The sequence below is a fragment of the Hipposideros armiger genome, unplaced genomic scaffold (genome assembly GCF_001890085.2).
Source record: "Hipposideros armiger isolate ML-2016 unplaced genomic scaffold, ASM189008v1 scaffold_386, whole genome shotgun sequence".
Classification (NCBI taxonomy): Eukaryota; Metazoa; Chordata; class Mammalia; order Chiroptera; family Hipposideridae; genus Hipposideros; species Hipposideros armiger.
The window spans coordinates 97,642-169,730 of record NW_017731736.1 but is presented as its reverse complement, the minus strand read 5'-3'; the positions used below and the strand labels follow the sequence as shown (position 1 = coordinate 169,730).

Here is a 72,089-nt window from a genome sequence, read left to right as displayed (position 1 = left end):
CTCATCAGTACTTTACATCTTTAAGGCTTTAACCCCAAACCTAAGAGAACATGGCAACTCTTGTCGCACAATATATGACACAATATTTTTATTTAGAAGTAATGTAATTGATGATTGTGGTAAATAAACAGGGCCAATTGAAAGGGGAACCAAACATACTGGCTCTGCAATGTAGGTTAGGTTACTAGTCTTAGCAATGTTTTGCTAGGATTCGAAGCCCACCATGTATCCCTGGGGGCCTTCAGATTGGCTCCCTCTTCTATAAGGGGGAATCCAAGAGACTACAGGCCACATCTGCAGATCAGAGCCCTGAGAGGGCTCTTTCAAAGAGTTCCATTGAGGATCGGTTCAGGCAGAACAACCTAGACGCCTTTAGGACTTACAGATCCATGGCCTGAAATATTTTGTAGCAATTTAGACTAGAGAGGATTCCATGAGGCATTTCTGGACCCCTGTGCTGTTCTGTGTAGACTCTAAACCTTTAAGTGAGGATCAGCCTAAAGCCACTGGCTTATACTTCAAATATCAAGAGGAAGGGATGGTAGGAATAATGGTCTGAAGGAGTCTAAATCCCATGAAACAAAACCATAATAATAATAAAAGAAAAATGACAAACACTTATTAACTTTACTTGTTATGTCTATTTACTCATTACAATACCCCTTAGAGATATTATTATTTCCCCCCTTCTGCAAATTTACAAATGAGGAAACGAATATATTGTTAATTGTTTGGGTTCTCATAGATAGAAAATTGAATTTTTCTTTGTAACAAATGCAAACTCTTTAAATGACTCAAGGTAGAAAAAGAGGACCATACTATTTAAATTATCTTGTTCTGGGCTGGCCGAGTGGCTCAGTTGGTTAAGGGCTCGCTCAAGAGTTTGAGCTCTGAGTAACAGCAGTTCGATGCCTGGCCCAAGCTGAGCTGCCACTGAGCTGCCAACAGGTAGCAGGATGGCTCAGCTAAAAAAAATAAAAATAAATTATCTTGTTTTTACAATATGAACATTCAGTCATAGTTTTAGATCTGGAAGATGCCCTTTGATTTTATGGTAGGGAATCAGAAACCCCCAAAGTCTCATTTAACCAAGATGATAGAAGCAGTAAATGGCAGAGTTGAGAGTAAAACTCAAGTCTTGTGCTGACCAAGGAACAGTCTTTCCATTAACTTTTTGATAGTGGAATTCAGAGACGTCAGGAAAGTTGAATTGGCTTTGTGCAATCATACAGTAACCAGGAATCTGCTACCATCTAGTGGGTCAACTGAGTAATTGATATTTTCAAAAAGTTTCAGATAATGTGTATAGAGAGCACTGTCAAACACAAAGTATACTGTTGTCAGAGAATATGGGTGAGTAACGAAGGAATTGTAGAGGTTATCTAGTTTATTGCCAACACTTTACAGATGGGAGTATAAGGATATTTAACAGAATTTCCAAGGTCACATAAGGTGGCAAAACTGGGATAAAACTCTGGTCTCTCTACTTTCATTTCAGTCCTTTTTCCTTCTGGTATTCCATCCATGGGAGGAAGAAAAGGTCCTTTCAATTCAAAGAATCCAAAATCAAAGTATTTTCCTGAAGTATTGTGAGTCTTTCAGTGTGTATAATATCACTGAATTTTGCATGTTTGCAGTCCGTTCTTAGTTATATTGATGGAAGGGCAAACTGGCATATGTGATATGGGCATATATCTGTATCTCCAAATCTGTATATTTTATGGCTATGTCTATTCCTCTACCTGTATCTATAATCTTTTCTCTTAGATTAACAATAGAATAAATTTCCTTTTCTTGGGTACTTGATAACTTACGATAGCCTAAGAAGTACACTGGATGGCATTAGACTGCTGGTCAGTGTTTTTTTAAAAGTTAATAAAATATAAAAAGGTTAACAGAGTATATGGTATACATTATATAAACTATACCTTATGCCATTATAATCATAGCAGTAGAGGGATCTTGTAACAAGTCTCAAAGATGCTTATTTCAAAAACAGAATTTTATTTGTTCCTTTGATAAATTTATATCCCATATCATGTAGCATACAAGACGACCACGATAAACTTTTAAATATTATTTAAGAACTAGTTTGCTAAACCTGTGCATTAAATGGACAGTAATGTGGAGTCTTCGCTCTTTGTCCCATTTCCTAGTTTGTTTCTTCAGTTCTTTTGCCTGAAGTAATGGACTGAATATCTGGGGAAGTGAGAACTGTTTAAAAGAACTGTTGTTCTTTTTAAAAACAGCAGGGGAGATGGGACAGAGAGAAACATAGGTTTCTCTCAGGAAAAATTGGTTCTTGTCTTTTTTTTGGATGATCATGGCTATATGGGAGATTTTGGAGACTTTCTTGATTTGTCACCTCTTTTCTATACTTTTTGGATATACTTGTCTAAGCCATTCTCATAAATGGAAGTCACTATCAAGTATCTTATCACTTGTTATCATCTTCAATTTTTCAGGATGCTGGACACACTTTAATAATTCCAGCAACTTTATAACAATACCTACAAGAAAGACATCTTTAAAACCCTTGGACCCAGACAAAAATATGTAAAATGAGTCGGCTATTAAAATACATAGGTAGAGGGGCGTCTGATTGGCTCAGTTGGTTAGAGAGCAGTGCTTATAACACCAAGGTTGCTGGTTCGATCCCCACATGGGCCACTGAGATGCGCCCTCCACAACTAGATTGAAATAACTACTTCACTTGGAGCTGATGGGCCCTGAAAAAACACACTGTTCCCCAATAAAAAAAATTAAAAAATAAAAATAAAATAAAATACATAGGTAGAAAATGCGTTTCTGACCAAACCATGAAAAATTTCCTCTAATATAATTTTGGGCCTAATTTAGAGAAGCTGCTCTCTCTTAATTAACCACTATGCCCGATGGGCAGAGACAGTGGGGTGAATAAGTTGAGTACATGGACTCTGAGGTCAGAATGCCCAGCTTGAATACCACCTCCATCACCATTCGTTACTGGGTAGCCTTCAGCCAATAAACCTCCTTACGTGTCAGTTTTCTGATTTATAAAATTGGCATAATTATTGTAGCTATTTCATAGAGGTTTATTTTTTTGTATGTGAATATGAGATAGTGAAGTTAAAGTGTTTTGAACAATGATTGGCACATAGTAAACAATAATTTCCAGCTATTAAAATACTTGTTAATGGGCTCTAGTTAGAGATCTAAGTCTAGGCTTAGCTCATGAGACCATAAATCAGATGACCAACCTGTGTTCTAACCATTTAGAACTATCATAATTCTGTTCCATAGAGAATAGTTCTTCAATGTCTTGGAAAGAGCAGCGTTTCCTTTGAATGTGTTGAATCTGACTCTGCACTGTACTATGTGGGACTATGCAGATTAGTTTAATGTTGGGGGGAGCCATTATCACTTCTCTTTCTCAACAATTGTTAGAAGTGGTTGGTATCACAAGAGTAAAAGGCGATGTAGTCTCCTCTTCAACACTATGCACACAATGCCAAGTTCTGGCCCTGTCCTTGGCTTACTGGTCCGTGGGCAGGAGGCAACAGGTATAACTGGCCTCTGAGAGTGATGTCTTTATAACAGGCTGGGGCTGCACCAAGGAGACATGGACGTTGGAGCCTCAGATTTACAGTGGAGAATTCCCTGGAATATCATACCATAACCTCCTCATCTCTCTCAACTATTGTCACATACCAATGGAGGGGTTTTAGAAAAAGCCATGGACAGTGTGGACCTGGACTTTACCTCAGGTGTAGGAATGAAAAAGTCCTGGCATAGTATTTTGAGATTTGAGACCTTATCCATATCTGAGTTGGAATACGTTTTCTTTCTCGTTGGATCTCAAGTGCAGAAGGTTAATTAATGATATTAATCTCACTCTTTAGTTAACGTACCTTATCATCTTTGGTTTATGTAAGGCCCAGCTCTTCTTTAATTTGTCCCATTCCTCATACCCCATTTCCCTCTGCTTGTAAGTAACAGTTTCATGTATTTATGTATTTACTTTCATTGTATCTAATCTTATTAAAAATAAAATTTTGATTTGCATGCATGCATTTTTCATTTACATAGATGGTAATGTGTAAAATAACCATTGTGTTTCTTGTATTTTTTTGTCAGCACTATGATTTTAAGATCTATGCATCTTGCTCTATGTAGATATGGTATTTTTAATGTCTGTGTAATATTCCACAGTGTGCATCTATTATATTCTACCTGTTTATTCTAGGCTGGGGCTGGCTATCTTGTTGTTGTTTTTTTACTCTCTGCCTACACATATAGCACTACAAAAGCAGATATGAATGACAATTTCCCTCTTTCTCAGCTTGGCTATTAAATGAGAATGCAGTAACTTAAAAGAGAGGCTGGGAAGTATGGATGGCAATTGGAGAAAGCAGGCCACCTTTTAATGAAACCTCACTAAGTATGGACAGTATGGTTGTTTTAAAGTTGTGTTGTGGTTGGGTTTAAAATCAAATAATGTGTTTACTAAATTGTGTATGAAAAAAAGGGCCTAATTATGAAAAGTCCACATCATTGATGTTCTTAGCATTTTATTCAGTGGGCAAATGAGTCATTTATTAAGGAGGGGAGGTTGGACAGGGTAAGATATAAACTGGACAGGGTAAGATATAAACCATTTCTATTTTGTAAAGATTGTGTCTGAACTGGCAGTCGCACAAATAAGTCTGAGATTGGGAGGGGTCAACAGTACCATATGTCACATAAAGTAGCAGAAAAGGCTCAGGTCTCATAGAAATGCAAGTCAGAGAGAGAGTGGAGTTTAAATGGTCATTTTTATTATCATTTCTGTGCCTCAAATTCTTGTGAATAGAGGAATGATGAATAGTGATGGTCTCATTGCACTTAGAGCATAAACCAAGGTATGGGTAGGTAGCCTGAGTTTCTGAGCAAAAGTTCAGTCTTTTGTCTGATGTTTTATATATGTTGCTCATAAGCTTAAGCCAAGGAGTGGAGGCTGTGACCAGTTTCACAGACACGTGCTCCTGAGAGAGCTGTCTTTTTTTAGTTAAGTATTTAAAACACAGCACCCCATGGCTTCATGGTTGTTTTTCAGAAATAGCTAAGAAATAAATGAAAGATCTGGAAGATCTATTTTTGGAATGATGATCTTTCCTAAATGTATGGCAATAATGACGCAGTTTTAAAAGTAACATGACAGAAAAATTTCCTCAATGTTTGCATTATATAACCATGGAAATGCTTAAAAGCAATGATAATTTAAAATATAGTAGTGCTAATTAAAAATTATATAATTGACTTTATATATTGCCAATTGATGTGAGTATTGATTTTATTTGAATAAAAATTAATCACAGGTTTCATCATTGCAGTCTTTTGAGTTAATAGCTGATGATTCTTCACAATTACTGCAACTCTCTGCTTTTTCCATAGAAACAACCTAGAGTGATGGCTGAGTAAATTGTTGGTTTCACTTGAGTATATTAGATATAATAATTAGGAACATATGAATGACAATAAGCCATATGTGATAAACTGGATGTAAAAAAGCTTATCATAGATTAACATTTATTTTCTTTTTATCTGTGTGTTAAGTTTGTAGCACTTTTGGCCTTATTCTGCATTTATATCAGTGTCTTATTTTCATCTGATAAATTTTACAATATCTAAACTTATTTTATGAACTACTTCTCAGATTATGGATTTAAAAAGTAATTTTTTTAAATGCTGGTGATTCTGTGTCTGCTCAGCAAGTCTGCATTTAACTTGGATTTCTGTTTACATTATTTTGCCAGCCTTACAAGTGCTTTGTCATACTCTGCATGGTCACTGTCAATGACAAATGTGTTGATCTAACAAATTTCCAAAAGACTACAATTTATCTTTGACTCTCTCACTCTATCCTTTTTAAAACATTTTTTTAATTAAAATTTGCTGGGGTGACAATGGTTAGTAAAATTACACAGGTTTCAAGTGTACAATTCTGTAATACAGCATCTATATATATCATATAGTGTGTTCACCACCCAGAGTCAGTTCTCCTTCCATCACCATATACTTGACCCCATTTCTTCTTATCTACCATCCCCCTCCCCCTTACCCTCTGGTACCCACTAAACTATTGTCTGTGTCTATGAATTTTTGTTTCTTTCTTTGTTTGTCTTGTTCCTTTGTTGTTTTCAGTTTTATATCCCACATAACAGTGAAATCATACTGTTCTCAACTTTTTCTCTCACATATCTTTTGGTCCCCCTTCTCCTTCTTTAAGGCTTTTCCCAATTACCTGAGCTACTCCATTTCCTAATGGCCAGGGGATATTCATTTGGATCCCCCAGTAGTTCTGGGCCAGTTGCCAGTTGTTCATGGCTATCATCTGTCCTTACTGTTTGGTGTCCTGTTCAGTTTAGTCAGGACCTGTGCCATACCAATTGTTAAATATTTTGAATCTCACCCCTGTTTACAGACTTTGGCCTTATTCTTTTTCTAATAAAATTGGCTTTTAAGCAAGTATCTGTGGTATAAGTTATTTACATATTTCTTTGAATTTGGGTCAATGTCTTATATTTTCAAAAGCACTGAATTGGAGAATAGTTGACATGGTTCTGTTTCAGGCAGGGGTGATTTTGCAGAATCAGTATGTTCACTATAGGGTTGGCCGGCCTCACAGATAGGCAGAGAGGACGTGTCTACATGTTGCAATGTGGTCTCCTGGAGAGTCTACTGTTCTCAAATATTTTCTCCCATCCATGTGTTTCTAAAATTTGAGTTACATATTAAGTCCTTTGGCTTCTACTAGATACATTTAATTTTTATTTTCAGTACATTAAATTGACTCATAAGACATTCTAAAAATGTACAATTTTTCCTCTTTAACAAAGTATAATAAAACATAAAAGCCTCCAAAACAGAATACTTGACATTTATAATTGAAAATCAAATTAACAGAATATTAAACATTTACAAAACTATATCTTTAAAAATATTTATAAAGTTACATGCAATTTTGTAGAATTGACACAGAAGAATGGCTCAAAGATGAGAGAATTTTTCTTCATGCCTAAAAAAGAAAATATGTCCAGCAGAAGCTGTGAAGATTCTTGAGGACACGAGATCTTCAGTTTCAGTACCAAAGCCTGTATCTTTGTGCATGTAAGAATGTGTGCATGTGAGGGGCTTGTTACAATATCCTGGATGGAGGAGGACCTTGAGGACCAGTGGTCTCCTCCCTCCATGTACAGTGTAGTAACATTGACCTTTGGCCTCAACCAGCACAGTATGTAGTTTTGTAGATGTTGATTAAAGATACTTTCCTTCAGAACCTTGGAGCTTTTCAATAATTGAGCTTCTTCAGAACCCATGGCTTTAAATGTCCCCTGACTCATTCTTTGGGAGTCATCTGCACTTTGGAAAGGATGGCCGACAGGATCAGGTTCCTCAGGCCCATCCTCTGGGACGGTGGTTGAACTGAGCAGGGACACAGTTTCCCTTACAACCTTTGAGACTCTTATACATGTAACGCCATCAGTTATCAGAATGTAAAACTAGCAGGGCATTACATAAACCACCATGGAAGCAGGAAGAGTGACAAAATGATAGAGAGTGAGGAAGGTGCAACCCAATTCCCACTCGGCAGGTGCTCACTAGAAACACTGTAGTGAGTGGACGGTGCAAGACTCGGTCAGCCTGTGCTCAAACAGGAAGCACATCACAGCTGTGTGATGTTACCATGGCTACTGTGCCTGCACACGTCATGTGTAGTGTAAATTAACTATGCTGACTTCTTGCAATAAAGGACCTATAGAATTCTAAATAGTGAAGTAAAATCCTCAACCTACTATCTACTATATAAACAAGCTGACTCTTGTAATCTTTTGAAGATTGGAGATGATGCTGGTTTTCTAAATACCCAATCACACATTTTCTTTCAAAACAATAAATTTATCTTTATTTTTATTAGAAGTGCTAGCTCCCATTTCTTCAGTGCTCTTTAGCAATTAGGAGTTTTAACATTTAAATGCTTTCCAATTTTCAGTACTACCCAGAAGTGAAAATAAGAAAATAAGGTAGGAAATTGAGTGTTTTGCTTAAAAATAAAAAGTTAAATAGTTGTGTTATCCCTGTGCAGAACAGTGTATTCTACTTTGATGTATACATTCCACTTTTCCCATTTTTGGAGATAAAAAAATGGGATTAGAAACCTTAATATATGACAGAGTACCCAGAGCAAAGTGGCTGGTTCCACACCTACGTGGTTGCCACAGCATTTGGAAACAGCCTATGATTTCAGGAAAACGACTAGTTAAAAGGGTCAGTCTGATTTGTGTTTCTAACTGATGAGGACATTTTCTGAGGAAATGGAAAATACTGTTTAGGCTTACTGACTTTGTTTGCTTTTGGAAAGAAAGTCATCAGGGATAATACTGCCAGCAAATATTCCCAAGTCCAAGTATACAATTCACTTGGGAAGAGATCCCACAGACTGGCAGCTCTGTGTCTTGTGTATCTCATATTTACGTTTTACAGTTCTCAACTTGGAGGGACCTCATTGGAGATGTCACACCGCACACACAAGTAAACCGGGAATTTTTCTGAGAACTTTGATGACCAGGACACAGCCACACAATGTCTGAACGTATTTACCTCAATTAGAATATCATACTTCAAATTGAAATTTCTGTTTTAATTTTTTGTTGTACTTAATGCTAACCTCTAATATTTATCAAACTAGTTATAAGTGTAATAGATGCTTTCATTCCCCAATACTGACAATTAAGAGGAAAAACGAGTCAAATATTTTTTCAAAATTTTAAACATTCTCAGGAACTAAATGAAAAATTTAGATGAACCATTTGGTCTGTGTGTAGAAAGTTGCCAAATTGACAAAGTTGCTAAAACCTCTGAGAATAAAAGTTGAAATTTCTGTGTCTTGTTAACTTGGCTTCTTTAACTTTGTGTTGTTCTAAATAGAACTGTAGCACAAAGTAAGCATATTCCAAGTGATTATGTACTGTCAATTTTATTAAGATCTCGTTTTGGAATCTATTTCTGCACAGCTATCTGCATTTAGACCTACTATCCACAAGGTGGAGGCAAAGATTTTGTTTGAAACAGGCATGCCCTCCTGAGACTTATCTCTCTCCCTTCCTTCCTTCCTTCCTTCCTTCCTTCCTTCCTTCCTTCCTTCCTTCCTTCCTTCTTTCCTTCCTTCCTTTTCTTTCTTTCCTCTTTTCTTTCTTTTTTCTTTCTCTCTTTCTTTTTTTATTAAAATTTATTGGGATGACAAATGGTTAGTAAAATTGCATAGGTTTCAAGTGTACAATTCTGTAATATATCATCTGTATATCACATGTGTGTTCACCACCCAGAGTCAGTTTTCCTTCCATCACCATATATTTGACCCCCTTTACCCTCTTCTACTATCCCCCCTCTCCCCTTACCCTCTGGTAACTACTGAACTATTGTCTTTATTTGTTTGTCTTGTTCCTTTGTTGATTTCAGTTTTATATCCCACATATGAGTGAAGTCATATGGTTCTCGACTTTTTCTGTCTGACTTATTTCACTTAGCATAATGATCTCAAGGCCCATCCATGTTGTTGCAAATGGCAGTATTTCATCTTTTCTTATGGCAGAATAGTATTCCATTGTGTATATATACCATGTCTTCTTTATCCAATCATCTGGTGCAGCATACAAGGAATGCAAAGATCCATATTTTTTATATTGAAGAGTGAGGATACAGACACCTAGTTTATTGTTAGAAACTTTCTTACTGGAATAGACGCAATATAGAAATCCCAAACCCTTGATATATGGTTGGTAAGTAGGTACTATTGTTAATTGCAAACTAGAATTTGCCAAAAAGCATAAGTTACGAAAGTAGGAGCCTTGCAGTGGTGGCTGTGGTGGAAGGAACAATTAGATACTTTCTTGGCCTAATGGGGAAAAGAATATTTCGAAACCTGGAAGAAATGGACAAAGGTGAAGTAGCCTCTGAGGAAGGCCATCTTTTGATTTGTTTATTTATGACTGAGTTTTCTTTAATAAGAGACAAAAAAACGTATTCTATAATCGATGCAATTCTCATAATGCAATGGTAGATCGAGATAAAGCTGTATTAGAAATTTACCCTTGCATGATATAATCAGTCACTTAGCCAACAGGTGCTTAACTGGTTTATCTTAGATGCTTTCTTTTTTAATTTGGGTGAGGGTGCCAAAACAGTGACTTGCAGGCTTTGTTTCACGGCAGTTTTCACTCAAGACAAGGCTGATTAAATCCAAATCTCTGAGAAGAGGTCCTGGGCTCTGTTCTGTGTTTGTTTGGTTTTTTTCCTTCAAAATTTCTAAGGTGCAGCAAGGGTTGAGAATCACTGGACTATAGGTTCTATGGGGGTGAGACTTATGTGGTGCTGAGAGGTGAACAAAAGGGAGACCAGAAGCATGAAAAGACAACCTTCTAAGCCTTCTTGTGTATTTCAGCTATTTATCTCCATTGGGTAAACTATCAAGTTGATTAAATTTCTGCTTTATCAGAGCATATTGGTGTTGAATTAAATGACAAAATGGAACTGCTTTTCCCTTGTTATGTTTTTAAATTTAAATCTGTACAAAAAGGAGCTTTGCTTTTCAAGGATTTCTAGGTGAAGTATTGATTAATATACTAATGCTGTGTAGATCACTTAAGGGGATAATTCTCAGGTGAAGGATTTCTAGGTGAAGTACGATTAATATAGTAAACCTGTGTAGATCGTTTAAGGGGATGATTCTCAGGTGAAGGATTTCTAGGTGAAGTGTTGCTTAATATACTAATCCTGTGTAGATCGTTTAAGGGGATAATTCTCAGGTGATGATTTAAGAATCACCTGTAGGATGTCTTAGGAATCCCGAAAAAACACAGGAAGTTAGTACTGCAACTTGAAAGACTTTAAACCTTGTGAGGGACTACAAAAATAACAGAAGATTTGTGTGATTGTTAAATTTTATGTGTCAACTTAGCTAGGCTATGGTACCCATTTGTTTAGTCAAACATTAGTCTAGACGTTGTTCTAAAGGTATTTTGTAGATGTGATTAACATCTACCACCAGCTGACTTTAAGTGGCGATTACCCTTCATGATGTACATGGGCCTCAATCAAATCAACAGAAGGCCTTAAAAGCAAAAAGTGAGGTTTCGCGAGAATTCTGCCTCACAACTGTGGCGTAGAAACCCTGCACGAGTTTTCAGACTGTCAGCCTGCCTTGTAGACTTCAGACTTGCCAGCTCTACAATTGGGTAAGCCAATTTCTTAAAATAAATTTTCCATTTCTCTATCTATTACTTCTGTTTTCTTGGAGAACCCTGACTGATACCGTTTGTAATGTCATTCTTAGAAACAAAGTATTGTTTGTTTCTATTACGGCAAGGGTCCAGATTTTTTAATAAAGGTGATATGTAAGGTATAAAAAATTGAGGACTACTTATATAATAGACATTAGCCAGTCAAATCAGCTATGGCTAATAGGAGATGGAAATTCAAAAGCATTTCTTTAATGTTGGGAAGCACTTAGGGAGTAAGCATAAATTTTGGCAATATTTTCTCAAAAGAGCCCTGCTTTCTATAAAATTGAACAAATGTAGGCATAATTATACATATAAAGTATAAAATTAAAACTTTTGTAGTAAAATGATATCATATTTGAGTCAGCAATTCTTAATATAAAAAAAGGCAAAAGGTTTGCTGGAAAACATACCCAGGGGATCCGTGAAAACACTACTTCAACCAATCATGTAATATTTATTGAACACTTTATGACAAAAAACCCCAGTTTTACCTGGTCAGGAATAAAAATACTTGACCAAAATGGACCAGTTTGTAGTAGTTAATAAATAATTTATAAATAACTTCTCAAATAAGAACAGCAGAATTTTTAAAAATTCATTTCACAGAGCAATAATTCTATGTGATATCCAAAGGAAAGGGGTCAGTGGTTAAATTTGGGTATACTAAATTATATACAGTAAATTGTGACTCTACAAATCACATATACTATGTTTGTTTCCAAAACCAATTTGATCAGGGAACATGTTTTTCAAATGTGCCGGTTAACCTTGCATGGCATGCTGGAATTGAAAGCTAAGTCTCTGGGGTGTTTGTTTTTTTGTTTTTCTTTACTAACTCTATTACCTTCATTTGCGTATAGAGTCTCATTCTCATATGTTTATCAATGGTATCTACTTCTCAAAGTTGGTTTTGAAGTTTCATCAAGGTAATTTTGGAAGTGAAAAAGAACTTTAAAAATCTAGGATTGGGTCCAAGATGGAGGATTAGGTAAACACTATGCCTACTGCCTCTCAGGATCACACCAAAATTACAAATAAATTATGGAACAGCTGACCTCAAGAATCATCTGAACAGAACACCTGTAAGTGAGGATATAAAGAAGAGGACATCACCCTAATGTTTTTTTGTTTGTTTTGTTTTTAAGAAGTGAGCTATCTTAGGCTATTTATGGTGGAAGGCTGGCTAACTTTTCCTTAATAATACTTAAGCCTGAGAAGCAATCCAGGAGTGGAGCTTAATGTGTTGGAAATTGTAAAGTGGATGCTCAAAGTTGTGAATCTTTTAGAGACACAGCAGAGATCTGGAAAAAGGGGCTTGTAAGGTTGAGGTTACCTACTGTAGTATTTGTGTGAAAGTCACAGAAATAGTGTGAAGGTTTTGTAACATCCTCAGAAACATTTATGGTTTGCATTGTATTTCAATTTATTTTGATATCAAATCATTATATTTATCATTGTATGAAGATATTGTGGCTGATAAAAAGTGAGGAGTATCCTAGAAGTCTCCCCAGGAGCTCTGGTTTTGCCTCGGTTAGGCCATCAGATGTCATTCCCAGGGTGGTTGCAGCTCTAGGTCTATGAGAATAATGGAAAATGTTAGAGAAACAAGAGTTAACGGGCAACAATCATAATACTGCTCAACAGATGCATATAAGGTCAAGTTATTTTTATGTTTAAAGATAAACCTATCTAGCATGACCCATATATTCATGATGGCCCACAAGGCAGGTCCAGAATAAAAAAAAGTAGGCAATTCCCAAGGTATATCATACACTTGTTTTTTCTTTTAATTAATGATGTATGTAATTTCCTGCTTTAGGAGACTGAATACTCACTGCAAGGGGAGGGCGGGGGAAGCAGTAACCAATGATACATTAGCCTTCCCCTGCCACTTCCTGTCATAGAATTGAGATAATAGTTCAGTAGTTGTATTTTAGTAAAACACTGAGTGTGAGTTTTTATTAAATCACCTTCTACTTTATAATGAGGCAAATGTGTCTCCTCTTTGATTTCACCCCCCACACACACACCCTTTTCCAATAGAGTACAGCAGAGTTGTATCATTCTATTTGCACAGTGCAAGAAATTCTACCTTTCATTGTTCTCAGTGAATTCATGCCTTGGAGTGAGGATGAGATAGGAGACACACCTGTGCTTCCCCCACTTATGTTTTTCTTATAATGTAAGCACCTGGCTGTGCTGAGTGTGATTCCGGTATTTAAAGTATTTTCCATCCAAACTGATTCTACAGTGTGAGCCAGCTCTTTTTATTTGTTGGCAACCCAGGGAACACTAATTGTGTCTAAAGCTGAAGGGGAAAAAAGATAGCTGGTTTTGTGGGACTAATTAAGAGATAGTAATTCGTTCTCCAACGGACATGCAAATCAATTTGGGGCCTTGAAGAAAAAAATTGATCAAGGGGACCAATAACTACCAGATTGACAACTCAGGGTTTATAATAAGACTTCAGTTAAGAATGAAATAGCATCAACAAACTGTTGACTGGAAGACATAAATTGTAGGTGTATCTAAGCATGGGAGCACCTAGGGAGAAAGGTTTCAGCTTGTATAAGCTGTTCAAACCTCTGAAGAGGGGTATGGTTTTACTAGAAAGAAATATTAATATATAGTCAGCCAAAATTGGTTTAATGGTTTAGAAACTGTTTCACACTAAACAACTTGTACAACTTCTGTCACTGAAGAGTTTACCTGTTACAGTAAGAGAAAAATCATAGAAGAAAATGGATATATTCCAAAGCAATTTAAAATATGAGAAAAGTCTGGTCTATCTGGGGGAACTGGTGCTCACTACTTAGTATGAAACCATTAATCAAGTCCTGGATCGAGAGTAGCTGTGTTGTTTTGGGGCAATGTTGCTGATGTTTGAATGAATCGAGGCTTGTCCTATAGAGCTATGAGATTCTCCCTGGAGCTCAAGAACCACAATCTGCTGACTGTGTCTTGGAAACCTAGTAAAACGTTTAGGTTGTGGCATCATTATTTCTGGATATCATGTGCCCCAGTCCTACAACCTTGTGAGCAAAGCATAGTTTGCTCTTTCAAAGCCACATAAATACTCCTAATATAACTGTAGGTAGCCCTTTATCACTGCAGATTGTCATTATAATAAAAAGGCAGTGGATAAAATTGACCTCAAGAGTCGATGCATATTGTTGAAATCTATGAAAGGAATATATGAGTTATTTTTAGGGCTTCCTTCCAGTTGACCAAAATGCACTTGGGTAGACAAACAACAGGGACATGCAAAAATGGCAAGACTAATTAAAGACCATAGAAAAGTATTAACTAACACAAGATAAATGATAAAACATTTCTATAGAAGATGAAAATAATGAGTATGAACCAGAAGAATTAATACACTAGAATAGAATCATCAATCTATCACTAAAAAACTGAGGTTACCTATTGACTTAGCATTAAAAGTATTTCTGAAAGTTGTTAGGTTAAAAAAAAAATCTCTTGAAATCCATCAAATTAGTGTTGCCTCCCCTTTTCTTAGCCTGAAAGAATATACATGAGACACTGGAAAGTGCATTCTGAACTCCTAAACAAAACATAGCCCAGTGACAACAAATCCAAAGGCGAAATTATCATAGAGCTCACCAACAACCCTGATTCCTATTAAAGCTTGAGATATCTTGAAGGATGGGATGTGAGTTAACTGTTGTGTATCAAGATGTTTAACTCTAGGGAGATTACATGTAGAATGAGATAAAGAGACCAGATTTAACTCTAGAATATTTACATAGCAAATAACTCAGATTTCAATTTTTTTCCCCAGAAATTATTCAGAGAATTTATTTTCCCTTTAACTATATCTATATGACAAAACACAGGCATATATAAGCAAGGAAACTTGTGTTTTAGATTCATATTAGCAGCAGCAGTAACAACTTTGCTAGGATGACTACAATTTTCTAGGTAATTTATAAACATTGTCATCTCACTTAACCATTAAAGTGGTGCCGAGAGGTGGATATTGTCATTTTCTTTTTACAAAACCTCCCAAGCTTTAGGAAATATAAATAACTTGCTCAAGTTCACAAAGACAGATAGCTGGAGTAGGGATTCTAATTTAGATTGGGTAGTTCCCAAAATGAGTTTCCTTGACCAGCCAGCCCCATTATACTGCTTCTCAGAGTGCTAATTTTCTTTGTTACGGTTTCAGAGGATTCAAACAGTCAATCATTGAAAACCTGAAGATGATTGAGTAATTTAATTTTGTTAGTTGATGGCTTTTGCTTCCATATCATTTGGGGGAAAGTTGTTAGTAAATTAGCAAAATAATATTTTTATATCATTGAAAAGCCTCAGCTTAATTAATGTCTAAGATAAACCAAAACCATTGTTTTCACCATTTGTAAATCTCAGAAATAGTATCTTTAAAATAAAGATAAATCTGGAGAGAAAATATATTTTGTCGAAATGTGCAGAGTTGAGGTCATCTTCAGTTTAAGATGGAATTCTGTCTAAACTATTTAATGCTCTTAATATCTTCAGTCATTTTAAAATGGGTGAAAATGTAATATCTGAAAGAAACAAGTGATAATATTTCAACAGTATTGCTTTAATTTGAAGAACACCCCTTTCAATCTAATCTACTGTGTTATCTTTAATACTTGATAGACTCTGTCTTTGAACTCACATTTTTTTCTATTGAATGCATCAAAATTTCAGAAATAACCTCATGCTGTCATTATCTTAGATGTAATGTTATGATGGGTACAGTACCAGGCTGGGGACCCAGATTCTAGTCCTAAATGTGTCAGAAGTTGGTTGTATATACTTGTGTAAGCTCCTTAACTTTTCTAGGTGCTTAGTATTCTCATCTGTAAAATGAGTTTGAATAGATAAGTTAAAATAAATAATTTAAAATCTTTTCATTCTATGATTTTTAAAATACATTTCACAAAGCTGGGTTCTTTGCTGCCTTTAAAAACAATACTTACCTAACACAATACACATGCATCAAGACTGCAGGGTACTTTTCATTTCAGCATCAATCTGAAATGAAAAAAGAATATTATATAATTATTAATGAACTATTTTATTCATAAACTACCAGGTCATGAAGAAGGTATATAAAATTTGAACCTTGATTAGAGGAAAGGATTCTTGTCAAAAGGCAGTTTTATATTGAACTGTTTTTTGGCCACCCTTCACATTTATTTAGTTTTATACTGTCCCTGTCTTTAAAGAGTTTACAGCACTCTAGGAAAAATGGACAAGAAAAACATGACAATAGAGTTAATAAGTGCTAATTATTGGGTGTGCCCAGAATGTTAAAAGGCAACAGAAGAGCTTGAGGGCAGGGAAGGATTCCCAGAGGTATGTGGGAAGTGGATCCTGAAGCTTGAGGAAAGATATAGTCAGGTTACAGCATCTAGATAGGGCAACCCAGGATGAGTCATCAGGTGCGAAAGCCTTAAGGTGAGAGCAAGTTTAATGTACTTGGGAAAACTGCAAGTAGTTCAGGAGAACCAAAGGAGAAGGAACCAGAAGCAGTGATAGATCAGGTTGGAGAGGAAATTAACGGTCCAAACTCTCTTGATTTAAAAAAAAAAGGACTTTAATTTAGAAGCAATGGAGAACTTTAGAGGAATGTATTAACTATTTTGTGTTTTGTTTTTGTTTTGTTTTGTTTTTAAAGATTTTATTGGGGAATTGGGGGAGAGAAGCACTGTTGGGGAATCGGAGAAGGGCAACAGGCAAGTTTCTATCTTTTTGTTCTTCAGTCTAGTTGCGGAGGACGTTGCTTCACTGGCCCATGTTGGTATTATTGCGCTTTTCCCGGGTGAGGCAGATTGGTCGCTGGCCACTGGACGGCAGCTCTTGGCAGCTCACCCTGACTGCTGGCTGCTCATGCTGGTAGCTCATGGCAGCCCACTGCAGCCTATGTTGTCGCCAGCGACTCATAGCAGCCCAGCTCCAGGTCAAACTGTTGTTCACCATCTTAGCTGTGGAGGGTGCAGCGTCACTGGCCCTAATGTGGGATCCGAACCAGGGCCCTGCTGCTCAGAGCTTGTGTCCCAAGCTAACTCTTAACCAAGGCACCACTTGGATGGCCCCTATTTTGTGTTTTATGAAGGTTATTTTGACATCACTATGGTGATGGGATTGGGCGTGAGGCACTGGGAGTGGACTAGAGATAAGAGACCATTTGGGAGGCTGTAATCTAGGTAAAAATTGCCAAATTTAAGTCCTGATAATGTACTTAAGATGGTTGGGGGAGATTGAGAGACACTGAGGAGTTAGAATTGATAGATTTGGAATTTGATTGGTATGTATAGAAAATAGGAGAAATTAAGATTCACTGTTTTTATCTTGGACAATGAGTGAATGGTAGTGACAGTCATAAATTTAGGGACTACCATAAGAGATTTTCTTTTTTTTGTTGTTATTGTTTTTTAAGATTTTATTGGGGAATCGGGGGAGGGGAACAGTGTTGGGGAACTGGGGAAGGGGAACAGCCAAGTTGTTGTCCTTCAATCTTAGTTGTGGAGGGCACAGCAAGCTCAGCTCCAAGTGCAGTCTGCTCAGCTCAAGGTGCTGTGTTCAATTAGTTGCGGGTGGGTGTAGCCACCATCCCATGGGGGAGTCGAACCAGCAGCCTTGTTGTTAAGCATGTACGCTCTATCCCCTGAGCCACCTGGGCGGCAGGTCCGCTTAAGGTGCTGAATTCAGTCTTTAGTTGTGGGCGGGCATAGCCCACCATCTCGAATAGGCAAGCTAGTTGTTAGGAGCACGTGCTCTCACCAGCTGAGCCATCCTGCCACCTGTTGACAGCTCAGCTCAGGCGCAGCTCACTGGCCCATGTGGGAATCGAACCGGCAACCCTATTGCTCAGAGCTTGCGTCCTTGAGCAAGCTCTTAACCAACTGAGCCACTCGGTCGGTCCCCCCTCAGAGGAGGTTTTAAGGGGAATATTTGGGGCATGTTGAGTTTGAATTTTTTGTGGGACAAGAGCCCTTAATATTTGGATAAAAATGTTGGTGCTAAAGGGAGAGAGCCTGGCTGGAGATAGAGATTTGGAGATTAAAGGCACGTCCATGGATGAGAACACGCAAGGAAAATATAATGTTGTAGAAAGTGAAGAAGACCATGGAAAAAAACTCTGGAAAACATAGACATTTAAGAGGTGGGTAGAAGAAGAGGACAATATGAAACAGAATGAGAAGTGAAGCATCTTAGAAGGAGAAACGGTAGACTATGATAATGGAATTCAGTGATACTACTGACCGGGTGTCGTTTTGCTTTTTTAATAATTTTGGACTTTCAATCAATAGTTAATAGTCTTTTAATATCAATATTTTGCTTTTGTTACTAAATGAGGGTTGAAGTCTGACAATGATGTGGAGAGTAACAGACTTGTATGAAATAACCTTTTTATTTTTCTAACATCATGCCTCTGTATATCGTTCAACTCATCTGTAAAATGGGAATTAAAATGGTACCTAACGTTCAGAATTATTTTAGATTCTGTAAACATATACATATAAGGCTATTAATATTCAGCTTAATAAATAGTATTGGCTTCATAAATGCTAACTCCGACACTGAGGATCATAAAATCTAGATATACTAAGAGAGAAAAAAAACTATAGTTGGACATGCCAGCTTTTCCTGAAATCTGACAGAGGCAGAAAGGGGAGGTGGTGGGCGTGGAGGGAAGAAGTGGGTCCGTCTTCTCTTCGCCCAGCGTCCACTTGGCTATTTGCATGTGTCTCTGTTTTCAAGATTTTAATAATTCCAGCATATAAGAATGGCTTTCTGAATACTTTGGGAAATCATGGTTGATGCCCACTAGCACTCTGTTGGGACATCTTAGAGGAAGCATAGTAATGAGTTCTCAGAAGAGTGCCTTATCTGAATGATGGTGGAGAGAAAAAAAAAATTCGTCTAATTTTGCAACTGTAAGTTTTTCTGCAGTCAATGGACCTCAGTGGCATAATAAAATGAAGCAATTCTGAGAGTGCTATGGTGAAACCAAAAGAAAATTACACTGGTTTTTCTATTTCCTAGTCATTTCAGGATCAGGGTGAGGGTAAGGCTAGATTATCATATAATGAAACACAAATATGATTCAGAAACCCCTTTTGCCACTCTTCCAGTGGCTATGCCAAGTATATTTAGAACGGCAGATAGAGATGGATCCCTGGATATAAATGACTTGGAGGGAATGTAGTGGATGGGCATTACTTTTAAGGAAATTTTTTTCAAGCAAATATAGGACAGGAGATTTAATAATAATTATAATCCAAATATTACAGGTAAGTGGGACAAATACTCAAACTAAGCATTGAGATTTAAAGTGAATGCTGCTCTAACACATTTAGCCCTAACATGAAGTCAGAAAGCAGAGGTGAGATCACTTACCTAGCTATGAGATCAACATAGAAAGATAATCAAAATGGTTAGTAGAAACACCAGAAGGTCTAATCTCTGAATGCTCTAAATAATCAAATGTGTACAAGTATCTCAAAAACTCCCTTCATCTCACTCTTCTTTAGCAATTACTGAAGATTGGCTACTTGGCAGCAGCACTGCTATAAATTTACTGGATATAAAGAAAGAAAATAGAAAGTTACAAACCTGGCTTCTCATCATTGTAGTTGAAGATAACAGCTTTTAAATAGCAATATGTTATAATGGAAAATATACTGAAAAGCAACTCAAGGAAATGAAAAGCCAGAGGCTTGCAGGAAGGAAGCATGCATTTTGTGAATAAAGCTCAGTTTGTCTTGTATGATGTCAAAAAAGGAAATGTGTATCTAGATAAAGAGCTAAAGGGACTGGGGAAGGGTTATAAAAGTGATATTTTAACAGAATGTAAAACAATATTTAGACTTTTTTCCTTTTTCAAAATGACTGAATTAGACTGTCAGAGCAAATTCTGCTGGTAGCAAACAACTTCTAGGTAAGATGACTTTATTTTTCTGGGGCAAGTCAACCTAAATTCAGCTGTTGTATTACCAAAAGCACATGGTTGTAAAGGAAGGAACTGCTCAATTTAATTGTTTAATGCTAAATGTTTTAATGTCAATAATGACCAAAATACCCCAACATTCCAGCTCTTTGAATTTTTTTGTTTGTTTAAATTCTTACTTGGTTTGAATTTTAATGAAAGATTAACATTATATATTTCTCAGCCGAATTTAAGGAATAGGAGTTTAGTCTATCGTACTCATTTCATCTGGAATTCTAACTTTACAAATTGTTACAAACAAGATTAACACTGAGGTTTGGGACCAGAGTGTAAATGTAGAAATTGGAAGAGAAATCAGAATCTCTAAAGGTATGAAGAAAAATGAACAAGATGATGTTTTGGGTTGTCGGAAAAGTCATAACGTGTTTTTGCAATGAAAAACAGAAAAAATATGTCATGACTTTTCCAACAGCCCAATAGCTCAATTTGTCAAACTGATTAAGGCTTTGTTAGGCACTATCCAGTAAAAAATAAGCAAAGCCTCACTAAAATATTAAGAGAATCGGTATGCATAATTCAAGACTTTCAAAAATACTTTACACAGCCTAATTTTTAAAAAGTCACTTCAACTGTAAAAACGCTGCTATTGAGAACAGAGAATAGATATTTTCCAGTTGATAGAGAAAGCCAGACTAGACTCAGCAGAAATTATGAGGGGCTATCATGGTTTAAACTGTAGAAAAATATTCTCATAAGTGAAGCTACCTGTCAGTGTAACAGGCTACTTCTAGGAGAAAATAAATTGACTATAGGTATTTAAATAGAGGCTGAATGATCTCTGGGAGGAATTGAGTGAAAAATTACACTAGATGATTTTTATAGCCTTCCCATATTTTAAACTTTTGTGATTTTTTTTTATTAGGTTCTTGGATATTTTCAATTGTGCTCTAACAGAATAATAATAGAAATAGAAAAATAATAGAATAAAATAAAACCAGGTTTTGTTGCTTTCATGGTTTAATAAATAAAAATTCATTTGAATCTTAGAAGGAAAAACATTCTTTAACTTATTTTAAAGGACTTTTATTTGGCATTAAATGATTAGCCTAAGTGGCATTGACCTTTACATAATAGTTAAATTACTTTATGGACAAAAAAATAATGCTTCAAAAATGTATCATAAATGCTTCTCCTTTTTCACCAATATATGGCATAATAATAAAATCCAGTCAGATAAATCTCAGCCACCAACTTAATATCATGAACTTCAGAAAGAGGTCAGCAAAGGAAGAGCACACTTTGATATGGCAGAGTTGGTCCTTAACCCTGCCTCTATATTCCAGAAATGGAATGGCTGAGAATTCTTGGAATTGACACTAATATCTCCAAATTAGCAGTGCAGTGAAATAGAGTGCTATCCTTATCCTTTGACTCTTCCAAATAATTGAATTGACTGCTGAAGAGTACAGGTCAAATGGAGGATGTGAACAGATGGGATGAATGTATCTGAAAAGGGCCAACCAGACGTCTCCCATGGTATAGGGTAGATACTGACTAGGAGGAGGAAATCCTAGTATAAGACATGTAACAAAATGTTGGAGAAAGCACAGATCAAGTCTATTCACGTTGGATCCACACAATTGAAACTGGGCTCTCCTCCACTCCTTCATACCTTCAGTCGACATAAAGATAGAACACCAAGTACCAGCCTCACACTGTGGTTTTTAGGAGAAAACTAATAGCTCAGATATGGTGAAAGGAATACACTAATCAACCTATCAGAAAAAATGAAAGGTCTGGCTGGAACTGCACAAGGTAAAAGAAAAAAAGATCTGGCAACTATGCAACTATGAGAGAGAGGGGGAGGGGGAGGGGAGAGGGAGGGAGAAATGCAGAGAGGGGGAGAAAAGCAAGAGAGGAGGAAGACAGGAAATGTGAGGAAGCCAGGGGGTGGGGGGAGAGGGGGGGCGGTGTCATAGTTAAAGAAAGATGAACCCAAGAACTAACAAATTAGGAGTAGGGAGGGAAATTAGAAAATATGATAACACAGTTGGAAGCCAATTGATAGTGTCTAAAAGGAAAATGTACAATTGAAAATGACTCTAACAGCTTCATATCAATTTTTTTTTAACTTCTAGAAAATAACTCTTATGGGAAAGAAACATTTGTATGACCTTTAGTAATTAAGTTGCATTTCTTTTTCTTGTGTTATAATAAAGCTAAATAACTTTTATAATCAAGTTAGAAGCTGTAGTATAATCCATTTTTCTAAAAGTATATATATCAATCTATCCACTAATACCTATGTACATACTTTACACACAGCCTAATTTTTATATACATATATAATATAATTAATAAAATATACATATATAAAATAAAACTTTCATGAAATACTTATTTTCACTATGTTAGATGGATTAATATTTATAATCTTTTTTCCTTTCATTTAAAAAACTTAATAGATTACAACCTACAGTTTGAAAAACGTTTACTATACTTTGCTGCCTGTATTCACACTTTTTTCCTTAAAAGTTTAAAATTTCATAAGTTTTGCAACTACTCAGTTTGCTTTCAAATTAGTATAACATGAAAACAGTCGTTTTTCTTTCATTGTAAAGACAACAAAGTTATAATAGCACCAGGAAAAGACTGCCGTGTAATGGCATTTTAATAACAAGAAAGAAATGAGTAAATCTGAGTGCATTAGTCTTTCAAAAATTGTGCAGTGATAACTGAAGGGTCAATTGTTCTTACCTCAGAATCACAGTAGAGGGGAGGTGAGTTTATGGAACAGCACTTGGAGGCAAAGTCTGAGCGCTTGCCAACCAGCTCTTCGAGTTCTGTGTCCATGGCATCAGGCAATTTTGTTCTCAATCGTTCTGCTAGTCTGAAAGACCATTTTTTGTAAGGTTTTACTAGATGTACTTTATAAACATTTCTAATGGAAAATGATAACCATTTCAAATATTTTATAATAAAAAAATGAAAATAGAAATACTTGTCCCTCAAGAAAATTCTATATATCTGTGGAACTATTTTTAGTGACTCAATTTGAGATTAGAAAGTGAAATCTATACCTCTTTTAAGATCATGAAAGTAAAGATAAGTGGCTGCTGAATTTGAATTTCAGCCTTTCCCCTTAAATTTGCTGAATTATATCAACTTGGATAACTTCCTCTTCTATTTCCCTTGACCTCTCATCTCTCCAGTTCTAAGTTTCAAGTCCCTTAAAGACTGTTTCCCTTATAGAAATTCATGCTACTGTAATTCTTTTTCTCGTCTCTCATATTTTGTACAAGTTTCCCCTCATTTGCCTACTTCTCAACTAGCAATGCTGCAAAATGCCTTTCAAAGTTAGGGACTTTTGGTTCTTGTTTTGCTTCTGCTGTTAACAGCTCTCTGTCACTTTTAATGTGGTGCTAGGATTTAAATTTCCTTGATTCTTTCCCAGGTTGAGCTATGATCTTGGTAACTCTCTACCCTCATGGTGGACAACTCAGCCTGGTTTCATGACTTTCTCCAAGAATACTTGGCCAGCCCAGTAGAAGGCCATGGGAGGCAGAAGAGACCCATATTTATCTAGCACTGGGGTTGGCAAGATGGATGCTGGGAAGGGACAAGTGTGTGGGGGGACTAATTTGCTCCTAAAGCGTTATTGAAATGAGTGAGTTCCAGCTGGGAGAGGAAGCCAGTGAGACCAGAAGGAACTCAGAGAAAGTGGGGAGAAAAGGGGTGGTGGGATTTCAAATACATAGAATGAATAGTCTCAATCTTCTCTTTCATAACCTTAAATGTGAATTCTAGTACATAGTCATCTGGAACAGAGATTATATCAACTATCACTTAATTACCTCCATGCAACTCTGGAGTTTAAAACTGTTGGTAGAGAACTTAATCTTGCATTATCTGTTTAACATTATACTACTTCCGTAAAGTATCGACTATACAATTTTCTGATAACTGGTAAATAACAATTGTGAACTTAAGGCTTTCACAGTTTTCATTTTCTTTTACAGCTTTGCTAAAGTTGAATTCATGGGGGTCATTGAAAGAAGTGATTTAGGAATTCTTTAGAAAGGTCTTTTTGTGGAGTTCTATTTGTTCTTACTTGAGGCCTGTGTTGTTCAAGATGATTTGAAATAGATCTAAGACATTTACTTAATGAATTGGAGAATGCCATGGTCCTTTCAATAGAGACATTTTTCAGGAACCCAGTAAAACTACTTTCCTTATTATGGCCTATTTAACATCTAGTTGTAAAGAAACACTTTCTCCTCTTAATTGAGAAAAATGACTATTGACAACATTATAGATGGTTAATTAACATTTTGGGGGGGTTTATAGAGAATAATACTGGTAATGGGTGATACTATTCTTAATTAAAAGTTTGTGTCCTCTTGTCAGACAATATGGCATTAAGTTAGAAAACATTTCCAGCAGTTTTATAGTTTATCAATTACGTATAGCGACATCTACAGATTAATAAACTATGGGCTAATTTCTTTACATGAAGACCCTCCAGATCTTGTAATTTATATTTTTGTGGCTGTGTTCTAATTTACCTCTCATCTGATATACATGACTCCCCCCCACCCCAGAAAAAAGTTTCTTCTTACACAAATATTAGATTCTATTTTAAAATACTCTTTTAATTGGACCTCCTTTTTATATTGCTCACTTAGCATATCTTAAGTCTTCAACTATGCTTTCAAATCATAATACCAGGGTAATATTGATAAATTGATGGGATATGGCCAGAACAATTCCCTTACTTTTTCTTGTACTCAGTAAATGTGTTTTCTGAATAATCTGCACATAGTTCTTGTCCCTTATCAATGAGAGAAGATAACTCCATTTTCAGTTGAGGGACCTGTAAGAAAATAGTAATTACATTGAAAATTATTTCTTAATACTGTTCCAGGAGGCATCAAATCAGAATTCCATGTACCATGTCAGTACAAGTGTTTAATCTACACTGGACATTGGCAAACATTTTCTGTAAAAGACCAGATAGGAAATATTTTTGGCTTTTTTGTATGCCACATATCATTTCTGTTGTATCTACTCAATTCTTCCATTATGGCACAAAAGCAGCCATAAACAGTGAGACTGGCTTGTGTATGAACACTAGTATTTGAATTTCATATAATTTTAATGTCATGAAATGCTAGTTGTTTTTTGGAAAGCCATTTAAAAATGGAAGATGATTTTAGCTCACAGGCCATACAAAAACGGGCACCAGTCCAGATGTGGCCTGTAAGCTACCGTTTGCCAACCCTTGAGCTAGACCAGGGTTGATAAAGAAATCTAGCAAATTGTATACCTTAGCCTTAAAACAGGCAGTAGAATCTTCAGAGTCACAACATTCTTGAAGGCTTCTCAGTGTTGGCTCAAGTATTTTGCTGAGGAAGACTTCCGGGACATGAGCCCTCCTACTTAGTTCAAATGTATACCTAGCATGAGAGAGAAAGAAGATGATACACTTTAATGTGCATAGCTATATTTGCATATGCCTGTCATGGTTTGAAATTTGACATCTATTACAAAGGCAGAGCACCTGGTTTCTACATCTTTAATTAAAAACAAAAGATTTAGCTAAAACTGAATCCAAATCAACATGTTTAGGATTAAAAATAATATCCTCAATGAAATCTGAGTTAATAGTTGTTTTGAAGTTATTGTGACTAGTTAATACTGAATTAAAGCTCCATATGTACTATATATACATTTATATACTATATTATATACACATACCTACTTTAAATGCATATGGAACTGTCCTTTGTGTAACAATAATACAATTAACTCCATATAAAGCATCAAGTAGGTACTTTAAGTGGCTTTTCTGTGCAAATAGATTTGTGTAAATTCTTTGATTGTCTGAGCCCATCGTTGTCTATGCATTTATAAAAACAATGAGTATTGGGCCGGCCCAGTGGCGCGATGGTTAAGAACTCGCTTGGGATGCCAGAGGGCCCGGTTCGGATCCCACATATGAGGGCCAGTGACACTGCCCTCCACAGCTAAGATGCTGAACAACAGCTCAACCTGGAGCTGGGCTGCCATGAGTCGCCGGCGACGGCGTGGGCTGCAGTCCCTGTGGCAGTGCATTGCCATGGGCTACCGTGTGTGGCCAGCAGCCAGCGTGAGCGGCCAGCAGCCGCAGTGAGCGGCCGTCCAGAAGCCGGCGACTGATCTGCCTCGCCAGAGAAGAGCGCAATGATGGTGCCAACTTGGGCCAGTGAAGCAACGTCCTCCACAACTAGATTGAAGAACAAAACGACAGCAACTTGTCTGTTCCCCTTTCCCCAATTCCCCAGCACTGTTCCCATCCCCCCAATTCCCCAATTAAAAAAAAATTGCCTTAAAAAAAAAACAAAAAACAATGAGTATTTAGACAGAGTTTCAATGCAGTCTAAATTCATCTCTATGATGTTGAAAATTATGTGCTGACCTGTTAATTCAACATACATGTGAAATATTTTTATGCCATAAGTATGTGTATGCTACTCATAGTGTATGTAACCAATGTTGTATTTATCTTAATTCTTTTCTTAGTTGGTTGAAAGCAGATAAAGGTTTACCATTTCTTCCCCATCTATTGGGCTGTCGGAAAAGTCATGACGTTATTTTTCTATGTTTTTTGTTGCAAAAATGCGTCACGACTTTTCCGACAACCCAATAATTTCTTTGTTGTTTAATGCTAGTGAATATCAATATTGTCAAGAAAAAAATTAGATCAGTTCTACTTACCTGTCTATGGCTTCAGTGTTGCCTTTACCACACACATCTTTACTTGTGGGCAGCTCGACTTCCGGCAGCTTGAGTGGTTGAGCAGCTGGTGTGAAGTAAGTGCACATAAAAATGTCCATGGGTGTTTTCTCTTGACAACAGTCTTTAAATTTAGGATTCTTTGTGGATAAGTTGTCACAGATTTTTACTGTGTGTTCAGGCAGCTACAAAAGTAATTGTGATTTTGTGTATTGTTAATTTCTTGGTAAGTCCAATTAGAAGTAAGGAAGTTTCCTTTAAAGAGGTAATTAAGTTAAAATGAGGCCTTTTGGATGGCCCTAATTCAATATGACTGATAATTTTATTAAGAAAAAAATTTGGACCTGGACAGTTACAGAGGGAAGACTATGTGAAGACACAGAGAAGATGACCAAGGAGAGAGGCTTCAGAAGGAATCAATATTGCTGGCACCATGATCTTGGATTTCTAGTTTCCAGAACTGGGAGAAAATAAATTTCTGTTGTTTAATACAAAAAAAACCACCCCAAAACAAACAAACAAACAAAAACAGTAAGGAAGGTTTACATAGGCTACCAGCCCTGGTGAGGTATATACAAAAGTCAGTGTGAATGTTCTTAGGAAGCAAATTGGTAGAATATTTTTGGAGGGAAATTTGCAATATGTATTAAAAGCCCTAAAATGTACAATTTGACTTCCAAGAATTTATCCTCAGAAAATAATTACGATGAAGAGAAGATTTAGCTATAAGGCTATTAAGAGCAACATAGCTTATAATACAAAAAACAAAACAACCTAAACCCAATAATAGAGGACTAGTTAAATAAAATATGGTAGATAAATGCAGTACATGCAATAGATACATACAGTAGAGTCCTACTAGCTATTATAAGTCAGGTTGTAGAAACACACCTATTAAAAAGACCAGGCAGGAAAAAGATCTCCTAAAGAGGTCTACAGACTTGGAGAATGACAGATGTTGGAAAAAATTTGGATGAAAAAATTATAACAGGCATAATAAAAACGGTATCTTCTAATAGAAAATGGTTGCAGTCTTGTCTAATAGAACTTTACTAGGTGATGATGAAAATTCTCTGTATCTGTACTAACACTATTGAGCGTTTGTAACATAGTGTGACTGAAGAACCAAAGTTAAAATTTTATCTCAGTTTAATTATAATTAACTTAACCATATACAGCTACGGGATACTGTATTGGGCTCCGCAGGTGGACTGAGTCCTTGGGAATCAAGTAATCTTGTCCTTGTGTGTGAGCTTTGCCACTTATGAGTTGTGTGACTTAGAAATTATTGACCCTTACTAATCTGTTTCTTCATTTGTAAAGCGGAGTTAGCAAGATAGTTATAGTTCATAGGATACACGTGAGGATCATTGAGATGATGCATTTAAAAAGCAGCTTAGAAGAGCGCCCGCCACTTAGTGCATGGCACATGGTGATGGTGATGGATTTTCTTACCTCCTTGGCCATGCAGTCCTCAGAGGTAGACTCACAGCACTTGGAGAGGATTGTGGTAACATCTTCAGCTAGTGGCAAAACATCCTCCAGATTAGCAGTAGGTGCTTTTTGGGCTAATTTTATGAGATGGCTAAACAGTTAAAAAAGAATTTGTTAGCTTACCCCAATTCTTAGTTTTCTTGGTTTCGTTATGAACACAAGTCTGGAGGAATGATGCTATAGTTCCAACTCTGTCCCCAACAGCTACATGGAGCACATGTGCCATGTGATGGATCCTATGTGCTGAATCTGCTACTCAAAAGTCAATCATTGCCAATGAATCTTTTAAAATATTTGGTACTCATATACAGCTTCTCTCCTGGCCAGATCTACATAGTTGAAGCATAACTTTAAAATGTTAGATCTAAAATGGTAGTAAAGAAAACATTAATGTCTCTCTATTCATAAGGATAATGCTGTGTTTGGGGGGCTCATCAGTCATCATAAATGTTTTTGTAAATTCACTTAGAAACTACAGTACAAATAAAATAAAAGAAGTAATGGAGATATACAGCCTTAAACCACAGAATTAATACATGGTGATGTTTTGGTGTGAAACCCTTAGTATTCTATAAGGTTTACAATGTATTAAGTATTTTATAAGGGATTATGCTCTAATAATTGACATATTTACCTTTCACTTACTATATCAGGAATCTTTTCTATATCATTAAATATTCTATATTGTGGTTAAAAACATAGAACATTAAATTTACCATCTTAATTATTTTTATGTGTACAGTTCAATAATAAGTAAATTCATGTTGCTGTAACAGATCAATAGATCTTCTTTGTCTTGTAAAACTGAAACTTTATAATTAAACACTGATTTGTACCCTCACCCATGGCAACCACATTTTTACTTTCCGTTTTTATGATTTTTACTACTTTAGATACTCCATATGACGAATCATACAGTATTTGTCCTTTTTGTGACTGTATTTTGCTTCTCATAGTGTCCTCAAGGTTTATCCATTTTCTATTATAGTATGTGACAGGATTTTCTTCTTTAAGACTGCATAATATTCTTTTTTAAATCCTTTACCTGAAGTTTACTTTTTAATTCAATTTATGGGGATGACATTGGTTAATAAATTATATAGGTTTCAAGTGTACAGTTCTATAATACATCATCTATATATTACACTGTGTGTTCACCACCCAGAGACAACTCTTCTATCACTGCATATTTGACTCCTTTTACCCTGTCCTACTACTCTTCCTCCCCTCTTACCTTCTGGTAAGCACTTAACTGTTGTCTGTGTCTGAGTTTTTGCTTGTTTGTCTTGTTTGCTTTTTGTTTTCAGTTTTATATGTCACATGAGTGAAATCATATGGTTCTCAACTTTTTCTGTCTGATTTATTTTGCTTAGTATGGTCTCAAGATCTATCCATGTTGTTGCAAATGGCAGTATTTCATCTTTTCTTATGACAGAGTATTTTTGCTTTTGTTGCTTGTGCTTTGGTGTTAAGAAATCATTGCCAAATCCAATGTTTTGAGGTTTATTTCACTTTTTTCTTCTGGAAGTTTTACAGTTTTAGATCTTGTATTTAGGTCTTTATTTACATAACATATTTTAAGTTAATTTTAATATATGGTATAAGGTAAGGTTTCAACTTGATTCTTTTGCAAGTGGATATCAACTTTTGCAGCACTCTTTGTTGAAGAAACTGTCCTTTTTCCATTGTGTATTCTTGTCACCTTCATCAAGAATCATTTGACCAAATACATAAGGGTTTGTTTCTGAGGTCTCTGTTCTATTCCATTGGTCTGTATATTTTTTTATGACAGTACCACAGCATTTAGATTATTGTTGCTTTGTAGTATGTTTTGAAATCAAAGTATGAAGCCGCTTTGTTATTTTTCAAGATTGTTTTGGCAATATGGAGTCCCTTGATATTTCCTATGAATTTAGGATGCTTTTTTTCTATTTCTGGAAAAACGTGTCATTGGAATATTGATAGGAATTACATTAAATCGGTAGATTGTGTTGGATGGTATAGACATTTCAACAATACTAATTCTTCCATTTTATGAGCATGCAGTCTTCCTATTTATTTTGTATCTTCAATTTCTTTTGTCAATGTTTTATAGTTTTCATTAAATATTCCTTTACAATATAATTATAACAAACTGTATAGCATTCTTTCCTATGATATACCATAATTGATTTAAGTATGCTCTATTCTAGGGACACTTAGGAAGTCTTAATTTTTTCATATTTTAAAAAAAGAGCAGCAATATTTGTAGCTAAATCTTCACACTCAGGGCAGTTTCCTTGGGGTAAATTCCTAGACACTGATGTAAGTATAAATTAGTGATTCTGATATATATATATATATATATATATCAGTGAACCATACTAATGGTAATTAAGCTTTACCTGAGCCTTGATTTCTCCTTTCCATAAGCAGCATATTGTGAACAGAGTCTATTTGACATCATGGTGAGAAGCGATAAATGTTTAATCTGGAGTCTCTAGAAAATAAGTTAGAGAATCTCATTAGATGGTTAAGATCCATTGAAAGCAGTGTGTAGTAATGGCAAAAAGAGACTATTAATATCATGACTTTTTAGAAATTTTAGTTTAATTAAAAAATTATTTTTCAATTCACATTCACAACAATATTATATTGGGTTGTTGGAAAAGTCATGACATATTTTTTCTATGTTTTTTTGTTGCAAAAATGTGTCATGACTTTTCTGACAACCCAATATTAGTTTCATGTGTACAAAACTACATAGTGATTAGACATTTATATACCTCACAAAGTGATCACCCCAATAAGTCTATTCCCATATGACACTACATAGTTATTACAATATTAATGACTGTATTCCCTCTGCTGGTAGGTGTTGAACTTATCGAGGGAATCACCTCATAAATTACGTGTATAAATGTCTAACCACTATTCTGTACACCTGAAACTAATATAATATTGAATGTCAATTACAATTGAAAAAAATAGTCACAGGGATGTAAAATATCATGACTTTTTTTGATGACTACAAAACTCAATTCTGATCAAAGAAATGTATTTGTATTTCTTTCCCAGAAATGATGGTATGTTTTTCCAATTAACAAAATGCAAAAAAAGGCATGCTAGAAACTTACTGATTTCAGAATCTGAACTTCTACCATTTTAAAACAGGAATAGCATTAATAAAGGAGGGGAAAAAAAGGTAACTATGTAATAAATGATACCTACCTCTTTGAAAAAGCATGTGATTGGGCTTTGTGAAGTACAACAGGACCCTACCATAGACAGATAACTCTTGGTGTAACTGACTAAAAGTGGCAGAGGAGCTTGGCCATAATTAATGGAATATTCATACATAAATCTGTGGGGAAGAAAAATAGTAGAATTTGTCAAAACATTTCTAGGAAACAAAATCTTATAAGTATTTTGATGTTGAAAGGATGCATGCTAAGTTAGTTTATAGTTTTGATATGTAAAAAGCACTATGGATTTGCAGAAAAGGTTATAATACCAGTCACTTTTAATCAATATTTTCATTAAATAAAAACAGGTTCTTTCCTAAATTTCCATGTGACTTGCTTGAGAGGAAGGCCATTTTTACCTTTAATAACGTAATGTCTCAGGTGTATGCCCATGGTAGCTGCTTATTAATATTGATTGACCTAACTAAAATGAATGTAATTAATGGATTTACCTTTCATTATCTATCTCAGTTTACTGTTCTAGACAATGACTATGTGTAAGTTTATTTATTGAAATCTTTAAAATTTTTAGGCACATAAGCCCTTATGGGCCTAAAAGAGGCTCTGAAATCTTGGGCAAAATCCTCTCTGAAAATTTACAGCAATGAGCAAGCTAACCAATTTTTGTAAAATTGTCACCTTGATTTCATACTTTTAAAGCCAGTTTGAATGACATATATATATATATATATATATATATATATATATATATATATATATTTCCATTATCATTGATCTTTTCCCCCATTTTTATGATCTTCTTAGACTAATATAAAGAAGCAATGAATAACCAGGCTTCTGATGAATGTTACACCATGAGAAGGTCAAAGTAATATGTTTATTTATATAGTTCATGTGTCATAGTCACAACTATTTCTGGGGATGTACTGTGGGAATAAGGAAAAGAAGCTGTTTATCTCTTAAGCTTTGCTGGAAATTAAGTATTAAAAATGTGCACAACAATAAAATTCTATCAGGTGGAGTATGCAAAGATCCCTAGCTTAAGGAGAGTCACAATAGCTGCTGCCAAATATTTGAAAATACGTCATGAGGACAGGGAATCCAAGTAATTCTGCTTCAGATAATAGATAGAACGCGCTGGGTGGGAGTTTGGGAAAGTTGATTTCATCTCTGTCTGAGAAAGGCATTTACAGTAATCAGGACTGACAGAGATGGGCTGCCTTGAGTGAAAGCCAAGTTATTGTTATTGAAAGTTGTCAAGGTTGCTGTAGAAGAAGTGTCTCTATAGAATCCGGGCTTTGATTAGATACAGTTCTGATATTTCACGCCCTAAAGTTCTACTTCTCATGAAAGCAGCTTACTGGTCAGCAAATTCCTTGGGGTCTTTCCTGAATGCCTCACAGATTTCATCATTAGTTGGCTCTACGTAGGTTGGAAATTCTTGTGGCTGGTGCTTCAGGGCAGCCATACAGAGTTTCTTTTCGAGGCCCTCTTTGGTGCAGCACTCAGAGGTTCCTGGGTGCACTGGGAATGGAGAGTCACTTTCACAGGACCTAGCAGACAATGCTGAGGTCTAGAATGAGAGAAGAAAAGCAAATAAACTCATATGTATACAAGTTTCCAGGCTTGTAATTCTCCATTCATCAGTGTAGCATCTTTAGTCTTAAATTTTAAAATTCTCATTAGTAGCAACCGTCTATACCAGAGGCTTCATGAGATGATTTGTCAACATGGCAGGTGGCATAATCATAGTTATAGGAAAGGACAAGGTCTTATTTATGTTAATAAATGACTTTCCTCAGAGTAGAATGAAAACAGAACCTTCATTATTAAGTAGACTGTGTTTGATCATAACCATTGAAAGCTTTATCCTCTAGCCCAGGGCCTCTCCATGGGGATATTAATGTCTCTGAGGATAAGGGAGGTCATTTCAAAAAGCTCAGATACGATCTCCTACCTGCTTTCTGCTGCAGACACCCCATGGAGAATGAGGACTTACCTCTGCCCTCCCCCTTTCCCTTGATTACAGGAGCCAACTCTTAACTCTTGCCTGCTTTAGTCTTTTCCATTGGTTTGCATTCTTTTACCTAGTGGCTCTTGAGCCTGCTTTTGCATCAGAATCTCTCATAGCATGGATAAAAGTAGAAATGCCTGGGCTGATTCCATATTCTGATTCCATAGGTCAAAGATGAAGCCTGACAATCTTTTTCCCCAAAGCCCCAAAGCTTATTCTAACATTTAGTGTGGGTTGAAAACCACTGGTAGAACGTAATCTACTGCCTCAACACTAATACACTTGATACATATGGGAAGACTAAGCCTATGGCAAGTGTACCACCAATGTAACTGTAGCAACAAAATGTTCTTTCCGGAAAGAATTTAGGATAAAAATGTAGAATAGAAATTGTCATTATGGAAAAAATTGTTTTGGGATTTACATGGGAAAAAGTGCTTTTACATCCTTACAGTTATTTTTACATGTTAATTATCTTTTAAAAGGCAAACTTCTAAAGATCTTTCCTATCAATGAAGAAAAACAACATGATGAATTATATAAACCAAAAGTAAACATCTTCTCATTTCCCACATCGACTTTTATCAGATTCTCAGAACTTAGGAATTCTTAGGAACTCTTTTTTTAAAGATTTTTATTGGGGAATTGGGGGATGGGAACAGTGCTGGGGAATAGGGGGAAGGGTAACAGACAAGTTGCTGTCCTTTTGTTCTTCAGTCTAGTGGAGGATGTTGCTTCACTGGCCCAAGTTGGCACCATCATTGCTCTCTTCCTGGGCGAGGCAGATCAGTCACGGGCTTCTGGACGGCCACTCACGGGGGTGGCTGCTGGCCATTCATGCTGGCTACACACGGTAGCCCGTGGCAACCCACTGCAGCAGGGGCTGCACCCTACGCTGTTGCCGGCGACTCATGGCAGCCCAGCTCCAGGTTGAGCTGTTGTCCAGCATCTTAGCTGTAGAGGGCAGTGTCACTGGCCCTCATATGTGGGATCCAAACCGGGGCCCTCTGGCATCCCAAGTCAACTCTTAACCAATGTGCCACTCGGCCGGCCCAGGAACTCTCTTTTTTATCATTGTATCTCTTTTCAGTGAAGGTCCTTTTCCTTTCCATTTCTTTCCCTGGCAACATCCCCTTTTTACCTTTTTTATTACCTCCTTTCAAATAAAAAACATTTTCTTTAAAAAAGTGTCAAAACATTAGAAAAATGCTTTGAACTAGCAGGAGGAGGAAGGTGGTATGCAAAAAATGTGAGTCCCAACTCTGTTCTTTTATGATCTGTCTCTACAATCCTATAGCTTACCTCTGACCAATGGATTGATTAGTAAATACATGAAATAAAATAAAAATGTGTTTTGTTATTTTGATTATGGTTGGTAGCTTGATGATTGTTTATTTTAGGGTGGTTCAGAAGGTCAGGTTTGAAATGAGAGTTGTTTATGAACTTGGTGATGAGAGAAAACAATTATAAAATGTTTAGAAAGTAGGTAAGGATCAGGTAAAGCAATTAATGAGTAAGAATAATCATTGTATAGAATATATCCTGATCAGATCTTTGTAACACTGTTTTTGCAGGGAGACATTTGACTGCAGAAGCCTTTATCAAGATACATCTAAATGTCATTTGCATCAGACCTGATGACTACATTAGTAAACTGCTAGAAACACCTGTGTTTTCACTTTTTTTTCAGCTGTATTTCAGTCTATATTTTGAACCCTGTCATTGCAGCATTTTAATTTCTGCATATATACTTCAGGGGAGAAAACACAGAATGTAGTAGTATATATATATATATATATATATATATATATATATATATAGTTATATATATATATTGTTATTTATATATATATATATATATATATTGAACAATATATATATATTGTTCTGGGGCGGTCAGTACCAGGCTTGGAATGATAAAGGTATGGGTAGGCTTTTAAGATACACAGAATACATTAGAATTATTTCAAGAGGTTTATAAGTTGATATATGTCCCTGTTTTCTCATTTGAACCTGTAGGACTAGTGGGCAAAATTGATTCGTTATGCTAGAATAAACCTGGGCTCTAGGGATAATAGGCTTCATATTTCTCCCAAAATGGGAGTGGGTTGAGTTGCTATCTAGGATTTCCCAAAGCTATGGAATAGAATAAAGGACTATCTTGGCTTCCTTCTATGGCCACCATAAACATGGCCAGGCCAAGTAAACTTACCCTGTTGTCATAGCAGTCAGGGTCAGCCCCTTCAGCACAGCAGGCTTCTGTCAAGGAGACAACTTCCTTCACAAGATGACTGATCTGTTCAAATGTGCCACTGGGAAATTTTCTGCTGTATAGGACCATCGACCTGAGGGGGGATATAAAATCAATATATTAGTTAGAATTTAATTTGTTTCGCATGTGCACATGTTAAAATACAAAAATGTGTTCAGTTTTTTAAAGGAACACTGCACACATTTTCTTGACTACTGAAAAGAATATACAGTTGCCTTTTAAAACCAGTTTTTGTCCTAGGTAAATTGATCTTGTAAACCACAAGGTGGACTTGAAGTTCCATCGAACTAGCCTAATGTTCTTTCCTCTCCTAAGCCTCCCCAAATGAATCTGTTCTATAGCTTATTGCCTTTGTTTGCCAGGCCTAGCATGTACTATCTACATTGTAATTTAACTTAGAAAACTGTGCTTACTTATTCTCTTTCAACTCATTACTTTACATACTGGTAATAAATTCTTAGACCATAGTAATGACAGTTCAACTGGAATCTTTGGGTATCTTTCATTTGCCTGACACTTCTGCCCAAGTTGATCCTGGGCTCTATTCTCTTAATCTTAGCAGAGATCAGTTCAGCCCTTCATGGTGAATTGAAGTTACCTCACACACATTTTTATTCAAGGTCAAGTAACCAAGAAAGTGAGTGAATACCTCATACTTACAAAGATGTGAAATCATCTTTTCCTAGATTGGCGATTTCCTTGCAGACTTTATCCTTCTCATAATCTCGTCCTAGGAACCAAAAATAGAAAATTTTGTGTCTATTCCCTTTTAGAGAATGTTACATTACATACATATGTATAAAGGATTCCTCCACATGACTTACCTGTAATCAAAGTAGCATTTTCTCAATAGCTATATAGGATTCCATTTGGGGGTGCATTTCTAGCTGTTTTATCAAAATGGGTCAGAATTTTATGGCATGCTATACCTTTTAATGCACAGTAGTAAAAAAGAGTGAACTAACACTGAAAGTAGATCAATCAAGAGCCAGAACCTATTGAAATGGCAGTTATTTTCCTAGGTCACATCTTTACAATAATGCTAAAACGGGACATTTTACCCCTCTCTTCTTCATCTCAGCTTTAACTAAGGCCTTGAAAGAAACAAGAACAAACAAGAAATGGAGAGTGTCTACATTCCACAGTGAAGAACTAGCCCCACTAAAGTGGGACCTTAAAGGAGGTGTGTGAGAATGAGTGTTGCCATGCCTGCTCTATTACCCACCTCCAGACTCTATAAGGGAAAGAAAGCTAGGAATTCAGATGAGGGAAGAGATGAAAATTAAGCAAAATATTTTTTTGGAGAAAGTTGGCAGCGTGGTGGGTTTGGAGGAATGGTAGGAAGTGCTCCCTCCCACGTCAAGCATAGTGAGAGGGACTTCAAGGAAAACATTCAGATCTTGGTAGGTTTCCCTTAGTGTTTTGGGTACAATGAAAGGTGTCTGATTCAGACTGGAGAAATCTAAAGAGTGAGGGGACTGATTCAGTAGCTTGAGGCAACAAAAGAGAAGGCTATGAGTGGGAAGCCATGCTGTGGCCTACGGACCTGATGTAGATAAAGCAGGAGAGAAAGCTGGCCTAGAGTTGTCTCAAATGTTCCCCTTCTCCCCTCTTCCTTTCTCTGCCTCCCTCTCCCCCTCTCTGTGCTCCCCCACCCTCTCAGAAAAGGACTATCTAAAGGATAGCAGGGTTGCCAACAGTGGGATACCTCTGTGCAGGGGCAGCCAGTTGAAAATCAGAGGACCAAAGGAAAGTTTTAAGCTGCCAATTGGATGTGAGAGATCCCCAGGGATAATGGGAAAGGGAATTCCAAAGAAGCCACAAACAGAAAATGTCAACATGGAACATCTGCCATAGCCAGAAAGCAAAACACTGGCTCACAAAGCTGCCCACTGAATTAGGTTTCCCTGCTGCTTACCTCTCCTGCTAGCTTATTCCTTTCCTGTGTCTGAGGAGCCAAATGCAGCCTAGAGAGGGTGAGGAAGGAGAAGAGGAGAGGAAGCAGAGAAAAAGAGAGGACAGTGTACGTGTCTCCATTTCCCACCACAGGCAACGGGACTGAAACAGGCCTGACCTGGGGCAGTAGCTTCAACTTTAAGCAAATTTACTAATTTTTGACCATGTAAGACAAGCAGGTAGCCCCATGACTGTTATGAGGCAGTTATTTTGAGCTTCAGAAGTACCAGAGGACCTTTGATTTGAGAGTGAAAAGAAAAATCATAGAATCTACCCTTCAGTCCATTCATGTGACTGGGAAGAGCTAGTTTGCACAGGAGATGAGCTTTCTATTGTTTGTGAAACCCACTTGTTCAACACACCTATTACATACATAATAGGGTGGACACATGGAAGGTAGTCAATGTTTTTCTTCCCTGATACATATTTTATGCAAATAAGTCTAGGACAATTTCCTTTGGAAAAAAATGTAAGAAGCGTATAATTGGCTCAGTTTTTGTTCTGAGATAAGCGGTTTTAACTTTTAGTAACTTATCTTCCTGGTATCAAAAATCTGAAAATCCATCTCAGGTGACAGCAGTTATTGTCATGCCTTTTTACCCCCTAAATGTCCTCACCTCCCTAACAGTTACAATTCTGTGGAAGAGAAGCCAGGGTAGGAAATTTTATTTTATGGTTTGGAGTGCATGGTGGTGGTAGTTGGATGTAGGCTAGAGGGGTTTTCTTTTTCTTTAAAAAAAAAATTCTGTTTACGATTTATTAGATTTAATGGTGAAAATGCTTGATACCCTATAGAGGATTTTTTTTTTTTTTTTTTTTTTTTTTTTTTTTTTTTTTTACTTTTAGCTGAGCCATCCTGTCACCTGTTGGCAGCTCAGCAGCTGCTCAGCTTAGGCCAGGACTTGAACCATTGTTGCTCAGAGCTCAAACTCTACAGTGAGCTCTTAACCAACTGAGCCACTCAGCTGGCCCACAAGTAGAGGATGTTTTTGCACTCTGTATCTTTCAGGTGGAAAACTCAGATGAGAAGATTCAGAATTGAGGAAAAAGATATTCTTAAGCTACATTTTGTAATGAAGGACCAACCCAAATATCATTAAAATCACATAGAAGAAACTACATGTTCAAATCTCACATTATCTTGGAAATTTGGACAAACACAGTAGGATTGATAAAGTTAATAGTCAATGGAGTACAAAAAGCCACTTGCAGCAAACCTCTGTTACATCTGAGAACCTTCACGTCTAGTACACACTTTCTGGAATTTATTGACTAGTTTACCAGGTTGGATATTGTCTGTTTCAAAAGGTCAAAAGAAGGCAGAAAATGTCCATTAATCATTAATGGCATTCTGTGGGATTGGTGATTAGAGCATAGAGGGGAAGAATTTAAGGTAGAGCTGTACCCTGTAATAAAGAGCTATAACATTAGGATGTCAATAGAGCTGTTTTATGTTGCTCTTAAGGTATAGCTAGGTAAAATAGATTTTGGTTCAATGTGAGAACTTGACTGTCACCATGGCTAAATAATAGCTGAAATGATGAACAGCTTGAAGCAGTGAGTTTGTTTTGTTACTGAAAATACTCAAATGGAGTTTAACCATATATATTAAAGACTCCTGATTTTAGTACAAGATTGTACCTTCTTGATCTTTAAGATCACTTTTACAAGGGATTATAAAATAATCTCTCTTAGAAGTAGTAAAAAATTATATGGAATGCTTTTTCCCCAAAGCTTACTGTGTTTACAAAAAAAATAGCTCTAATAAAAACGTCTTTCTGTTTTTAATGCATAGGAGCTAACTTTGTTTAATAAAATGTTCCTACTAAAGTGCAGAGGTTATTTTTTGTTAATATTTTTCATTGTAGCCATTCAATAACATTCAAAATGAGAGCCTGTTTGCAAAGGGGGGCACCTCTGATGATGGTTTTGAGAAGTATTTTGTTTCTAGCTTTCCAGGTTCAGATTTCTCACTTCACCAAAATATTGGTTTTCATTCAGTGTGTTACAGGAATGTGTGAGTACATGTGAATGTAGTGAAAATGGCCACTACAGATTATCTCTTGTTAAATACCTTTAATTAAATCAACTACTTATGTTTGCACAGAAGTACATTAGAATCCGCAGTCATTATGTACAGCTTTAGTTAGAATGCAAAATTATTAGAGAAAAGTGGAAAACTAGATTGACTACACAAGACTAAAAATGGTTTGGGAACCGTTCTAGTTGGACTATTCAGCCTTGGACATGACAGAATCAAGGAAGAAGCCCAAAAGGGAGGCACTGAGGAAGTTCAGAATAAAAATATACGGGTAAAACTGCTCTTACAAAACTGACCTGTAGAGGAAGCTGTTGCATCATGTATCTTTCAGGTGGACTACTTGAAATATATTTCTGATTTTAAAATTTTCATTTATTCATTTACCAAAGAGAGCATATACAGCTTACAAGACTAGGCAAATACGTTAATCATTTTTTCATCTTCCAAAAAAACAATAAATACTAAAGTTAATTTGCAGTGTGATCATTACAAATTGATTTCTCATTCCAAGGAATACTGCTTAATAAATATTTTTTTCATGCCAGTCGAGCTCTCTTTGATTCATATAATTAAATCCTCTCTTGAATGAATTGTAAATGACATATTTTGTTCGTTATTGTGCATGTGGTTATACAGAGGGCGGTCTGGACTTTAACATGGTCCCAGTAAACATTGCATAATCTTAGTGACACTGGTGAAATCTTTTTCACACAGTGCCATCTCAACAGTAAATGTTTACAAATTTCATTAACAGAATTTTGCTTTTTGGAATAGCATGTCTTATTTCTATCTGTATTGTGAAACATTCTGATAAGTCCTGTCTGATTCTGGGCTTTTGAAAACAAATTTGATTTACTTTTGGGAAATCTTTAGTGCTCCGTGTATCTCACCTCTCCCAACATAGCTGACAATATTAATTCATCCAGGCAACATACGCACTCTGTTGGTTCAGTATTGGGTTCAGCATTGGGTTCAGTATTGAATATACGATGGAAAGCAAAAGAGACATATCTCTGCCTTCATGGAACTTTCAATCTAGTGGGGATAGTCAATAAGATACTGTCTTGGTACAAACTTAACTAAAAGAAATTATTTTGAATGCTTTAACTTTTGTTAGAATCTTTCTGTAAAACCAATTTGGTCATGTAGAGAAGCTGTTTATACACCATTGAATTGGATACATGCTTATACAGAATCCTAGGAACTGTCTTAAGTTGCTATTTCCTATTGTTTTTCTGAAAAATCATGAGGTTTTAGAGCTCTGTTGGAATTTTATAGTTTGGCAATTTTATTCTTCTGGCATTTTATTTCTGACAGGCTCATCTGTGTCAGAAAAGGTCAGTATATTTGTTTTCTGCTTTTTTTTTTAACTTTAACCTTTTAAAAATATGGTTTGCAGTGCTTATTCAAACAGTCAGGCTAGATATTGGTGATTTCAGAGAAGTGGTTTTACTTCAGAAATTAAACATTGCTGGGTTGGTTTAGGAAGACAACCTGATTATTAAAGCTAAACAAAATGGTTGATTTGGAAACACCGTAAATTAAGATGTGGCAATTGAATTAACATTTATTTCATGTTCAGGCATTTAAAAAGGTTTCTTCTCCATTGATATTTTTAATCATATAAAGAATTAATCTGGCTTCTCATGTCGACATTGATGCTAACTGTCAGGTATGCAGTTTTCTGAGTCTGAGCCACAAGAGAGAAATTCAGATCTTTTAATTACTAAACCCAGAGAGCTACATGACATCTACGGATTAACGAGCATAGAAGAAATTAAAGATACCGTTTAGGATGCCATCAGTGGAACTAATAGAGCTTCATTTCAAATCTTGAAAATTAAAAAATAGTAATAGATACAGGGTCAATGGGTCCATTGCCCAGAAACTACAGTTGCAATATAGGTGGCCTGATAGTCACTCAAACTAATGCCCTTGGGTTCCCCATGGGTAGTAGCCTACATAGCTGCTACACTCACCAAAGTCCACAGGAGGCATTCTTCCTCCATGCATCTCTTTCCACCTCCGCTTCCCTTCAAAGGTTGGGCATCTGGTCATCTACAAATGCTTTTGCAGGGGTGCAAATAGGGGAGCAAGTTTCCCTCTCCCACCTTTGGGACGGATGAGGGTGATGTCCCCTGCATCCTGACTTGGGAACAGAATGCATTGCAGGGTTTAAATTTTAAAGCAATATAAGAATAAATACTATCATGATAATGGTTCACATCTGGGTGCCAACAATTTGGCAGGTACTGTTTCAAATATTTTTTACATATTATCTTCATCTCAAAAATCCTATGAGATTTGTAGTCATCATGGTTCACCTCCCACATTTATGACATATTTTTGTGTGTCACTTTAAAAACTTCATCTCTATGTATAAATTATTTCTATGGAAAATTGTGTTAATATCCAAATAATTGAACAATTAACTTTTTGAGCTTTTTATTTTACCTGCGTTTGAGAATTACTCTATTGAAATTTAGTATTATTCTTTTTATGGTATTGAAAGAGTCTTTTATTCCTGCCCTTCTGAAGTCTTCATTTATTACTACCAGTCCTGGAAAAGTACTTTCTTCCTTTTCATATTCTCTTTTTTAAAAGAAACTTGCAAGTTCTGTTAAACCTTGCAAATAGGAAGGTGAGCAGTTTGGCTGAAAGTCTCAGTCTGGTGCTTTGGTCTCTGCAGAGACAGGGATATATAGTATATTCACTAGGTATTTGCTAATAGATCTTAGACAGCAGTACAATACTAATCATGTTCCCTTTAAGCAGAATTGTCTTATTTTCTATGAAAGTTCTTTCAATGCAAAGATCATATTGTTAGATCCTGAGTGCCTGGTACAACTCTGAACAGACACGAGTATTCAAAAAGCCAATTCACTAAGCATTTATTATGAAATCTGAAGAAAGTATTATTCAGTAAGGAATGGCAAAGTCATATTTCCGTATTGTATACCTTTGAGTTGATAAAAACAGGAAGAGGTGATGATTCTGCCTCATTAACTAACCATGCACTCTATCTTTTAATTAAAATAATTCAGAAAATATTGGATACGGTTGATTTTCTTTCACTGTTTCCTATCAATCCACACATCTCAATGGCTATTAAAACTACATAATTTGCATATGCATAGTTAATCCAATGACAAGGCTATAATATTCATTTTTATCACTATCTGTCTCTGTCATCATACATGGTTTCTGTCAAGCAGATCTCTTGAACCTTTTAAATGCATTTGTAAGTCCAACAGATTATACCATAAATGGCATTATTTTGTATATGAAAATTCCTTTTCAAAGGTTATTGAGCATTTTTTATCATAAAACTATTTGTATAAACTTTTTACAAGGCCAAAACAATTCTATAGTACATAATTGTTATGCTGAAGTACTAACCTTTTTTTTTTTTTTTACATAATGAAATGCAATTTTCTAAATATAAAATTCCAGCAAGAAAATGAAGACTCATTATTGGACACTATCCAAGACACCAAGGATAGCAAATCAAATGCCCTTAGGATGTAGGAACTGTGTAATTTAACATTTGATCCAAGTGAAGAAAGGAAAATGCCCAATGGTAGTTCCATGGTTCTACTTGAATAAGGGCCAGTCATAATTCAGCTCCAGGTCATTGTTGCCACGTGAAAACTTAGCCCTAATGCTACGTCTTCTCATTCTTTTAGAGAAGCTAGAAATCTGGATTTTTACGTGAAATCTTCAGATTTTAAAATGTTGACAACAAATCAAGTTAATCTTTAAAGACAGCTTTCTGACCCAAGCCATGAAGCCAAAGAAAACACCTATGGCTGCCTTATCATGATTATTTTATATATTATCATGATTTAGGGATGAGATCCTGGATCCAGACAACCTGGATTTGAATCCCTACTAATAGGGAGACCAAGGGCAAGTTCTCTATCTTGTCTGTTCCTTCTCAGCCTTCTCATTTGTAAAATGGAGACAATTGTTTCTCATAGGATTGTTGTGAGGATTAAATCAGTTAATACAACAAGGTGTGATCAAAACATACAGTGAATGTTTAAGTTAAAAAAATTGTTACAGTAAAAGACACGTTGCCATTAATCCCCCCTCAAAATAGTCCCCCTCGCTTCAACCACACTTATCCCTTCATTCTTGCCCCTTTCTGAAGCAGTTCTGGAAGTCCTCTTTTGTCACTGTCTTTAGTTGTGCTGTCATGGCTGCCTCGATGTCCTGAGTCACTTTGACTTTGGGGAAGAGCCAGAAGTCTCATGGTGCCAGATTTGGTGAGTAAGGTGGATGAGGACACACTAACATTTTTATTTGACAGAAATTGCCATACCAGAAGCGATGTGTGACATGGAGCATTGTCATGATGGAGGATGATTTATGGCACACTTTAAAACACACCTTCTCTCAACAGCTCACACCCAACTGACTGCAGTAAACAAATTGAATCTTGTCACACACTGTTAATAAGGTTCCATGTGCCACTTCCCATATTGAAGATCCCTGCCTTTCCATTGGATGGCACTCGGCAGTAGCATTTACTGATTTTGTGATCACAACAGAAAGGCTCTGTGTCACACATCACTTCTGGTATGGCAATGTCTGTTAAAAAAAAAAAACACAAAAAACCATTACAAGTGTGTCCTTAAACTTATTCACCAGATCTGGCATGTGACTTCTGGCTCTTCCCCAAAGTCAAAATGACCATAAAAGGAAAACATTTTTAATTGATTCAGGAAATCGAGGCAGCCATGACAGCTCAGCTAAAGACACTCACGAAAGAGGTCTTCCAAAACTGCTTCAGAAAGTGGCAAGAACAGTGGGGTAAGTGTGTTCGAAGCGAGGAGGCGTATTTTGAGGGGGATTAATGGCAATGTGTCTTTTACTGTAATAATTTTTTTATTTAAGCATTCATCATATTGTTTGATGACACCTCGTATATGTGAAATGCTTAGAACAGTGCCTACCCCTCCACAGTAAACAATATTTACTTGTCAGTTATTGTTATTAGCTAAATCAAGTCAGTTTGTGAATATTTTTATACATTTGCATGAAACAAATCTCTATTGACCATATACCAAGAGTAAGGTACCATGGAAAAGAAAACTCTAAAGCCATCAATACTTAAGGAAAGGAAGTCTAAAAGTAGAGATAAGTATACAACACTAACAGTGATCATTGCCATAGGAGAAATTGAAGCAAAGCATTATGAAATTTTAGAATGGGAAGAGGGCTTTTAGAAAGCTTCATGAAAGAAACTATTATTTGAGCTGGGCCATGAATGATGGGTAGGATTTTAACTGGAGTAAATGAATTAGGAGAGGGATTTTAAGTGGAGAGGACAACATGAAGATAGAACTGAAGTTGGAAAATCACAAGTCATGTCTAGAGACTAATAAACAGTCGGATAAGGAAACTGGAGTATGGAACTTAAACACAGAAAGACTTAATAGTCAAAGTTTTACTTCTTTTTTAAGGTAATTATTGAAATATATTCATGTAAGGGAATGATCAACTCAAGCTGTGTTCAAATAATAGAAAACTTAGATTTAAGATAAATGGTACCTTCTTCATAAGGCTGTTTTATGAAACAAGTTGATCTATATAAAAATGCTTAGCACATCTCCTAACATGTGGTAAACACTCAACGAATATTAGCAACTCTTCTTATAGTAAAATCCAGTGATAATATATAGTATCAAATTTTATATTCCTTTGTGATATGGACATATGATTTCCTTTAGTCCTCTCATGTGGCAGGCTAAATTATTTCTGGTCAGAGGAATATGGAAAAGAAGGTAAAAATAGAAAACTCCCAGGGAGTAGGGAAGTTAGTTAATATGTACCCCAGTCATCTCCTGGCCAACTCTCCCAACTTTATTAGATCTGGCCAATAAAATATCAACAATTGGATGCCTTGACTCAGTGCTGCTTTTCTTCAGGAAGTCCCAGCTAGTCACAGGACCCAGGAACCTACCATATTACATTTCTATTGCTACTGTAATAAACTACCGCAAGTTTAGTGCCTTAAACAACACAGATTTTTGTACCTTACAATTTTATTGGATAATCTGTCACAAATAGCAGTGGGCTAAAATCAGTGTGTGAGCAGGGTTATAGTCCTCCTGGAGGCTTTCGGGAGGGTCCATTTCCTTGCCTTTTCTAGCTTCTAGAGGCGGCCTACATTTCTTGGCCCCAGGCCGGTTTCCTCCATCTTTTACACCAGCAACTTGGTATCTCTGTGCTGTTGTTTTTTGTTTGTTTGGCTTTTGTTTGTTTGTTTGATTTTTAAAGTCGCCTCTCCCTCTGACTGACCCTCTTCTGCTTCTCCCTTCCACTTTTAAGACCCTTGTGGTGACATTGGTCCCACCTAGACAATCCCAATTGTTTTTTCTACTTTCAGGTCAGCTGATTAACAGCCTTTCTTCTGTCTGCAACTTTTAATTCTCTTTGCAATATAACCTAACCTATTCACAGTTTCTGGGCATTAGGATGTGGACATTTTTGGAGGGTTCTCATTCTGCCTACCACACACTCATTAATATTTAAGCCTGAGGGCATACCCACCATTAGGTAACTCCAAACAGAGATTAGAATTGGAGTGGATTTGTATCAGACAGCCTGATCCCTAGATTCCCACCAGCCAGCTGCACATGCTCAACCCCATCGTTTCATTAATCTCACAATAATGACCCTGATATTTTAATGCAATCCATTCATTTTTGGACTCCATTTATCACATTGTGTCAAAGTTTATATTGTATTTTAATAATAATTAATTGGGCAGGGAATGGGAGGTAGGGATTTGGTTAGGAAGACATAAAAGCCAGGTAAAGGGAAACAAAGGCCTGGACTAGGACAGTGTATGGAAACGGAATGGAAGCCTAGTAGGTTTGAGAAGTGGTGTTCAAAGACTTTGAGAAGCAGACATATGCAGGAGGCAAAGGGGAGCCACATAAGGAATAATGAGAAGGTTTCTACAGTAGAACTCTTTATACAAGGCTGATCCATTTCAAGGCTGAAATTTATAGAATGTGGAAATGTTTAAATATAGACAATAAGATGAAGAAAGGAGTCCAAGAAGGCTGTATAGGATCAAACATAAATAATCCAGATATAATGATGCCAGGAAAATAGGGAAATGAGAAGACAGCTAGTTCATGGGATGGGGTGAACTGGTATCTGGACCAGTTGTGGATGATTCAGAGTAGGCAGTATGAATTTCACTTAATTTCCCCTACATTGGTGTTAGTGACAGGTATTTCTCTCTTATACTTGGTCTTCCCTCAAATAAAATCTTTTGCTAATGTATCTCAAAGGCAGCAATGCAGTGATAGCATTGTCTTTGTAAACATAACTAATTAGCAAAAAATTCTGGTTCTGCCAGAATTCTACATTTTACATTCTACATTTTAACTCATTACAATAAACAAATGAACAGCTGGTGATAAGGTAAGGTGATGAATGCTTAGAAAAAAAGAAGCATGGTAAGGGAATAGGGAAAAATGAAGTGGTAGGTGCTATTTGATATAGGTTAGTCAAGGAATCCTTCTCTGTGCATGAACTTGGAGCAAACACCAGAAGGAGGTGAGGAAGGGAGCTATGTGGATATCAGGGGGATCAGTGTTCTAAGGAGAGGAAGGACTAGTACAAAGCCCTGACATACAGAGTTCATAGGGTATGGAACAGTGTGGAGGACAGTGTGGGTACAGCAGGGTGAATGGGGGGGGGAATAGAAAAAAAGGTTGCAGTGGGCAGAATAAATAAGTTAGGTGATCATAACTACTGGAGGAGAGAGTTATCAATTCCTTTTAAGGGTTTCTTCATCTCCTTCCTTTATGGATTAATCTTGTGGCCTTTTAAAGAGCACACACACTTATCCCTACACCAACGCATGATGGTGAGTTCATACCAGGCATTGCGCGTCACAGCAATGAAATGTGATATTGCTGTTGATGTCCGAGAAGGTTAACATTGCTTTTGATGACGAAGTTAGCTACTTCTCTGGCTTGGATCCTCTTCCTTTCCCCTCTTCGCTAAGCATTTTTTATGTTTTTACTCTGGTTTCTTTGTGAACTTGGATCAGACCATGCTTGTTCCTAGCTCAGGACTTTTCCACCTGAGTTCCTCCCACTTCCAACTCACTTCTAGATCTTTACACGGCTGTCTTCTTTTCATCATGTAATTCTCACCACCTGTGTCACCCCTCAGTAACAATTATGTAGGTTTTGCAGGAAGTTTATAAAGTTATTTGGAAAAACAGAGGATACCTACTTATCCTAAGTTACTTCTCTCTGGCATTCTGTACAGCTATGTTTCTGAATCAAACTTAGGACAGCTTTGTTTGTCAAGTGGTTACTGATGAAGAGGCGGGCAACTTGTAAAAAGGAGAAACAGTGATTCAGTGGTGGTTAGGGAGATTGGGATAACCCACATTGTCCAAGGCTGTTTTGACAAGCAAGTGGAAAAAGGAAAAATCCAGCTCATCCACCAACCCCAGGGGGACTTTCTTTCCGTTTGATATTGTTTAGTAAAAATGTATGCTGAGAATGAAGTGCTTAAAGCAAAAATGAAAATCATGTTGATAGTAAATATCCTATTCTTGCCAACAGCTCTTATAAACTATAATGGTTTATTTCCTGTTAGCATTATTGCCTTGGTAATTGTATAGCTGCGCCAGCTGCCTTGGTTGCTTGTGTTTGTTTGCGGTTGTGGTAAGAAGGAAAGAGAAAGATACATTGCAGATTAGTGCTACATCCATTTCAGTCCTGGGAAAAGAAGCCAAGTGGAGGCCACTGGCAAACACTGCCTTTTGCCTTTCAAGGGGTAGCTAAAGTGGATGTTTTCTTATGACACCATCTAGATTTGGCATATTTGGTAAGCCCTTCTCTCCCCAGATGTGAACTAAATCCCCAGTGCTGTTTGATCAAAGAGGACTGGCCTCACTGGAGCTGATGTTCATGTTGAGCTGCAGCAGTATCCATTTTAGAATTGAGGTTTTCCAAAGAATACTTTCATGGGGTACAGGCATTTTAGGAACAGCCAGTATGTTTGGGAAATTCTGAGTTAAGTAAGGTTTCTTTCTTATAGAAATTCTAAAACAGGACCTTTGGATCAACAAAGGTGTCCATTGTGAACTTACCAAGGACTAATGTATGTTTTACTTCTTAAATGTGTTTGGCCATAGAAACTTTTCCCAAGATAAATCTTGAGTGAAATATACTTTGGAAAAAGTGTTCTAAACAAATGCTGTGGGTGATCAGTTAGCTCTCCAGGGCTGTACCAGGCAGAAAGAACTGCAGCCCAGACCAATCTCCCACCATCCAAAGTTCTCAACTCCTTTATCTATATACTTTGCAACTTCCTGCTAGAGGGTGCATATGTAACTTCCAAGTAAACCACTAACTTGATATTTGGGTCATGCTCAGACATTACAGAATAGAGGACTGATGGTCAGGAGTACCATCTCCAAATGTTGAATATTTGTTACTTATAAATGTATTCTATGTCTCAGGGAATATCATCAGACCTATGGCACCTGGGTAAATTGAAGTTCATTGTGAAGTTTAGGCCTTTAAGGGAGCTGGCTTGAGGTTTTTAGCATCCATTTCATTAAAGCCAGAGAATACCGAAAGATGTCAAAATGGAGGCTGCAGAATACTCTGCTATTTTTCAATGGACAGTGTAACTTTTTGAGGTGAAACCAATGTACACTTATTGAGTGACTCATGTCCCACATTATGGTGTCCACATATAATTCCAGGATCTAACCATGACTGGACCTTCTGCATTTTGAACATTCTGAACTAAATCTGCTTCGGTAGGAATTTTCAGGTTCAGCTCTGCTCCAGGGAAACCTTGGGCAAAAGAGTGACCTTTTAGGGTTTCTTGGGTCTTGGCCTATTCAGAGGTCTTGTAAGGGACACAATTTATTTTCCTTATTTACACCCCAATATATCTCAGACTTTGTAGTCTTACATAAAGAAAGATCCATAGCTTATTTAAGAATCTATGGATGAATAAGACAAAATTTTAAATACTTTGAATAAAAGTAAGAACAAGGAAAAGTGAATGTAAAAACAATAAGGAAATGTCAGCAGTAAGATTATTCATGTCATAGTTAATACCAATAATTCCTGGCACATACATACACATATTTTATTCCAATGATTAAGTACATTATTAATATGGATACTAATGTATGACTTAAGTGAGACTTTTAACTGAAGGCACTAAATGAAAATTAACTTTTCAAAGCAGATTCCCTTAGAAACATTGAAGAATCAGCCAGAAAAGTAAATTAAAACTAGTTATAAATTTTGCAGCTTGGGAACTTTCCCCAGTTATATGCATAATTTCAGCTTATATAATTTAAAAAGGTTTTAAACATTGCTAAGAGATAGAGACACCATTTGAAGAATAATCTTAATAAAAAATATAGTTCAATTATCTTTTAATAGTCTTGTTTCATAGCTATTGAATTATTTTATGTGGGATATTTTAGAAACGATAATGCATTTTCAAATATTACACATACAGGAAGGATTCCTTGAAGAGGAGCTATGAAATCTCAGTAGACCTCATGCATCATTGATATGGTATATTATGCCCTCAAAGGCAATAAGTATTTGAAGTCTGAAAAAAATGCTCAATGATGATTCATAGACTCCATTTGTGTTATCTTTTAACAACTAAAACATTTCTAATTTCAAACCATTCTCTCCAGGTTTTGGTTATCAGAAAAGCGAGGAAGCATAACTAATTATATAATTTTTCTTTTGTTTCATGAGATTATCTTACTTTTTTTTGGCTATTCCAATTGAATGCTATATATACCACATATGAGCTCAGACGTGATTCTCTTTGATTCTTCCTTTTCTCCCCAACATATTCACAAATTCTTCTGTTTTTCACCTTTTGTATAATTTTAAAAAATGGTAACAGAAAATTGGACTAGTAAGAGTTCTCATACATAGTCACACTACTGGAAGTCTTACCTCTTTCTAGAGCATGCACAAATGCTACAGCAAGCAGGAAAATCAGGACTTTCTTCATTTTCCTGCCGGCAAGTCCTGCAGCACTCTTGTTTCCTGCAGGTTACCCAGTAAAAAATGGCAGCTCAAAGTAATCAATTCCCTTTGACTGTTTCCCAACTATGACCTAATCAATCATTAATCTCTACACAGAAGCAAGGGCAGTCATCCTTGGCCCACAGAGATAAAATAATATCAATCAAGGCAAATAAACACCCTGGGGAAAACGTAGTGACAAATCTACGAGATTTTAATCATTAACTTTGTTAAACTGAAAAAGGGTCAGGGTATACACAGATTATTTTCCACTGCTGCTTTTTACTAAAATTTATTTAATTTATTAGTGGGTACATCCTGCCTCCCTTTTATAGGGTTGTATGTATTTCTTGGACATCCCCTACCCTTCTCATATATAAATGAAAACTTGGAGGTTTTTGTGTTTCTCCTTCCCTCCCTCCTTTCTCTGTTTTAACCTACTACAAATAAGGATTACCTTAAAATACTGCAGACTAGTTTTTTAAGTAATAAGGGGAAAAACAAGAGTGAAAAGCCAATTGATCACAATTGCTCAAATCCATAATTCAGTGCTATAAAGTGTATTGAAGAGGATGGGATATTACTTTATATTCATGTGCTATATTAAACTTTTTGAAGTTACTGAGACACACACACACACACACACACACACACACACACACACACACACACACGTGCACATATAATCTTTTCCATGAGGCAAATAATAACTGGAGAGGCTAAATGACTTTCCCCAAATCACAAAAATTAGTGATGAACCTTGGAGTTTCTGCAGCTAATTTAAAGTCCTTTCTATCAATACCGTACAACTAGTTTATTTTAGGATACTATAACTTGAGAGCTCACAGTGGCTTTGTACAATGTGGAATTCAACATCTTCATTTTACAGAAGAGGAAACAAAGTCCTAGATTATGTGACTTGCCCAGAGAGGCACAAGTAGTTACCATTCATTGGAATCAGGTCAGCTCCTGGTTATTACAACAGTCCTCTTTTCAGGGAGCAGGATTAGGTAGGGGTTGGGTATACAGGCTCTAGAATCAAATCCCTACTCAGCTCTTATTGGCTATGTAATCGTAGGAAATTATTTTGTCTCTTTAAGTCTTATTTTTCTCATATACAAAATGGTGATAACTCTTAGTACCCTTGTCATAAGATTGTTGTGAGTTTAATTAAGATAATTCATGTGTAGAGTTTACTATAACACCAAACACATAGTAACATGTTTTAATGTTTTCTATTAGTCTTATTCTAGTTATTACCACTTTCTCCACTGGATTTCCACATTTATAATCTCTAAAAAGATCATTGGAATTAATGAGGCCTGGAACTCAGTGGAAAATTTAAAACCGGCCCTGTATCCTAGGTTTAGAAGCATCACAGATAAGTGATTAGAATTCCATTATCAATTTAGTAAGCTAAGGATATTGCATGGGCATACTCCATCAAAATCTTGATAAATCACACTAAGCAGTTACATTTTTTTGTCAGATCCTCCATCTATATTGAAAATACTTGGGTGTTAGTTTCTGAAAATAGAGTCCAGTTAGCTGGAAGAAGATGACTAAGCAAGATCAAAGCAAAGATATCTGTGCAAGGCCAATGGGAACCCATGTGGTAAAGGAGATTAGCAGATAGTGTGAACATTGTTGGAGGGAATATGGGAAGATAGCCTTGCTGTTCAAAAATCAACTTCCTGCCTACCACAAATCTAAACTTTCCCTTTGGTTAAGCTCCTAGTTTACTTTGCAAGCTAATTTAAAAAATGCTTTTGTTTTACTGTAAATTATTTGGAAACAAAGAGACTCTAATAGTGCCAGAGTTGAAAAATAATTGACAAACCCAGAATTCAGAGAATAACTGTTAACACATTATAGCTTTCATTTTTATTTAAGATAATACAACATATGTACTTTTGTAGTTTTTTATTTAATGGTGTTTCAGTCATCTTCTGATGATTAATTCATTCAAACATATAGCTAGTTGTTTCCTATGATTTTGCTACAGAGTTTAAGACCAACCTGTTCTTTCACTGAATGGTTTAAAATTAGACAATTTTTAGTTGTCAAAAGATAATGCAAATGAGGCTCTGAACTGTCATTGAGCATTTTTTCCAGACTTCAAATATTTTAAAATAATTATCTTGGCTTTTGCAATAACATCAACCACTTTTGTTTAATGATAAACTACATGAAGCAAGAATTGCAACATCTCATTTAGGTGTTCTCTTGAGAAATCTCTACACTAGCTGCCAAATGCATTTACCTTTTGCTAACTGAAAAAAGGGTGAGAAAGACAAAGGCAAGCCCTCTTACACTGTTATAGCAGTAGTTACAGCAACTCAGAAATTTATTTATTACAGAAATAATTTGTTTTAATTATTTTTTAAATTATTCTTTAAATATTTAAGCAATGGAATTTTAACAGTTGTTTTGCCCATAAAGAACTGATTGGAAATAGTCTCCCTCTACTTTATCTTGCCATTGGCTTCAGAAAAAAAGTAGGATTTTCCCTAAGTAAAGCTAGCTCTAGGCAAAATTGTAAGACAAAGTCCATCTGTAGGTCTATCCCTATCACATTTTTCTCTTTGTGCCAAAGCTGCTTGGAAACTTACATTATGCTACTGCTATCCTGTATATAGTGTCTTTTTTTTTCTGATTGCATTCAAGATTATCACTTTACCTTTGGTTTTCAGTACTTATCCTCTGTACATAGTGTTGTGCTTTTCATATTTGTCTTGATAAGCATGAATTGAGCTTCTTGTATCTATAAGTCAATGTGTTTGTTGTTGTTGCTTTTTACCAAATTTGTGAGATGTTCAGCTGTTATTTTGCAAGGACTTTTCTGACACATTCTCACTCTTTTCTCTTTGGTACTTTAAATACTCAAGCTCCCAATGGTGTATTAGACTATTTGATATTATCCTACACATTTCTGAGGTTCTACTCAGTTTCTTTAAACTTTGTTCTCTCTGTTTTTCAGTTTGTATAATTCTTTTTCATTAGCCTCAAGTTCATTATTTTTCTATCTCTAATATCATTCAAAGAATTCAGCATTTTTCAGTTTTAGAATTTCTATTTGATTTTTTAAATAGGTTATGTTTTGCTGCTGAGATTCTGTTTACTCATTAAGACTACTTGTATGTTTACTTCTAATTCTTCAAACACATTATCCTTTAAATCTTTTTCCAAATTAATAAATGCTTCTTTGTAGTCTTTGTCTACTACATACTGTGTTTGGGCCATCTCAGAGTTGGTTTCTATTGATTTATTTTTATCTGAATTATGGATGACATATTTCTATTTCTTTGCATATGCAGTAATTTTTTCACTATACACTGAATAAACAATGTGAAAACTTGATATTATGTATGGTTTAATTAAAAAAATTATTTATAACATAAGTTGTTTTCACATTATTTTTCTCATTCTTGATATTCCTAGAGTTTAATTAGTTCCATTCAGACATCCTTTTGATTGAATTGATTGGATAGCTCTTAAATTGCCCTCCAATTCAGTCAAACCACCATTTGGAATACTAAAATATGTGACTAAGATATAAATGGATTTGATGAACTCAGTTTTGTGTCATACCTAAACTAATTTGGTTGGGGATAAAAAGAACTGGACAAATTGTTTCCTGGCAATAGAAATTTTTATTCTCATTCTATTTCCAGCCTAGGTGTTTTGTTTTGTTTTTTTAAATGGAATCTCTGATTATCTATTAGAAAGTTCACTTCTGATTTTCACTTCAAATGTGGTGACTTTAAACAGGAGGTTAATGCATAATCAATGATTGATTGATAACCACATATTTCTCCTTTTTTTGCTTTATTGAAGTTACTGCCATGTGAATCCTATATGAGGATGTACTCTGAAAAAGGAGTCCCGTTAAATATAAATGAATAGAGTGCAATTCAAACACTGGCTATTTATGTTATTCTATTTGTATGTATTTCTAGTCATCTTACTTCAGATATCTGGGACTCTACTGCATTCCCACAAAGACAATTTGGTGCAAAGTTATAACTCTTAAAAAAAAATTTTTTTTTGACAATATGAATGGATAGACATGAGTACTAATACCACCTATATCATATAATTTAATACTGCTTTACAGTTCACATTCACTTTCCTACACTTATTCAATTTCCTACAGCAATTTATGCATTGGTAGACAGAACATTATAAATTTTACAAATAAGGAAGTTGAGTTTCAGAGAATACCAATGGTACTTGAAATTCTTTGAAATTAGAATATAGAATCTGACTCCAAGACTCAAAGTGTTTCTCACTAACTGGATTAGTTCAGATCATCACCGTTGGTAGATAAGGTAGATGACTTTCTCCTGGTAGAATAAGCAATCTCTTAGAACAGTAAAAGAAACATGAACTTTGGTTGTAGATAAATATTTGTGTGCAAGCTCTACTAATTAACCTCAATTAGTACAATAATACAATGGGTTTAATAATAACAGTTTAAATGGAAAACTTTACTTGAAGCTTCTAGCCAAACACAAACATTCAATCCACAACACACACACACACATAATATGTGGTACGACAATTAAGTTCATGAACCCACCTTAGAAAAAGTGCTACATACCTCACTGCTGAATATCACTATGGTCACCTTCGAAGCACTCCCCTTGGGAAGCTATGCACTGATGCCAACACCTAGTCCACCCTTCAAAGCAATTTTGGAACTCTTTTTCTGGAATTGCCATCGGAGCTGTTGTTGTATTACCCTTGATGTCCTGAATGTCATTAAAATGTCTTCCTTTCAATATTTTCTTTATCTTTGGGTAAAGAAAGAAGTCATTGGGGGCCAGATCAGATAAGCAGGGAGGGTGTTCCAATACAGTTATTTGTTGGCTGGCTAAAAACTCCCTCACAGACAGTGCCATGTGAGCTGGTACATTGTCGTGATGCAAGAGCCATGAATTGTTGGAGAAAAGTTCAGGTTGTCTAACTTTTTCATGCAGTCTTTTCACCACTTCTAAATAGTAAACTTGGTTAATGGTTTGTCCAGCTGGTATAAATTCATAATGAATAATCCCCCTGATATCAAAAATCATTAGCAACATTGTTGCAATAAATTCATGAACGTAATTGTCAGACCTTATATAACTTCTTTTTTTGGAGAATAAATTGTTTTTCTCAATCATGGCTAATTTATGAGAAGTGTGTTAAACTTTTCAATTCTACAAATGCTGACTGATAAAACAAGTCAGAAGAAGAAATAGAATAAAAAGCCCCTGCCTTAAAAAAAAAAACCCTTAACTACCTAATCTGTAGTCATGTAGCCTAAGTATAGTAACACGTTGTTCATAATATAGCCTTTGTTATATTGTTAATTATAGTAATTTGACTTGCATTAATAACGTATTCATTCATTCAAACATTTTTATTGATTTAGGTACTGTTCCAAGTTTTTGGGTGAAAGTAATGTAAATGCAGACAAAAGTATTTGCCCTCATGGAGCGTAATTCCAGTGGGATACAATAGATGATAACTATGTTTTAATAAGTCACTATATGTTAAGTAGTAATAATTACTTCCTAATGTAAAAGTTTGTATTGGACCCTCTTTATGTAGATAATTTACACTGGGAGAAACCTAATAAGCCCATGTGCTTCTAAATTGGGTGAGGTGTATTTCAGACACTTATAGTCCTCTAGTGGATACAATTATATAATTTTTAATTTGAAGGATAATTGACTCACTGTTACCCAAAGAAAATTGTTTTGCAATCTGTAGTCCATCCCAATACAATTTGTTTTTTTAAAGTTTTGTACTTTTTTGTAATTATAAAGTCAGTGAGTACCAACGAGAATTAGACTTGTGATTCTGCTATACTTGTTTTTGCCCTTCTAGTCAATAAAGAAATATTTCTAACTTAATCACAAAAGTAAAAAGTAGAACAGCTGTGGGCAATGAAAAATAAATAAAAACACTCATGGATTTAGCAGTATATGAAACAACAGGAATAGCTCCATGAAAAGCATATAAACATTAGGTGAAAAAACTCTTTTTTGGGAGGTTTGGGGGGAAGCTGGTTAACAGTAAGAAAAAGAAAACAATTGCCATTTTTTCTTGTTATCACCTTTTATTTCAATTCTTGTATTATCTTCATGATATATTACTTAAAATATATACAATGCTTAAGAATTTAAATCCGCTTTTCTAAAGTTAAATCAGCTTTTCCAAAGAAGGGTTGTTGTTTTTCTTATATATACATTGGTAGGCAGAACATTATAAATTTTACAAATAAGGAATCTAGAATTCTTACTAAGAAGATGAGTAATTTATAGTATAAGCAAAGACGTGATAAGGATTATTTTCAAAAATAATTTTTCTTTTATTAACTCATATCTTAGGTCATTCTTAAATTTACTCCAAGGTTTTCAAATTCCAATAAAATCAATGGGCATTTAAATAAAATCTCAATGAGCTAGACAAAAATTTCCAATACAGGATAGACATTAGTAATATCTCTATTTCTACATTACTGCTATTGTGACCTAAATGTCCTTTGCTCAGAAACCTGGACTGGGTAGAATAATTAACGAAACTTTTTTTTTCCCGATTTTTTCTTGGGAAACGGCATCAGTGTCATTTCAAATAGGCAGATCCATATGCATACTACTAAAAGACATTTTTTGGAGTGAAAGTTTAACATATGTACTCTGCTGAACACTTTACGTGGATTTCCTCATTTAATATTTATAGCCGCATATGAAGAATGTGATGTCATCCTCTTTTTTATTGATGAGGAAACTGAACCTTAGAGAGTTTTCTAATAGGTAGAATCTGAATTTTAAAGCCAAGCATTTTGATTCAGTGCCACTGTGAAACCAGTGCTCTACTATCAGCAAGTAAGTAATGACTGCAAAAGGAACATATATTTTCCATAAGACACTTTCAATTATATTTAGTGCTCTTCTGATTATTGAAATGCAAGTTCATTTAAAAGAACTGAATTTAGAGTAGCTCTCATGGGTGGGAGATGTTGATAAATTTTTTGATAGCAAGAAAGGGGCTGCATATTGAAAAATTTGGAGTCATTGGCTCAGAACTGAAACCAATTAGCACTATTCTCATAAAAAACCACTCTATGGCTATAGTTTCAGCGTAACTGGCCATCTTAGATATGTAAGTTTTTTTTGTCTTAAAAGGGACTGAAAAATTAGAGCTCTATAATGGAAATGTCAATTCAAGTCACTTGCAAATGAAATGATTCTGAAATCTTTCCATGTAATAGAGCCAACTATTTTTTTGGGGGTAGAGGGGGAGCCTAAAAGATGGCATTTTTCTTTTTTTTTTTATCAACGCAAATATGAAATCAATCTGAATTTAATTTTGTAGACTAAAATCTGTATTCAAGGGCAGGGCATGAATACAGCTTTTTGTTTTGTTTTGTTTTTGTGTTTGCTGCACCAAAGGCACATCTTTGCTTTATTAATAGTCCTGCATTGCAGAGTCAATATAAAAACACAAAAAGTTTCATTAGTTTAATAACAATAAAAAACCCCAAAATGAAGAACTAAGGGGGCAGGGTAGAGGCCCTTGGGCCAGGAGCGCGGAGAGCACTGCTCATAGTACCAGGTCTGGCCACAGAGACCTCTGGTGTCTTTGCTGCTGTGAGGTTGGCGCAGGGTGCAGCAATTGTCCTGTGGGGGCCACCATTCAAGTGCATCCAGCAAGTGCCATTACTTCTTCCAGGGTGTACTCACCTTCTGCATGTCTCAAATCTTGTCCAACAGGCGAGAAATAAAGGCCTCAGTGGGTTTGTAACAGTCAACTCCCAGCTCCTTGACCCTGGCAGCCTGGATATCGTCACTCTCCATGTCCATGAGCTTCTCCACATCCACCTCCAGCTCCGGGATCCCCTCTTTCTAGCAGTCATAGAGGTGAGTACGTTGCTCCAGGATCTACTCCTCGAGGGTGGATGCTTCCTAGCTCCTTGCGGTCTTACTTGACTGTGACCTTGCTTTGGTGCCTAGCTGGACCCTGGCCTCAGCCCCAGGGGGACTCTGAAAGTGTATGGGGTGCTCTGGATTGTCGATGCCACACCTCCTGGAAGAAGAGGCAACTCTTTATAATTGATTGAGAATAAGCTGAAACCTTTTCTCATTTTGTTGTCTCCTTCATTCTGTTTGCCTATTATTCCCTCTATAATACATACACAAAATACATAAAATATAAATATTAGGCAGGGATCTAGAGAAGCTATATACAGCTTTGTGATGATCATGTTAGACTGAGTGTGGCTTTGCTTTTGAATTAGGCAGAAGAGAACATAATATTTTTCAAAACCAAAATAAAAAATTGACTACATCTGTAAAGGTTTCTGAGCTACCTTAAACTCTATTTCATTTCAAATATCTTTCCGGTTAACTTGAGTTAAAGAACAATCACTGGGTAATTATTTAAATTTTTCATGTTTGTTCCATAAACATAGTTTCATTGAACCTTCAGAAATGTGAGTCTGCCTTTTGTCTCTAATGTCTGTCTACTATTGAGACATGATGGAGACTGACTCCTGGATAATGTGTTTCATAAAGCATGATAGGATGTTTTAGTTCACTGTTACTTGATAATGAGGGGTCCTATATATCTACCTAGCTAAAATAACATGCTTTTAAATTTTAGCTTATTAAGAATTCAACTTTAAGCAGAATTGTTCACTTATTAATTTGTTCCTTTGCTCATTGATGCAACAGGTATTTGTTGAGCTAAGGTAAAACACATCCAGTCCTTGGCCTCTTGGAGTGTACAGACTGTGATCCTATTATGTATTTAATGGGCCCTATGGTACACCCAACTAGTGTTTACTAGTGTTTTTCAGATTCCCCTTCCATCCAGTAACATGGCCTGCACTGGACACTGATTGTGTCTTACCTCACATCCTTTCAACCTGCTACCTCCACCCACCCAAAAACATTGCCATAGAAACTTGGTGTGAACAGGTGTAACCTGACAGCACCCCATTTCCACTGCATTGGGAATCTCTCATTTTCTACTTCAGGGCTTCCCTGCCACATCTGCATGAGACACCTGCAAAACCCTCTCAGCCATTTGGATGAATGTTCAAAGCTGGAAGGATGAGAAAGTTATTACCCCCCCATGAAATAGGCTTGGAAAATGGGGCTAGGAGTTGGTAGGTAAATACTACTCTTTTCCATCCATAGGCAGAGAAGTTTGAGGTTCTAACACATTCCTTTGAGGGAACCATTTTAGCAGGTGAACATCTCCTAAGATAAAACACATGTATGCAAGCCCTGTCAGCCTCTGCTTATGTCGGCAACGCAGGCTAAGATAGTTGGTATTCTAAGCTCTGTGATATTTTTCTTGCAGACCTCATGATGGGGTTGTGGAAGTGGTGATTAACTGGTCACACAGTGATCAGCCCCCACTACTGGTGGGGTTGTGGTTTAACCCTTGGCATATAGTAGCATCAGTATAAATAAGACTTTGGTGATGGGTTGAGAAAAGATCCAGGAGGTGGTAAGTCATTGGCTTATACACTAACAGTAGCACTGAGTAATATTATGGCAATAATAATTGTGGAGTTGGCTGGTTTTTAACTTCTTTAGAAACTTGAAAAGGAAAATGACTAGGTCAGTTTTGCCACTTATCAATTCAAACCACGCTGTGAATTTCTGAAAGCTTCTATGCAGTGTTTACAGCCATATCTCCTATAGTCATTCCCAATCACTGTCTTATCCAAGGGTTATGTTAAGTCTCCTGTTCTTTGTAACGTTATAGTCTGAAGACCTGAGGTCTTCATTCAGGATGCATTATATACACTGAAACAGTAGTTTACAGACTGTGACCTCAATAACTAGAGCATATGGAAGTGGGGACCAAAGGAAGGATGATCTCTCACGAGTATTCCAAGTGACCTCTTTTGGAATTTGTGCTCCCCGTCCTTGGCTCTGCTGGGATAGGACCCAGGATCTCTATCAGGAAAATACTTCTCCCAGCAGTAAGGATTCAAATGGCCTGAAGCTCTGCTACTGCCTTTTCATGCTAACTCTTAATGCTGTTGAACCATCAGACAATAGAAAGAGTTACTATATGGGTGGGAGTGATGGATCCTGATTACCTATGATAGAGATGTTCCACGATGGGGACAAGAGTACACCTGGAACCCAGGAGAATGTCTAGGTGCTTCTATGCCCAGCCATGACTCTGTATAGGTAATTGCAGTAGCCATGGTTAAACCACAGTGTAGTAACTTTGAAAGCTTTGATTTCTCCTGGAGCTCTCTATTATCCCACTACGCAAGAAATCTGGAGCTACTGAATTGTTGCCCGAGGAGTAAGGGAATATAAAATGTGCGATGGAGAGAAATAACAAATGCCAATGATAGCCTTGGGACAAGTTGCAGCTGTGGGGACCATCGCTTGTTTCTCTGTGACATATTGGATTTAATGTAGGTCACAAGTGGATGTGAGCAGTGTAAGTGGTGAACTGTACTGGATGACTCCTGTGCTCTGCTTGCCAGCCCTCTTTTCTGTTCTAGCTATTGCAGTGGCACTCCACTATTGAGAGGTGTAACTTGACAGCAATTTGCCTCAACTGCACTGCATATCTCTTGCTTTTTGCCCTGATGTGTTTCTGTGAACCATTGTAGAACATCAGCAAGAACCAGCTTTGCCATTCTGATGCATACACCAAGCAGGAAGTGTGCGAGAGTTATTACCATGAGGCAATTCTTGGCTGAAGAAGATGGAGGCAGGTGGATAAACACTTCTGGTTTATCGCTGAGATGGGCAATTATGGATACATTTTGTATGGCTCCTGTGAGTCTTCCCAGCATGATGGAGCCTCACAAAGTCAATCACTTGCTAACAAAAACCAGAATTGCCTTTCCCTCTTTCCCTGTGTGATTCTTCCCAGTCTGCTCTTGTTTCTAGGATTATTTTACAAAACACATGACTTACAGGCATGCGCTTGACTCTGATTTTCCAGGGGAAGGTAATGCAGGCTAAGACAGCCCCTTGAAGTGAGGGGTATGTGACATATTTGGTTATGCTTAGGAGTACTTGAGATCCCTTGTGCAATTAATTGTCCCTGTTCACTTAGTCAAGGTAATTGTATAAACTTGTGTTGATATGAAGCCCAATGGAATGTGGAGCCACCACAAGGAAGTCAGCTGCTCTGCAAGAGTGAAATTGAACTTCAGTTACGTCATGAACATTTTGGGGCCAGTGAGGCATAACCTAGGCCATTCTGGCTAGTTATGATTTAAATAACAATGAGGGAAACAGGGCACAATATGAAGAAGGAACATAATAGCACTAATATCTGCTCTCACCACCCTTATCCTCACTTCTAGAAAAGAGAAGTCTAAATTTTGCTTAATTTTCCCTTTATTATGAGTTATTCCAAATATGCTGAGAGGTACAGAGCATCATTTAATTAAAGTCCATGTATAAATCATATAAATGTACAACTGAAGCAGATTTCCCAGAAAACATTCTCCTACCTTTGAGGTAGCCAGTATCATTAATTTTGGGGTTTTTTTGCATCTTTTTCACTTCACTAAATGTCTTAATATTTTTATTGTAAATGAATGATTCGCTAAACAATAATACTGATTTGCATGCTTCAATACTGACATGCTGTCAACACTGTAGGCTACTTTTTGCAAAATGCCTTTTCTTCCCTCTACAACAATGATTTTGAGATTTACTTGGGTTGATACTAGGAACTCTACTTCACTCATTTTCACAGTGTAACAATTACATGGATATGCCATATTTTATTTATCCGTTGTCTTGTCAATAGACATTTAAGTTGTTTACAGAATTGAGCTGAAAGTCTGAACTGTTCTTATACCTTCTTCTCCTCCTCAGGGAAAGTAAAGAGCTTTGTGGTTCATACTCATTAATGAGGATTAAGCCATTTACCTTTGTGAAAGCTGCTTTTGTGATTTGGGGCAGACGCCAAATGCTATTGGGGTCTGAGCAGGAGATAGGGAAGAGAAGGGTCTGATAGAATCATTAAAGATCTATGAATTAACTGGTTTGTGGGGTTTGAAAATGGATATGTGTTTTAGGAGAATGCTTGGCCAATATCAGGAGATGCTCCGTTCTGCTTATTGTTTTTAAAAGGTTCAGAACTCTTCAAGGCATCTGTCAGAGGGGTTTGTAACCGTGTTTTTATTTTCCGTTCAAGATAGCAGTAAATAATCAGTAGTATTTCCATTGGGTTCTAAGGGCTCTATTGTAAGGTCTCACTGTTAGAATTGTTTCAATTATTGGAGCTTAAATGGACATTTCTACCACCTTTGCCTAGTCTTAGGACAAAATAATAGAAATAAATTAAGCCGTTTGTATTTCATCAAGCTTTGTGGACATAATCTGGTCAGTGCTTCTCAGTAAAAAGTAACCAGCCTTCATCTTTGGTATCCACATTGGCAGGGTTGATTTCTCTTACAACTTTTTCTTTTCCTTACCTGGGACACTGATAAGTGGTCTTCCTTTGTTTGATACTATTAATATATATCTATAAAAGGAGCAAGTGTGGAGATATTTCCATGATACAGTGCAAGATATAAAGACTAGAGATTATGTCATACACTTTCCTCCTCTCTTTGGGGGTAACCCTACATAAATGATCTCCTGAGACTAAAAGTCTTGTAGGAACCAGCACTCTGTTTACAAGGCCATAAATTCTTAGATGAAGCCATTTGTCACATGGCTAATAGCCAAGAAACCCCCACTTCATGCCCCCACAGTATTGTCCTGAGTCTCCAGAGGTCTCAGGGTTATCAATAGTTTCCCCTTTGTCAGAAACTGACAAAGACTCTTATTGTACAGGACACTTGATTTGTGGGATTCAGCAATCTGTTTCCATGTAGAACCTCAGAGGAACCAAAAGCTTCTTATCAGGGACCTGACTCCCCTACTTAGCAAGGACTGTGGTGCCCAAGATGCCCAACCAAACAGCAGTGTTTCTGCTTCATAGTGACCATAGGGCTTTTCAACTGTGAACTAATGAAAGCTCTTTGAATGTTCTGGAATAAATAAGACCCTGGAACTCTTATATAATGTTAGAGTAGAGCCCTCCAAACTACAACAAGATTGAATTTCTTCCTGGTCAAGAGTGTGGGGATTAGAACAAATTTAATTAGATCTAGAAAAATAAAGAAGTACATCATTCTTTTGTCTCTGAGAGTTGAGAAATAAATTTCCTAGCGCCTATAGTTGAAAAAAATAAATGTAATAAAAATCAACAAAAAGCTGAATATGCACTCTGAAACTATGACATAGAGTAAAACTAATAGGCATTGCTCTACTAGACTCTAGACAATCAATCAGGTTGGCACACCCTCTGATTACAGTGCCCAGCACATAGTAGATCCTATATCTTTTAAAAAAAATCTATCACCAAGCCTTGTCATTTCCACTTCCAAGATGATCATTATAATAGTGATGACACTATATAGTCTTTATTGAGGTCTCTGTCTGTGCCAAGGATGCTTCTAATCACTTTACATGCATTATTCTTTCATGTAATCCTAACAGAAATGTTGTAAAGAAGAGTGCGTTAATATCCCAATCTTCCAGAAGAGAAAATTGAGGCTCTGAGAGGAACTTGCCCATCTCTAATTTATTCATTCCCCTTAATACCCTTTGCTACCATGTTAATCTGGGCCCAGCCATTTCTTTATTTCATTGCTACAGCAGCCTCCTAATGGCTTCCTGTACTGTCTTGCCTGCCTTGTCTCCATTTCCCACAGAACAGCCAAACGAAATGGTTAGAAAGTACATTAGATTCTATCCCTTTTCTGATCTCTCATGCACGTCCTGTTGCTTTTCTGTTACCATGGTGGTCTGGACTCAGTTTATATCCCCAGTATATATCATCAGTGTATTGTCATCGTGTAGTATGTCTTTCCTTGCTTGCTAATTTTTAGCAGAACTAGTCTTTTGATTCTGGAACTTTGCACACAATATTGCCTCAATTTATCTTCCCATTCTGGTTAATATTAGGTTCATCAATGATTGACAGAAAATTCCAACTAACAGTAGCTTAAACTAGATAGAAATCTAACTCACCTCACATGAAATTTTAGTAAATGGCCTGTGGCTCCAGTGTCAGAGTCCAAGTTCCTTCTATCTTGTTACCCTGTTGTGTGTGGCCTCCCTTTATAGTCCAGGTTGGCATCATCCATATTCCTGGTATCAAGATGAAAGGAGGGATACAGAAGAGGGTATGCACAGTCCAGAAAAATCTCCACAGAGGTAGAAGAGACAGAAAACAATTTTATTACTGAATTAGCATTAAACCAGAATGTGATGCGCATCATAGGCAATCTGCTGAAGAGTTTGCAAAGACAGAAAAAAAATCACTCCCTTATGTAGCCAGACACAACCCATTACATAGATGCTTTTAAGAAAGATAAAAACTAGCTCTCAAGTAAGGACTTGACAGCACCATTTGTCACACATAGTTCAGTCCAAATCCACTGTTTTTTGGTCTCTTCTCTCCACCCCTCATGTCCCATTAAATTTCCCCAGGTGAGTCTAATCTGAAGATGAATTGGGAATCACTCAGCTAGGGTGGGAAAACAGAAAATTGGTGTTTATATAGAACAAATATGAAGGAAGAAGAGGAGTAAACAGTGTCTAAGAACAGACAGAAATGGAAATGTTGCTGTTCAGAGATATTCATGAGTGCTAATAGCTTGAAGAATTTATGAAAGAGTAATAAGATGATTGCTCGTATCAGGGAACATTTAATGAAAACTGTTTCAATCTTAAACTAAAGCCTTAAGGGACTTTTGAGAAGACTCATTAAAATTGTGTAGAATAAGAAAACAATAGCAGAACCATGGTACAACTCTATGAAGAGCAGAATGGGAATATTTATGTGTAATCAATGCAGACATTGTGCCCTGCTTCAACTTCTATCTTGATTGATCACTTTTGTTCTGTTTCTTATAGAATCTTGAAATAGTAACTGTTATAGGAGCTAATTGATGCATTCTGCTTAGAACAAGAACTGAGTTGATGACCCTGGGAATCCAATTATTAAGTTTATGAGGGGAAAAAAACAACACAAAAATGTACTTACTGTCTGCATTGTGTTACATTTGTGTGAGATTTTTCTGGGCAGATTTCAAGTAGCAAAAACTAGCTCTGGTTGTTGATAATGCTATTGGTAAAGCTTCCTTTAGCCAGCAACCTGTTTAGCTGTGATAACGCCTGCTAGACAAAATTGCAGTTTTTCTGCCTTATCAACCTTTAGTCCCAATCAATTGAGAAGAGATTTTTTTTTTCCAATTTGTTCCAAAGGGAGAAACGGGGAGAGAAAGCAAGAAGTTCAATGATATACCACTCTTTTCAGAAATCATTAGATGGTTCCATCCTGATAGCTCATTATACCTTGTGTAGTAGACCATTTCAGTTTTCTTACAGCTTGTTTCACCCCTTGTTTATTGCGTAACACCTGTTATATTCAGGTGAGATTGGTCTAATGTTTGGTAAACCCTTTCTGAAAACAGCTTATTAGTATTGTATAATTAACTCCCCCCTTTGTCACAGTTTAAAAAATTCTCCTGGGGCCGGCCGAGTGGCGCAATGGTTAAGAACTGGCTTGGGATGCCAGAGGGCCCCGGTTCGGATCCCACATATGAGGGCCAGTGACACTGCTCTCTACAGCTAAGATGCTGAACAACAGCTCAACCTGGAGCTGGGCTGCTGTGAGTCGCCGGCGATGGCGTAGGCTACAGCCCCTGTGGCAGTGGGTTGCCATGGGCTACCGTATGTAGCCAGCAGCCAGCGTGAGCGGCCAGCAGCCACAGTGAGCGGCCGTCCAGAAGCCGGTGACTGATCTGCCTCGCCCGGGAAGAGCGCAATGATGGTGCCAACTTGGGCTAGTGAAGCAACGTCCTCCACAACTAGATAGAAGAACAAAATGACAGCAACTTGTCTGTTTCCCTTCCCCCAATTCCCCAGCACTGTTCCCATCCCCCCAATTCCCCAATAAAAAAAAATCTTAAAAAAAAAAATTCTCCTGCCCGTAGTGATTGTTTCAGGAAAAAGTATATTACCTAAGTTAAACCAATCAGAGTAAGGCCATAATGAGATGTCCCAAAGAAATGGTTTATAGATGACAGATACGAAAGTGTTTTGGCCTTTTTTATCATGTAGCTTATATTTGGTAATGGGCAGATCCAAGAAAATTACAGAGCAAATGGAATTGGAACCTCCGATAAAAAAACAAACCACCACCACCACCAAAGACATGCTTAAGCCTGCTGATTCTATTTTTAGCTATGTGCGCTAATAAATTATTCTTTTTTGTTTAAAACCAGTTTAAATTGAGTTTTTGATTAGTTGCAACTAAAAGAACCCTCTGATAAAATATTAATAGCTACCATTTCAACTGATATAATAGCTACCACTCAGTATGCAAGGCATTGTGCAAAATATCACCTCCTGTCATTTGATTTACATTTTAAAGGCTAACCTCCTTACTCTTTCCACTTTCACAAAATTTACATTTATCCTTTCTTACAGATTCAATCTCACCTCATCAACTGTGTTTATCACAATGGCTTTGTACACGGCCAATCATCTTCTATTGAAACAAAACAGCTTCAGTCAACATCTCACTGTTCGTCAATTGTTTGTTACCTTTTCTCTTTTTCCCCCCAGTTTTATTGAGATAAAATTGACATATAACACTGTATTAGTTTTAGGCATACAAAATGGTGATTTGACAGGGAAGCCTCATTGTAGAATGATCACTATGTTTTTCATGGTGAAACCAAGTATAGTAATCAAATAAAGTATTTAAATGTTGGGACTAGTGACTCTGCTAAGTATGTAATCTATATATGCTAGAGATATGCCTTTCCTGTCTCTGAAATTAGGACTAAATTAAGCAAATGGGCTTCCCTTAGGGACTTCTGAAAATAGGATCATTATGGTTGTTATTATGCATTATATGTTATGTAAAAGAAATCCATTTGCAGAAAGAGTAGTTGCAAATATAGTTTGTAATTTTATGTGCACCATTAATTAATTTACCACCAACAAACCAGCAATCCAGCTACCTTTTATTATGAGATTATCTTTATTTTTGTTTATGAAGAGGTAACCAAATCAGTTTAAAAAAAAATCATTTGATTTCAACCAAAAAGTCATTTCTCCTCCAAAAACAAAATTCAACAGATTTTCAAGGTGACTGTTATAAGTTTCTAAATATGGAGATTTTAATAGAATAAAAATGAGAGAAAACTGTTGGGATAAATTTTACTCATCTGAAAAATGGGCCTTTTGATCCTGAGAACATATTTTTTGTTGTGGCAATGGGAGGTATAGAGTACTTTATCATATCCAGATAATTAAAAATAAATATATTTTTGCCCTCTGAATAACCTTACATAACAAAAGGAAGTGAGTCAATAAGATAAGGCATATGAAATAAGTTAAAATCTTTGAATTAAAACAGGGTCATTTAGGAAACAGTAGTCTGAGTTCAGAGTTAGATTTTAAGATATCCCTACCTCTTTTGAGGATTGACTTTTTGCCTAGATATATTTCAGGATGGCAGAAAGGAAATTTGCAAAAAGGAAATTAAAAACTGCAGACAAAGACAGATAAGTAGAAAGGTAATATTGAGTTGTCAATATTATGAACAGTTTTATCTGATTAAATTAACATAAAGCCAATTCATTTTCTATCCTGTTAATATTCTATCCTGTTAAACAGTATGTGTTTAATAGTTCCACTCTAATGGCAAATGTTACAAATGCCTAATAATAAATAGTAGCTTTAAAAGTTATTTTTTCTCAAAAGTCTTTTAAGTGCCTATTAAAATAAGATGATAGAAGGAAGATGGCCAACAGTCAATTCACTGAACATTCAGTTATTAAAATGCTAATGAGAAAACCTCTTAACCTTTCAATAGATAGTGCACAAGACAGTTTCATGTTATTAAGTTTGGCTAAGAGAAAGTCAATTCAATCTGTTTAAGTGTTAACAGAAAGCACTCTTTCTGTTTTGTTTTATGAGAAAAAGCGTGGGTTTAATTTAATTGCATTCATTTCCCACATTTCATGGAAGACTTCTTTTTCACCCATTTCATGGAAGACTTCTTTATTTTCTGTCTCTAAAGAGGCATTTTAAATAATTGAAGGGGGCCTCTTACATATGAGCAGTGTGATCCAGCAACTGGAGCTGTAAAGTTATTAGCATCTGTCCTAAATTTTGTCATCCATGCTACTAGAGGGAATGATTTCTACTTTTACTACTATCCTGCAGTACTAGAGACTGATTGAAATCCAGCAAACCTTTGTTATAGAAGGGACTATCTGTTGGAAGAAGCAGGTATCAAGAAAAAAAAAATAATGTTCTGATTTTATTGTTTTAGCCGTTTTTGAGATCTATTGTTACATAAGTGTAGATTTGCTTCCAATTCCTATATCTTCCCAAATCTATACGTACAATTTTCTACAGGAAAAATTTCTTTTCATAATGATAATTTTGAAGTTGTGAAAGACAAAACACACTGAACAGTTAAGGAGATATTTTTATTAAAAATATTGCAATAAAGAGTATGTTTATTAAAAAGTAATAAAGTAACATTAAGGAGAAATTACACCTGATAGAATTAAATAGGCAAGGAAGACTTTGTTCAAGACTATTGCAATAGGAGAGAGACACTATTACAGTAGAGCAGAGATTGAACTCAAATTCACTGAAAAGGTGGGAGATTTTCCTTGCAGGAGTGAGCTAGTGGAAAAGTACTGGAGGACTTTAGAAGGAGAATGGTCTCTATGATTGGATGAACTCTGTTTGCAAATTGACACTTATCAAAGTTAGTAGTAGGTTTTCACCTCCAACAGAGACTGGGAGATAGGGGTGCTATCTTGATGGTTAACATTTCAAAGGGATGGCCCAGGTCCTTGTAAAAGACTTTCTAGGTTATAAAACTGGCAAGTCTGGAAATATTATAGTCAGGAACAAACCTGTCTGAATTTAGTTAAATTGAGAGGATGGTTAAGGATGTTTTGATCAGGAAAGTCTCAAAGAAGAGGGAGAAAACTTGGGGTTTTATAAAACAAGAGACTCTTTAAGGGAGAGTGGAGGTGGGTCTTCACTTATTGGACCTATCTTAGAATATATAAAGGACATTTCTCAGAACACAAAAGGATGGAGGAATTTTTTAATCCTCTATTTCTAAACCATCCCATTCAGGGAGCACAGGGTCAAGTTCAATGTTGTCAAACCAATATAAGATCCCCTTTCATCAAAGAATTACGCAGTTACCTTAACTATGCTGTGTTTTCTAGGTAAGAACATTTTAGCAGGATTTCAATCATAATGGTAACCTCATTGATTTGCATGTAACAGAGTCAACCTAATCTAGGCTTCTAAACCATTCTATTAATCAAAATATCAGTTTTACTGTAAGACACAAAGAGTTCTGGTGTTTATAGTATTTGCTTTTTAAATGTTCCAATTTTTTGTTGTTATTGTCTGGCTTCTGTTTGTTGTGATTCCCTGCTTCTTCCTCAGAACATGAATCCCTCAAATTTGTATTGTGTTCTACAGATTGCAAAGCTTTTGTTTATATTACCTCATTTGATAATTACATTAACACCATGTGAGGTAATCAACAGCGAGAATCTGCAAACTTTTTCTGTAAATGAACAGATAGTGAATATTTTAGGCTTTATGTGCCATAGGTCTCTGTGACAACTACTCAGCTCTGATTTTGTATCATGATAACTATATGCGGAAATACATAAATGAATGAACATGAGTATATTTCAATAAAATGTTATTCATGGACACTGAAATTTGAATTTCATATTTTTCCTGAGTCATGATATAATATTCTTAAGATTTTTTTTCAACTATCCTTAGTTTGTGGGTCATAGAAAAACAGGCAGCAGTCCAGTTTTGGCCTCTGAGTTGCAATTTGCTGACTGTTGGTTTACAGGGTGATACAATGTGAAGTTTTGAATCTCATGTTTGCTACTTACTAACACAGAAGTCTTGGGGAAATTTATTTTGAACTGCCATTTCCACATTTTCTTAGTAGAACTAATAATGTCTACTTCACAGTTCTTCTGGGAGTATCAAGTTGAATGAGAATAAATGAGATAAAATATTAAGTTTCTAGAATCAGTAGGTTCTCAAGAAATTTTCTCTTCTTTACATATGTGATACGGATGCGGAATCTAAGTCTCAGAAGTTAAGTGATCTGCCCAGGACCATAGAGTTGTCAGTGGTGAAGCTGAGACTTTCAGTTCAAATCTTTTTTTTTTCTTTTTTTCTTTTTTGTCCGTTCAAGTCTTTTTAAAGTTTGGTGGACTAAGACCAAGTTGCCTTATCACATGGCAATTGCATACAGTAGATCTTTTCCCCAATTTCTGGCCTTCCTCAGATGTAATTTGTGCAGCTCGCTTACTTCCTTCCACTCCTTGTCTTTTTAATCACTCAGTATTCTAATTCACTTAATATTCTAAATTAAGTTTTATCTTTTTTCTTTTTTGTAATCCAAGCTACTCCACAAAACCCAGAAATAGGGCTTACTAATTCAACTAATTCCCCTAGGCTTCAACCCACTAGAGACCACTAGGTTTCTTAAAATGGAAAAGCTCATTTGTGTCACCTTTTATTGTGCTTTTTGTTTTCTATTAAGCGATGATTCTCCTTTGAATTTTATAATGGACAGCTGCCAGTGGAAAATTTGAGAGGGCTAAAACAATATTATAATACAGTATAAAACTGCACATTGTATTTGAAAATGTTAGCTCGACCTTTCAGCAACCTTTTCACTAAAATATGAAAAAATGGTTACATCCACAATGTAACTAGCTGTCAAAGGCTAAAATGTATAGTTTAGTGTTGAGTATATTCTAGTTCCCTCATGCTCAAGTCAGATAATTTAAAATGGTATTGTTGAAATATCTTTCTGACAAATAAACATTCAGAGTCGAATAACAACTTTTGGTAACTATAGCAAGAAACTGAAACTGAGTGCAGCTGAACTGGTCTTGCAAGAATGAAAT

General features: G+C 36.3%; 1 protein-coding gene across 1 annotated transcript; it reads right to left on the bottom strand.

Moving 5' to 3' along the window:
- Positions 1-12,698: 12,698 nt before the first annotated feature.
- GC (GC vitamin D binding protein) lies at positions 12,699-51,097 on the bottom strand. Its single transcript, XM_019663230.1, has 13 exons — positions 50,972-51,097; positions 36,647-36,716; positions 35,927-36,059; positions 33,062-33,273; positions 31,726-31,858; positions 30,900-30,994; positions 28,477-28,606; positions 27,004-27,206; positions 25,574-25,703; positions 25,023-25,120; positions 23,005-23,137; positions 16,271-16,325; positions 12,699-12,875 (listed from the first exon to the last, which is right to left on the bottom strand). The coding sequence occupies exons 1-12, from the start codon at positions 51,027-51,029 to the stop codon at positions 16,290-16,292; spliced, it is 1,431 nt and encodes a 476-aa protein (XP_019518775.1). The 5' UTR covers positions 51,030-51,097; the 3' UTR covers positions 12,699-12,875; positions 16,271-16,289.
- Positions 51,098-72,089: the final 20,992 nt, after the last annotated feature.

Coding starts and splice junctions, on each gene's coding strand:
- GC (XM_019663230.1), bottom strand. CDS start 51,029: ATGAAGAAAGTCCTGATTTTCCTGCTTGCTGTAGCATTTGTGCATGCT. Junction 36,717..50,971: donor TGTGCATGCTCTAGAAAGAG/GTAAGACTTCCA, acceptor TTTGGTTCCTAG/GACGAGATTATGAGAAGGAT. Junction 33,274..35,926: donor CTGACTGCTATGACAACAGG/GTAAGTTTACTT, acceptor CTCTCATTCTAG/ACCTCAGCATTGTCTGCTAG.